The sequence below is a fragment of the Phocoena phocoena genome, chromosome 12 (genome assembly GCF_963924675.1).
Source record: "Phocoena phocoena chromosome 12, mPhoPho1.1, whole genome shotgun sequence".
In the NCBI taxonomy this organism is placed as follows: Eukaryota; Metazoa; Chordata; class Mammalia; order Artiodactyla; family Phocoenidae; genus Phocoena; species Phocoena phocoena.
In genome coordinates this window covers 76,658,147-76,730,235 of record NC_089230.1, presented here as the reverse complement: position 1 = coordinate 76,730,235, position 72,089 = coordinate 76,658,147, and the positions used below count along the sequence as shown (strand labels likewise).

Here is a 72,089-nt window from a genome sequence, read left to right as displayed (position 1 = left end):
AAAGCTTCTTTTCCCTGTTTGAAAGCCAACAGATAATAGCTATGGTTACAAATGATTTTCATAATTTACAATGTGTATTATTATATAGCGTATGTAATTAAGATGATCATGATTTTAAAAATCAAACTGCAGGGGGAGAAAAGCACATTATTTAGAATTATGGAAGCAAATATGAGAGGAAATACCTGAGACTATATGCCTTTGGGGAGAGGGCTTTGGGTAATGTGTAGCACGGAACTGTTAAGACTACTCGTCTTTTCAGACAGAGAAAGACAAATATATGATATCACTTTTATATGGAATCTAAAAAAATGATACAAACGGACTTATTTACAAAACAGAAATAGACTCATAGACGTAGAAAACAAACTTGTGCTTACCAAAGGGGACATCGGTGTTAGGGGGTTGGGGGGATGGGGAGGGATAAATTAGGAGTTTGGACTTAACATACACGCTACTGTATATAAAACAGATAAACAACAAGGACCTGCTGTAGAGCACAGGGAACTCTACTCACTATCTTGTAATAACTTATAACGGAAAAGAATCTGAAAAAGGATATGTATATGTTTATATATATATATAAAAATATATACATATATATGTAGAGCTGAATCACTCCACTGTACACCTGAAACTAACACAACATTGTAAATTATACTTCAATAAAAAAATCTATTATTTTAAAAAAAAGCGACTGACTTTTAAAACATTTGATTAAAAACAATAAAGTAAATTAAAATTTAAAAGTTAGAGTGGAGAAACAGAGAAGGAAGTTTATCTGTGATCTCAAGCCTGCCATTCCATCCTAACCCCAAAGAAGAACACAGACTCCACCCCTTGGGGCCTGACCTCACACCCAGACTCCCACCCTGACTTCACAGGGGAGGTGACCGAGGCCCTAGCATGGTATTTCTCAGTGTTGGCTGTACTCTGCTCTCAGAGGGTATGGCGTCATCATTAGTTGTCACAATGACCAGAGTGCGGGGGGTTGGGGGGAGGGGGGCGGTCCAGAGGGATGACTGGCATTTCCTGGGCAGGAACCAGGGATGACAGACATCCTGCAATGTGTGACAGTCCCGCACAACATAGCATCGTCCCGCATCTCTCATGATGTGCACATGTCCGCCTGGACATTCATGTAGATTTAAAAAAAAAAAATCCTGTTTATAAGTTCTAAGCCTAGAATCTAACTCTGTTTTAACATATGCACAATGAGTATTCTGAATACTTTTTGCACGATTTTAAACACTGTCCTTAGCTTGAAACTTTAACAAGCATTGTGCGCCATTTCAGGAAATCACATGGCCAACAGCAACGCCATTTATAGTGTCTGAGTCTCCAATGCAAATGCAGCTGTTGCCTCACTGTGGTTCCATGCTCCCCTATAAACATATTTATCTCCCATTTTAAAGTCTCAAATGTAAAGGAAATATGTTAACTCACTGAATATGTCTTACGTTTCTTAGACCTGAACTTATTTTATGCATCTACCTGTCTTCTTGTGAAGTCACTCCCAAACATTTACATACTGAAATACATAGTTTATTATAAATTGCTTTGATTTAAATTCTTTATTTTATGGTTAGAGCAGTCTATTGAGGTTTTTTACAACTGAGGTATAATTGACATACAGTATTAGTTTCAGGTACACAACATAACAATTCTGTATTTGTATTCATTGCGACATGGTCACCACAATAAGTCTAGTTAATGTCCTTCACCATATACACAGTCACGGACATGTTTTTTTTTTTTTTTTTTCTCGTGACGAGGACTTTTAAGATCTACCCTCTTCGAAACTTTCAAATATGCAATATACTATAATTAACTATAGTCACAATACTGTACACAATATTCCCATGATTTACTTTTTTAATAGCTGGCTGGAAGACTGTACATTTTGACTCCTTGGCCCATCCACACACACACACACACACACACACACACACACACACACACTGCAACCACCAATCTGTTCTGTTCTCTGTATCTATGACCTTGGTTTTTCTTCTTGTTGTTGCTTGTTTTTTAGATTCCACATATAAGTGAGATCATATGGTATCCGTCTTTCTCTGTCTGACTTATTTCACTTAGCATAATAGCCTCCAAGTCCATCCACGCTGTCACAAATGGCAAGATTTCATTCTTTTTATGGCTGACTAGTATTCCATTCCAATATACCACATCTTCTTTATCCATTCATCCATCAATGGACACTTATCTTGGCTATTGTAAATAATGCTGCAATGAACACGATAATGATGCATGTATCTTTTCAAGATATTGTTTTTGTTTCCTTCAGATAAATACCTAGAAGTAGAAATGCGGGAACACATGGTAGTTCAATTTTTAATTTTTTTTTTTTTTTTTTTTTTGCGGTACGCGGGCCTCTCCCTGTTGTGGCCTCTCCCATTGGGGAGCACAGGCTCCGGACACGCAGTCCCAGCGGCCATGGCCCACGGGCCCAGCCGCTCCGCGGCATGTGGGATCCTCCCGGACCGGGGCACGAACCCGCGTCCCCTGCATCGGCAGGCGGACTCCCAACCACTGCATCACCAGGGAAGCCCTCAATTTTTAATTTTTTGAGGAACCTCCATACTGTTCTCCATAGTGGCTGCACCAATTTACATTCCCACCAACGATGTTAAGCTTTGAATGCCTGTAGGCATGTTACATTGTCTAGGAGCTTTAGTTTGGTAAAAGGAATGTTAAAAAATATTTGTTATACAAAGCGGGTGGGTCTGATAGGGTTGAATACAACTATTCAACTGAAGGCCTGAAAGTTCTTTGTGTTAGACCTGGGTCCCTCCTGCCACGGCTTAATGCCATTTTCCATTTTCAGTCTTCTTTCCTCTCCCTTTGGAGCTGGAAAAGAACTCCTGAAAACGACCTTAAAATTTTCTTTCTTTTTTTATGTCCCAAAGTGCAAATGATGTAATATCTTATGCTCACTAGGTTTGGCATTACAAAGGCTTTTTGGGTATAAATATAATTTCACATGGCTCAAAGTTCAAAATCCACATTCCTGTGGAATCAGCCAAAAGATGGCAGCAGATTTTCTTCAGTCTTTTCACTGCAGCCTGTCTTGAGTGTCCCTGACCAGCTGCGGGAGGGTTCCTGCTTCGTGATCTGGGGGACCTCATGTGTCTCCACCCCCAGAGCTGGGCCAGCTGCACTGTGCATTCTGCCCTTCGCACTGCTAATTCACCAAGCTAATTAGGCTAGTTAAGGGTCCATAAAGGCAGAAATCTGGTGGAGTTTTAGGCTCATTCATTTCTTTCAGAAAAATTTGCAAGGAAGCTCCTGTCAGCTTTTGGAACGGGAACAGAATCTCACAGGCCTTGGCATGAGAAACCGTTGAAGGCGCCAACCTTCCAGGCCAAAGATTCTAGTCACAAAGAGTCCCAATTCAACTTTTTCCCTTGAGGCGAACTTCAAAGTATGCAGGAATCAAAAACTCATATAATGAAAATAAACCCAGGGATAACACACTTAGCTAAGACTTGCTGGAAACACATTTCTCTCACTGTACCTCAATTCTCTCTGCCTACAGAACTGCCTCATGGCACCTAATTACTTATAAGAAAGACAAAGGCAGCTTTTCTGATGGTCACTCACTTTATTCCACTTGCGCCTGCAAAGTTTCTTGTGTTTAAAATTTTTTATTAAATGAAGTTATATAGCTTACTACGTGCCTGGCACTGTTCTAAGCACTTTAAAGATATTAATTAATTTAATCCTCATAACAGCCCAATGAGATTGACACTTTTATTATTCTTATTATATAGATGAGGAAACCTGTATACACCATTTCCTATTTTCCTTTGGTGGTTGTTTTTTCTTTCTTTCTTTCTTTTTGTGGGGGGGGGTGGTGGTTTCTTCTATATCCTACATGAGGTTTTAGGACTATGCCTAATTATGTTCTGGAACCAATTTTTTTTAATCGTTGAGAAAAATTGGAAAATGAGGATAGTACAGATCAGAGCAAAGCATTATCTCAAAACACAATGTTTGAAGTTGTGGGGGTGTTTTTTTTGGTTTTCTTCTGTTTTTTTAGGTGAAATATAAGCCACGTAAGGAATTCCACAGAAGAGCCCAAACTAAAACGTCTTAGAGATTCTTTCGGCCACTAGGCTCACGTTAGCAGAATAAAGCGGCACCAGAGGTTTAATCTCTTGGATTTCTCTTGTTTTTATGTGCTCTTGGCATTGCCCAATTTTCCTCCCACGAGTGAATCACTTACCTCCAGGCTTTTTGGGGGGATGGCCAGGGAAGAATAGCACCGTCACAACCTGTGTCAGGGCATTGCTCACACATCAACGCACATATTCAAAGAGCAAATGCCCAACTTCATGACTACTGCAGAGGGTCATTCACACTTTTTGCTTGCATCTATATAGTACCATCTATCTGGAAGCTTTCGTGATGATTTGATTAAAATTAATGCACATTCAGCTAGCTGGTTTACAAGATTACCAACATGCTTGCAAAGTCTTGACATTTGTGGCCTGTTAAAATGAAACCTTTCTTATTGAAGTGTTTTGAATTCTGCAAAAGAAGAGTATTCAGAGCTTGTTGGATAGATCTTCTTCCCTCATATAATTTCTTTAGGTTATTGAAATTTTTACCATCCTGATTTTTGAATTCTGAAGCACATGCCATTTTGATTTGGATTATTGTCAACCAGCAATTAGTAGAGAGAGGTGCGGGACTGCTCTCTCTTTTAAAGCATTTTTTCCATGCCACTGACATTTTATAGCAAGCCTCCTATTAACTGGGATGGTTAGAGAATGTGGAGGTCTTGTTACTTGGACAACGGAAAAGTTTATGAGAAAGCCCATTCTGTTAGAACTCTTTACAAAATTAATTAGTCCACTTAATGACCTTAGAAAACAAAGTGTGTAGTATCAAACACCACTGAATCTTTCTTTCAGGGGTTGGTGTCTTGTTTTGCCTCAGGGTCTTCATTCTGAAGGTCCATCATTATTGTACAGAACTGCAGTTAGAGAATGGAGGAGACAGGACCCAACTTGGACCTACTGACTTGGGAATTCTTTTCAGAATTCTGGAATTATATCCCTGAGATAATAAGCTTGTTTCCTTATCAGCAAGATGCACAAACTCTGGTGCAGCCTGGCAAGGATTAAATGCTCAGTTTCACCATTTACTCACTGTGTAACCTTGGGCAAGAGAGTTATCTGTTCCTAAGTTTTTCTAATCTATAAAATAGGCAAATGGCTGTGCCTATCACAACTCATTAATGCTCATGTTAGGAGTAATAAATATTCACACAAATATACAAAGGAGAATGCCTGTGCCCTAGGTAGCCAAACTGCAAAGTCTAAGGGCACGGTCCCCAGGACTATCTTCACTTCCGACACCAAACTCACGTCCGAACAACTGCGGGTTCAGGGGGTTCTCAAAGCCAACCCCAGGTTTGGTAATGGGACAGACTTCACTTAAGTCAATTATACTCATGGTTACGGTTTATGACAGGAAAGGGTTACAAATTAGAACCTGCTAAAGGAAGAGCCACATATGGAAGAGTCTAGGAGGGTTCCAAAGGCAAAGCTTTCATTGTTCTCAGGAAGCACTGAAGTCCCGGTACTGATGTCTGACAGTACACAGGGAGTATTACTAGCCTGAGGTGTTCACCAGGGCTTTGGTGTACAGAGTTCTTATCGGGGCTTCATTATATAGGCATGTTTGATGGATTGATTGCCCCTGTGCTGGAACTTGGTCTCCAGTCTCCCCACCCCCAATTTGGACTGAAACCACATGGCCCAGGGGCCCATCCTGAATAACAAAGATACTCCTACCACTTGGGAAATGTCAAGGGTTTAAAGGTTCCCCCTCAGGAGCTGGAGACAAAGGCAGGGAGTTAAGTCCTCTCTGAATATGTATGATTATTATTACAATATAAGGAACACCTGTATTCCCACCACTAGATCCAATAATTAACATTTCGCCATATTTGTAGTATCTGTGTAGATAAATATGTGTACAAATGGATGTATATACATGTATGATATATACATTATATATGTTAAATACACATTATTATGTATACATATACATTATATGTATAATAGATACACTATATATAATACTTATTTTCCAACAATTCAGATCTAGATCTGGATCTATTTCTAGATCTGAATTGTTTGAAAGTAAGTTGTAGCTCTTACAAACCTTCATCCCTAAAGAAAATCTTTAGTACACGTTTTCTAAGAGTAACTGCAATACCATATTTCACCTTAGAAAACTAACTATAGTTCCCTCTGCAACATCCAGCCTACATTCTACTTAAAGGGAAAATATGAGTGAGGTGAGGAATCCAGTTAGTTGTCAGGCGCTTTTTCCCTGAACTGCCCTCTCATTCTGTCTCGCCCCTGTGGAAGGCTCTCCGGTGGCTCTATGTTTCAAGCCTAAGCACTGGTGACCACTATGCAAGGCCTCTCTGACGGTGTGGACGTCACGTTCCCAGCCTACAACAGCACATTCCCACAAACACTGACATAACGTTTCCCGAGTGCCTACTGTGTACCAGGCCCTGCCCAGTTCCCGCTGCTTCCCACCAGCAACCCTCCTCTCCAGTCATGGTGTCTTCCCATCTTCCCACACATACTGCGCACATTGATAGCTGAGAGGAGCCAACCTCTCACCGAGGCCTTTAGAAGTCCCTTGGGGCACTAGTCTTCAAATTGTGTCCCATGGGTTCAGCCAACGAGCCTTAGGAGCTGCCCAAAGAGGCGAGGTGATGGCCACGAGGGTGGGTCATACCCCTCTTGCAGTTGCCTCCACCACCGTCAAAAAAGAATTACTGGTATCCTATTGCTTTGAAAAATGGTTTAAAAAGCCACTAATCAAATCTGACCTATCATTTTACAGAAGAAATGGAAGCAGGAGACAGTGAATCTATTTGCTCAGGTATCCAAAACATGGTTTTGGGAGATGAATCTACTCCAGGTATATCTGACCACACATACTTCCCTCCAGCCTTTAAAAAGATTGTTCCCTGTCTGACAAGTCCTCCTGCTACTCTTGGACTCATCCAGACCTCCTTCAAACATTGGGAGCATATGTGCTTTCTCCACTGTAATCCTTCCACAGATGCTCAAAATGGTTCCCTGCTCTCGTCTCCTAGAGCCTTTTTAGACTGAATTGCACACGTTTAATACTTGATTTTTTACTCTGGAGTCTCTTCTTTTATGCATTTTAGTTTTGCTTCCCTTCAAAGTCAGTAGTACTTTCACAGAGTTGGCTAAACAACTTGGACTTTTAATTTAGTTCACCTAAACATGTAATAAACATTCACTGAGTAACTCCTATGTACCAGGCACAAGAATATAAGAACGCTTTGGAGAATAGATGAAGGACTTGCCTCTAGAGGCTCAAATTCTACTTGAAGAAACAGACAAGGGAACATGATATTACAGTACCGGACAGAATGGAATCAGTATAAAATACAGGTCAAGAAGGTGCTCTAAGAATGCAAGAGGCAAAGCAACTCATTGTGACAGAAAAGATCAGTCAAATGTCCATTTGTTTCTCTCCATCATGGGTACAGTAGAGCCACTCACTAGCTATTGATTAACTGAGGATTTTATACAATTTGATGAATCAGTATCCAATTCACTGTAAAAAAAAAAAAAAAAACACCAAAAACCAAAAAAACAAACAACCTAGAAGTTCACATGGCCAAAGGCCTGTCTGGAACCGTAAGAATGAAGCCCCAAATTACATCTCTTCTTGGGATTGTTATCAATTCTTTAGCAAAGTACTAGAACACAGTAGCTGCTCAACAGTCACTGGTTAAATGCAGTTCACGGGGGCTTTGTATATGCTAAGTAAACCAGTTTTTAAGAGTATCGTTCATTATCAATTACTCAAGTTGAGTTCCACCAGAAAGAATGAATGCAGGGACTTCCTTGGTGATGCAGTGGTTAAGAATCTGCCTTCCAATGCAGGGGACATGGGTTCGATCCCTGGTCCAGGAAGATCCCACATGCCGTGGAGCAACTAAGCCTGTGTGCCACAACGACTGAGCCTGCACTCTAGAGCCCACGAGCCACAACTACTAAGCCCGAGTGCCACAACTACTGAAGCCCGCGTGCCTAGAGCCCGTGCTCTGCAACAAGAGAAGCCACCATAATGAGAAGCCCGCACACCACAACGAAGAATAGCCCCTGCTCACTGCAACTAGAGAAAGCCCATACGAGCAACGAAGACCCAATGCAGCCAAAAAAAAAAAAAAAAAAAAAATTAAATAAAAAAATCAATGTACTTAATAGCAGCAACAAAGAAAAAATTTAAAAAACAAACAAAACAGAACAAAAAGAATGAATGCACATTGTCAAATATTACCTTATCCTGATTTAGATCCTACTACGAGAAGACCTTAAAAATTTCACAGGAAAAAAAAAGCAATTTTTCTGGAATTCAAAGGAGACTTGGCTCTAAGAACAAAACTACATAAGATACCTATAAAGGTCAGTCCCGTCTCTGAGGCTTCCTTCCTCCCATCCTCCACTCTCCCCAAATTCTGTTTTACCTTTCAAGTCACTCCAATTCCGCAGGTCATTTGTGTGACAGACTGGAGTCTTCTAGTCCTAAAAGACATCCGTGGAAGAGCCACAGGAAGTACTCAAGACCAATTATTTCCTGGAAGTACAACTAAACATTTATGCCAAGCCCAAAGAGTCATTTTTCACAGGCACTCTACAGCAACCAGGTAAATAATATTTAAAAAATGCTATTCAATAAGTTAACTTACTTAGTTTTATGTGTTTGTGGCTAAAATCTGTTCTCAACATGAAATCCATTAGAGTAATTATATTCAGGTTTTACTGTGGAAAATGTTAGGGTTTGGTAATGGCTCTTATAAATACACATTTATTTGTGTTACTAAGTAACTAATAATGTTGGCTTCCCCGCTAGACTCTAAGCTCCGTAAGAGTAGGACACTGACCTTCTCACCACTGCATCCCCAATGCCTGGCAAAATGCCCAGCATTTAGACGTTCAGGATATTTTTGATGAATACATGAATGTGGAAGACAGACTTTGGTGCAATCCTGAAGTGTTCTTTGCCCTGCGAACATAGTTATTACGGGTCAGGATGAACACACAGAAGATACACTAATCAAATGTTCACAAGGGGGAAAAACTAAGGATAAGGATTGGTTGAACCATGTGAAACTGCTGTTTTTGAAGGTCCAAAGAGAAAATAAGATAGGCATTTCACATAGCTCAGCGTAATGTGACTGCTTTGAAACTCTTCTCTCATTTCTCAACCAGCCTGAATTTATGAGACTAATTTAAATACATTACATTTTTAAAAGAGATCTATGTCTTATCTTTATAGATGAGTTTGAGAAACCAAGGTGTTTCCAAGGGGATGTGACAGATGTCTTCAAACGTCTGAAAGGATCACTAGATGAAGAATCAGTTCTATATGTGCCCGATCCCAGGAGACCTGGCGTCAATAGTTGGCAGCTACGAGGATACAGTTCTCAGCTCAAAAATAAGAAAGTACTTTGTAACTCTCAGGGCTGTTTGGGTGATAACTTCATGACTGGAGGAATTCAGTAAGTCTGAGAAACTGTTCGTCCTGTTGTAAAGGGGAATCTAAACTCCCTCTGAGGGCAACAAGATGACCTCAGGGGTTCTTCCATCTTCAGAGTTGACGACTTGGCTTCAAGGAACTCAGTGAGACCCGTCAACCTAGGTCCAGGTGCATTTATCTCTAAATGAATATTCCCTGTTCAATTATTAAGTAATTTGTGATCTAGAAAGAAAGGTATTATAGAACAAGGTGTAATTTTTCTAGAAAAGTGAAGTTGGGTCTAAATTGAAAGTAAATACTTGAGTACACAGGTCGAACTAGTATTGACCTAAGCATAGTACCACAACCAACAGAAGGATGTTCTTAAAATTACGGTATTGGTGTTTTAAAAGGCTTTAGCTTTAAATACAAACTAAACAAAATAAAGATGGTTTAATTTTTGCATTAATTCCAAGGAATACGAGCGTGAATTGCGATTTATTTGTTTGGGTTACACTGTCCAATTAGCTTAATTTGGAGACAAATAGAGCAATGGTATAGCCCTGAGCTTGGTTCTTCCCTGTTTATTGAAGACCATACTCAGTTCAACAAATATTTATTGTGTCTCTACTATGTATCACAAAGGTGAATGCGACAATGCTTACTGCCCTCTAGGGGCTAACATCTCACCTGCTCCATGGTTTGACTCAATACTTCCTGAATGCTTATTTTGCACCGTTTAACACTTTCAACACCCCATAAAGTAAGTACTGTTTTTATTCTCATTTATAGATGAGAACTCTAAGATATGCAGAGTATAGGCTAAGTAATCTGTCCATGGTCATACAGCCAGTAAGAAACAAAGAAAGGATTTGAACCTAGGCAGCATGGTTTCAGTTTACAAGCTTAACCATTATATTATATTGCCTTTGACATGAAGCACAATCTTTCTTTTGCACAAAGGAGACTCACTGACCCAAGACTGACTGCCTATGACAGACATACATGATCTATATACGCAAGGCCTACAAGGCCTGTTTGTATTCATCCAATTTCAATTCACCTGGCATTTATGGAAAACCTACTGCACTTCAGGCACGACACTACGTGATTCCACAGTGACTATCTCATTCAACCCTAACAGCTTTGTCAAACAGATATTATCTCTATTTTAATGATGAGAAACAGAGGCAGAAGTTAAATGACCTTACTGGGTTCACACAATTAGTGACAAATGGGGCTGAGATGTAAACCCAGGCCTCCTGATTCTAAGTCTTGTGCTTTCAGTAGCTTTGTAAATGTCATTTTTTTTTTTTTTTTTTTTTTTGTGGTACGCGGGCCTCTCACTGTTGTGGCCTCTCCCGTTGCGGAGCACAGGCTCCGGACGCGCAGGCTCAGCGGCCATGGCTCGCGGGCCCAGCCGCTCCGCGGCATGTGGGATCCTCCCAGACCGGGGCACGAACCCACGTCCCCTGCATCGGCAGGCGGACTCTCAACCACTGCGCCACCAGGGAAGCCCAAATGTCATTTTTAAAAGTGTACAAGTCAGTGGTTTTTAGTATAGTTACAAGGATGTACAACCATCACCAATAATTCCAGAACCTTTTCATTATCCCCTCAGAAGAAACTCAGTTCCCAGTAACGGTCACTTCCCACTCTCCCCTCCCCCTACCCACTGGCCACCATGAATCTACTTTCTGCCATTATGAATTTGCCAATTTTGGACATTATCTATGCATGTAATCATATAATAAGTGGTTTTTGTGACTGCCTTCTTTTACTTCAAGGTTCATCCTTGTGGTATGAATATACATAGGTATGTTCATCCTATGTGTCAGTACTTCATTCTTTTTTATGTCTGAATAATATTCCACTGTGATGTACTACATTTTGTTTATCCATTCATCAGTGAATGGACATCTGGACTGTTTCCACTTTTGGGAAAATAAAAAATACTGCTGTAAACATTCATGCACAAGCTTTTGAGTGAGTATGTTTTCAATTCTCTTGGGTATATACCTAGGAGTAGAATTGCTGGTTCATTTGGTAACTCTGTTTAACTTTTTGAGGAGTTTCCAAACTGTTCTCCAAAGATGCTGCACCATTTTCTCACCAGCAGTAAGTGAAGGTTTCCATTTCTCCATGTCCTCTCCAACACTTATTTTCCATTTTTTTAAAATAGTCATCGTAATGAGTGTAAAGTGTTGTCTCTTTATGGGTTGGATTTGCATTTCCCTAATGACTAATAATTTTCAGCATCCTTTCATTTGTATATTGACTATTGATATATGTTTCTGGAGAAAAGTCTATTCAAATCCTTTGCCCATTTAAAATTTTTAATTGTTTATTGTTGGATTGTAAGAGTTCCTTATATGTTCTGGATACTAGGCCCTTATCAGATTTTGCAAGTATTTTCCCCCATTCTGCAGATTGCCCTTTACTTTCTTGAAGTTTTTAATCTGACGTCCAATTTATCTATTTTTTATTTGGTTGCTTGTGCTTTTGGTGTCACACCTAAGAAACCACTGCCTAATTCAAGATCATGAAGTTCTAAAACTGGGCTTTCACTTTCTTCTCTCTCACAAGGGAGAGATATATAATCACAAGTTCCCTTTGCAGTTTTAAAAGAGCCTGACCCTCTATTTGGCATTGGAAAAACAGGCTTATTTTTACCGAGGCATAGGAACATTAGATTAAAATAATTACAGAATTCACAAATTTTCTCCCAAATTAATTTATGAAAAGTGACATTAAATAAATTGTGCCTATTTATTATTATCTCAATCATTATAATTATTGCAAGATATTTATATCAATGTTCTGAAAAAAACAATAGAAAATAATAATGGAAGTTTAGAACTCACGATTAAGAGAGAAGCGTTCGAAGAAGAGAGACGTTAGCATAGGTGACAGCTAAATGTTGAGGTGGCCTCCCTGTGCCTGCTGGGATTGGCAACCTGAGGGACAATACTTGTACCTCTAGCTAAGAGTAACGTCTTCTAAAATTTGGGGACAGGGGAAAAAATCGTTTCATAACCTTGTTTCAAACTCCTTAATTATGTAAATGTACATTCAAGACTTTATGAAACAGTTCACCTACCGTTGGGCCAATGTATCTTGACTTTATTTCAAGCTATCTTTTCACAGAACGTAAAAGTGAGAATTTCAGAATCACTTGCTTCTCAAAGCCCACTCTTTTCTTTAATTTTTATTTTATATTGGAGTAGAGTTGATTAACAATGATGTGTTAGTTACAGGTATACAGCAAAGTGATTCAGTATTGGATACAAGTATCCATTCTTTCTCCAATTCTTTTCCCATTTAGGTTATTACAGAATATTGACCCAAGCTCCCTGTGTTATACAGTAGGTCCTTGTTGGTTATCATTTTATTTATTTTTTATTATTTATTTTTTTGTTGAGATTTTTTAAAAAATTTCTTTATATTTGGCTGCATTGGGTCTTCATTGCTGCATGCAGGCTTTCTTTACTTGTGGCGAGCGGGGGCTAACTCTTTGTTGAGGTGCGTGGGCTTCTCGTTGCGGTGGCTTCTCTTATTGAGGAGCACAGGCTCTAGGCGTGTGGGCTTCAGTAGTTGTGGCATGTGGGCTCAGAAGTTGTGGCTCGCGGGCTCTAGAGCGCAGGCTCAGTAGTTGTAGCGCACGGGCTTAGTTGCTCCGCGGCATGTGGGATCTTCCTGGACTCGGGCTCGAACCCGTGTCCCCTGCATTGGCAGGTGGATTCTTAACCATTGCACCACCAGGGAGCCTTGGTTATCTATTTTAAATAGTGTGTACATGTCAATCCCAAACTCCCAATCTATCCGTCCCCCACCCACCCCTTTCCCACTGGTAACCCTAAGGTCGTCAAAGCCCACTCTTCTTCCACCACGATCCATGGGCCAGCCTCAGGGAGAATTTTAGGACTACCACTTATGACTGGACAAGCAGTGCATTGCTCAGCTACCGGGCATTTGACTCAAAGTCACTGTAGATTCATAGCAGGTTAGCAGACAGGTATTTTGGAGAACACCTATTTTTCTAACTTGAATACATCCACCAAAGGGGTAGGCAGTGTGGCAGTGGATGGGATTCCCAAACCTTCTATGCATTTGCAGGTAGTGTATCTATACCCTTGGCAGTGTACCCTTCAGGTCTTCAAGTTCTCGGGAACCAATGTGGGCCTTCTGGCTATTTTGGTAGCTGTCTGGTCTAGAGTATTCCCTTGCTTTGTCAATGTGGCAGTGATAATACCCATAAGCTTTAAGAGACATATACCAATGGCCTACAGACCACTGATCTTTGTGTGTCTGAATTAAAAGTAATGGCATCAGTGGTCACTGTAAATAATAATGATTTAAAACACACTGATTCCCCAATAGAAAAAGAGAAAAATATCACAAGTTACAGACGAAATTCAAATGACATTAAACTATGAAAAGCTCAATTTTACTAGTAATAAAATAAACTGAAAATTAAAACAGTAAGGCATTATTTTTCATTTATGAGACTGACCAAAATAAGGGTGCTGACAAAGGCAGGAAGAGTTGGCATTCATATGCTGCTGATGGAAGTGGATGGGCATCACTCTTTTGGGCAATACTTAAAACATCAAATGTACATTCCCTTTGATTCAGACATAACACTTTTAGGAAATTATTTAATTGAGTAGAAAGATGTAAGTAGACAAAGCTTTGTGTATAAGAATGTTTACTGCAGTATCGTTGGCAGCATTGCAATATTAGAGATAATCTTTATCTCCAAATACAATTTATTGGTTGAATTAAATTCAAAATTGAATGTATAGTATTTAAAAATGATATGCGCATATATACACGTGTGCATACAAGTGCATGTATATGCACATATACACGCATATATACATAGTAAAATAGAGAAAATGGTGGGCAGTGATTACTTCTGGGAGATAGGAATGGGGGAAAGAAGGATTCTGACTTTCACTTTATATACCATTGTAATGTCTGATGTTTTAAAAAAAAAAATCACCTCAGGCTTCCCTGGTGGCGCAGTGGTTGAGAGTCCGCCTGCCGATGCAGGGGACGCGGGTTCGTGCCCCTGTCCGGGAAGATCCCACGTGCCGCGGAGCGGCTGGGCCCGTAAGCCATGGCCGCTGAGCCTGCGCGTCCGGAGCCTGTGCTCCGCAACAGGGGAGGCCACAGCAGTGAGAGGTCCGCGTACTGCAAAAAAAAAAAAATCACCTGTAGCACTTTTGTAACTTTTTATAAAGTAAACCTATTAAGTTTATATTCCACTTCTGAACTGGAAGCTAGCCAGCAATGTACTTCAACTGTGTACTTACTGCACATTGAAAATATTTTTGTAAAGTGTTCACAGGATACCAGCTATTTTTCTTTGGGGCAAAAGTGGTTTTTGGCATATCTAACACCCGTGAGTTAAGGTACATTTCATAATCAGAAGCCAAAGAAACTATAAACGAGATTATTCTGTATATAACATGGTTGATATCTGCAGTAGATTAACGACAAACTTGGGACACTGACACAAGTTCTGAGCCCCAAAATATACACTGGAGGAGGGAACTTGTTTTTGTTGATAACAAGAGAAATGCATGGAAGCCCCGAGAAACAACAGCCTTTTTGCAGGAGTCCCTGAGCAGCACAGGCAGTTACTAGTCTCCATTTTAAAAGATTCAAATCTTCATCTAAGAGGAATCTGCAGATTTCAGCTTTTCTGGGGTGTTCATGCAGTTACCCAACTTCTTCAGGAATGGGAACAAACAAAATTACATTTAATAAACAGCTCCTATGCTCCACTGTCCTTCCAGAAACAGAAGGACACTGCGATGATGGTAGTAGGAGGTGAGGCCTCTGGGAAGAGCTTAAGTCATGAGGCTGGAGCCTCATGAATGGCATTAGTGCTCTTATAAAAGACAGAGATCCCCAGCCCCTTCCCCGACGCGAGGACACAGGGAGAAGTCTGAGACCTGAAGAGGGTCCTCACCTGACTATGTTGACGCCTGATCTCAAGACTCCCAGCCTCCAGAACCGTGAGCAAGAAATTTCCGCTGTTTATAAGATGCCCAGCCTGGTGTTATAGCAGCCCAAACAGACTTAAGGAACGCTATTCACGAGACCAGGTTCAAGTCCCGATTTTTCTCTTTCCTGTGGGCCTGAAGTAAGTCACATACTCTCCTATTTCTTTCTGACAATACCTAGGCCAAGTCCTTTCCTATGTTGACACAAGGCTGAAATGTGGTCACATGGGTATAAAGTGCTTTCAAAACTGTGAAGTCCTCAACCAATGGGAAAATATTTTAATACGAATGTGTAACTTCGTATTATTTTGAAGGTGGGAACATTTTCAAGGATGAGTCCAAGTTTATGCTTTTTCACTGTTCCGGTTTAGCAGAACCCTATCCTATTGATAAGGACTTCAATAAAACAGTGTTGTATCAAGTTTTATTATATGGTGACCATTGCGGGCCACTTCTGGTATAAAGGATATTAGACGCAATTCTTCTACGCTGGCACTCATAGATGATTTTATTAAAATAACATTTTTAAAGGGCAGAAAATTAAGAAACCATCCTATTTGACTTATCAGAGAGACCATCACAGGACAGACTGTAGAAATTCTTTACATCTTCTGCAATAATAAAATGAAACACTGCCTAAGCTTAGCAAAGACACTACTAAGAGGCAGGTATTTTGCAGGCAGGAAAACCTTTTATTTTAAACCACAAATAGTCAGCAGGTGGCCACAACTATCCATGTTTCATTAAAATCACATAAAACCTAGGTACAAAAGCACCACTGATTATTGCTCTAGAAAAACTGCATGAAAAAATCCAAATACGCACAGTAAAAACACCATAGTATGCACAGGACTAAACTTTTAAAGCAAGTGCATGGAATGCTGAATCAATTTTACAGACAGCTTCCAATATTAAATTGGTATTTATTTTACTCAAGGATGATGGAAATTTCCAAAAAGCATGACTACGAGAAGGTAAAATGTCCATCCTTATATATTTTTGTATGCCAACCAGCAGAGTCCTAAAAAATTAGCATTTACAAAATACTCGGTAAAAATAGCTTTTAAAAGTCGTCCCAAGAGGTACATAAAATCAACCCCAATTTTCATGACAATTCATTCTCCCTCGTTTACAGATTCAGTTTTCTGTGCCTGTGGAAAAAGAACGGAAGACAAAAAAGATAGAGTTACTATTGAAACAACTGTAAGCCAAAGAAGATTCTACCCCACCGACACACACACACTTCGGAACATCTGCTTTTTAGCAGCTCTACTGCAAAACCGACTTCAACTCTGGGTGTAATACAGACAAGGCAGGAAAATAGGACACAAACACTTGGCTGCCTTTATTGCTTTCTGCTTTGCAAACGACCACGGAAGCTTTACCTGTGAGCTCCCTCGGTTCACGATAAAAAGAACACCACACTACTATCTGATGCTAGTCACTGCAAACGTGCGGAATTTTCTACTGTACCCTTAACTCTCACTGTTTCAATCTGCCCCTTTACTGACAGTGTGCTGGGTGGGGTACCTCTGGAGGCTGAGACATTAACAGTTGAGCGAGAGATGTGGATCTGCAATAACATTACAGGCAATAAAGAGAGACGTTATGAACATGCGGTCGCCGGCTGAAGGATCGAGCAATTGCTTTCAAGACACTGATTCAATCAGCGGGAGGTATTTCGGGAAAGTACCTCTTCAGCTTTAGTGTCACCGTTTTCAGATGGTGCAGTACCTTCCTTTCCAGCTTCTTGCTTTTCCTCCTTCTCCCCTTTCGCACCTTTGTTAACCTTTGTTGCCAGTTCTTTCTAACAGGGGATCAAAGCACAGGGAAACGGAGTGTGTTAGACACGGTGTGATGTTGTGTAAACTCAGCCAGCCTCCGTCCGAGCACAGGGGGAAACACAAGCAAGGCCAATGTGGTGGCTTTCAGGGGAAAATGGAAACCCGGTTCCCCTGAGCTTTGAGTGAGTTCCACTGAGGCTCCACGAACATGTAACAGGCAGCTTAGAGAATCCACTGGACTTTGATTTCCCCTCGTGTGTGTCTTTGGAGAGCACCGTCTCTTGCTAAAGTGAGAAGTGGCTCTGCCATGGGGAAGTAGCAGCAGGCGGGACGTGGTGAAGCCAGGGCAGACCCAGCAAGAGGAACACTGCGCGTGGGGACCTGGGGCTTAAGGGACAAGAAAGCTGAGAAAGCGCTTACAAGGAAGGCCCAGAGAAAGAAAAATTCCTGATTTTAAGACCAAGCTGGGACTTCCCTGGAGGTCCAGTGGTTAAGACTCTGCGCTTCCACCTGCAGGGGGCACGGGTTCGAGCCCTGGTCGGGGAACTAAGATCCCACAAGCTGTGCGGCACGGCCAAAAAGTAAAAAAATAAAAATAACCAAGCCACAGAAATGAGTTCCGCTTCCGAACTGCCTACTCATCCCATGATACATACACATCGTTTCAAAAAATTCACAGCAAGGGACGACGCTCTGAAGGGCAGGGTGCAGAAAAGCCATTTGGGGGTAAATTTCTTAATAGCCCTGTGCCGCAGTTTCCTCATCTGCCAAACGGGATACGTGTACCTACCTCATAGGGCTGATGTGAGGATCTATGCATAGGATTAGCGCCATGTAACTGTTTGCCGGTATTAATTATTTGCTGGTATTGACTATTATAGGATTATTATTAGTCCTCAGACTGACCTCCTCAGATCAGTTACGTGAAGTCTGAAGCCCCTCCCCACGCCTCCAGCTGTTGGCAGCAGTGTCGCCCCGGCCCGGGCTCACCCCTTCTGAGCCCCATCTGAACGGCCTGTTCTCGAGGCAGCTACCAAACCCCGCCTTGGACATGAGGCTTCTCACACCAACACGCTCTGACCTCCTTGGCTTTACGGACCAAACGGAAAACACACTCCCAGTGAAACATAAAGTTGTGCTCTCTGCCTTCGGAGAAAGCCTGTCTGTAGCTGGGGGAAGTTTTCCAGTCTGTACATTGAGCCTGGATCATAAAATGGGATCGTGCCTCGGATGACTCTGGGATATGGGATTATAATGTATTCACTGCTGAAAAGGCCAAAGTGGGGCGGGGGCCCACCTCTTACCTTAGCAGATGTTTTTCTTGGTTTAGGTTCAGGTTTTGGTGGAGCTGGTTTCTGCAAAGACAAATTAAGTTACACAAATACTGAAAAAAGACAACCCTCAGCCCCAAAAGGAACAGCGACAAGACTGCTAAAGACAGTCCATTTTGACTATGATGTTCATTTCAAAAAAAAATATGTCGTCCTATTTTCAGCATCAGGTAGCAGCAAAAAGACCTCCGCATTTCATAACTATTTTCATCCTGGGTTCTCAAGTGAATGGCAGGTGAGATCTGAAAGCCAACTCACTATTCCCCGGGCCAGAACGGCTCTCTGGAAACAGATTTAAGCTTCTGTGTCCCATGTCTCTGTACTTCCTTTTATCACAACACAGCAGCAAGAGGAATGACTCAGGCCCTTGGCCAAATGACTCGGTGAATTCAGTGACACCGGCCTCCCGAACAGTCTAGAAATCCTAGCACCATCACAGGCAAAAGCCCATCGGGAATAAGAGAGCTGCCCGTGAAGTGTTCCAAAGCCAGTTCCAAATCCTCCCACCTCCGATGCAGGTCTCAAGCGCTTGTTGAAGGTTGAGCTTCTTCCTACTTTCCTCTTCCAAGGCCAGCTCAAGGTGAGGAGACTCCTGCCCATCCAGACCCTGGGCTCATTTGTCCCTAGAGCTTGTTATTAAGAACACAATTACAATGATACAATGTCCACTGTTAGCTCCCAAAGTTCAAGATCTTTCACAGACCCTATTAGCCAAAAAGCCAAGCGGGCAACTCTTTTTCTCTTGCCTCGTGTGGCTCTCCCCACTCCTGGGAGCACTGCCCACCTGTCCCGTGGCCCCAGGCCCCTTCACGCAGGGCTTCAGCCCGGCTGCTTCCTAGGGGTCTGAGATGGGCACATGGAGATACTGCGGAAGTGTAAACCTCTGGTTTTCTATAGCTACCTTAGGGCAAATATTTCCCTCGTTGAGTTAGGAAAAAATTACACTTCTTTCCTGGCACCAGGGAGAATGGTTTTTAAATAGAGAACACTGCCCAGAGTCCCTCTCTGCCCCACTGTGGAGAAAAAACACATGTTCCTCCCCAATACCTCCAGATGTCCAGGATCATGGACCTGGCCCTTTCCATCAAGGGCACAAACTGAAACTGTAGTCAGTTCAGTTCTGGAAGACTGACCATTGGACACGACCTGTCAAATAAAATAAGAAAGTGGAGGGCTTCCCTGGTGGCGCAGTGGTTGAGAGTCCGCTTGCCGATGCAGGGGACACGGGTTCGTGCCCCGGTCCGGGAAGATCCCACATGCCGCGGAGTGGCTGGGCCCGTGAGCCATGGCCGCTGAGCCTGCGCGTCCGGAGCCTGTGCTCCGCAACGGGAGGGGCCACGACAGTGAGAGGCCCGCGTACCGCAAAAAAAAAAAAAAAGAAAGTGGAGCTTGAAAAGTAGGGACTATTTTCCTTAACCTTCTGACGACTGTATATTTGTACCTTGCTCCCCACATCTATCAGCTTGCATGGCTCCTAAATTTTCAGGATTAAAAAAATTTTATTTTGGGCTTTGATATAGTGTATTAACATGCCCTTGTTTTCTCAATTTACAGCAAATGATGTCCTTTCATATTATTTTCTGTTAAGACAGGCCTTTCCCCCAAACTCAGCATTCGTGTTTTGATGGGACAGGAAATGATGAGGTTTTGTAGTCTGTAATACCACTGGCTTCCAAGGAGGCTCTGCGTCAGCACCATGGGCAACGATGTCAGTGGAAGGTATTATATTGCTGGTCCCTGGTGCTCAGGAAATGCCTTATTTTAAAATTTGGCTTTTGACTTACATGATCTACCCCCTTGAAAGGCTAGATATCCATGGAATACAATGGCTTTCAGTATAATCTACAGTGAAAGAGTTAAAACTTAATTTCTCAACCACAGTGAAAATTATACCACTGGACAAGCACACCACCTTTGAGGGGTTCTGGCAGAATCTGGATTAACTGGGTACACACACGACCACACCTCCCAGGTCTTAACCTTCCTGGTAACTCTGACATTGCTTCCTACGTCGGGACTCATGTGAAACACGGGCTCAGCCAACCCAAACCTGGCTATACTTCTGAACTTGTGAATGGTCCCAATACCTGCTTCTTTTTTTTGTTTTTCTTTCAATGTGTGAAACAAGTTTAGCAAAAATATATTGAGAAGAAAAGCCAGAAACTGCTATATATATTTTTTAATTTGTGAAACAAGTTTAGCAAAAATATATTGAGAAGAAAAGCCAGAAACTAGTATTTTTTTTGAAATTCAGAAACAAGTTTCCAATATCCATTTCCGCTTGGATTCCCTACACTGTGCCAGGCACAGGTGTGGGCTGAGGAGGGAATCCATGCTTCCCTGAAGGTCACAGTAGCTTGCAGCTCCCGGGCTATCTAGTATCGGGATACGTGCCGTCAGCCAAGAGGTCAATGCCTTTCCCTCTGCGTGTCAGTGGGCAGTGCACATAAAGTAACCCAAGTCCTCCACCAGAGAGGCGGGCTGCCCTGTCTAGGCAGAAGGAGTACTGGTGCGTGAGCAGGGCGGCAGGGATGAGTACTGGAGCCAGCCGGGAGCACAGCATGGTGACAAGGGCTGAGGCACACTCCTGGCCAAGGCTCGCTCACACCAGCCGGTCCCAGCTTTAACGACCTTAACCCTTGTCCTTTCCCTGGGCCTGGCCCACAGAGGGAGACCCCAGGTGGCAGAGTGGAAATCGTTACTTTTTCAGATTCTCTAGTTCTGAAGTGAGGCTAGAGCCTATGGATTCAGACAACCTTCAGAACGTCCTGACTAAGGTACGAGTCTTGGAGGGAGAACTGGAATTCTTGACTCCTTTAGCAGATCAGGTGTAGAATGGGAGGCTAGGACTTTGCTAACCTAATTCTCCATCTCAGGGATCCAGTGATATCAAACAGCCTCCTGGGCTTTGAACGCTTGCTAAACGGGCTGGCCACTGTTTTTCACCAACATGTCTGATCAAGTGAGCTGCTGGCAACACCGGTCAAAGTTGCTAGAAATTCTGACCCAGGTTATTTCTAAAAAGGAAATAAAAAAAGCTCAAGGGAAACACCACCTTCATCTTCCTTTTGCTGCTTTGCTCTGGACCGAGGGAACGTGTATTCATAAGAGCTAACAACAAAGGTGTCCAAAGTACTCACCGCCGACAACCTGGCAGACCGTCTGGTGGGCTACAAAGGAAACGAAAACAAAAAAAAACCCATATGTTTTGGTGATTATACACAACCAAGTTGAGTTTTAAAAATTCATTCTTACTGTCTTACTTTGTTGAAAGAATAGAATGCAGGAGTCCCGTTACCCTCCCCAGGTGAGCACAGTGAAACATACCCCCAAGTGCCCTGGGCACTGGAATATTCCAGAGGACGTGTTCCTAAAGAGGTGTAGGCTCACGGTTCAAAGAAATGGCCTTTTGCAGTAGAGGGTGGGGTGGACAAGGAAAAGGCAAAGAAGACACATTTAGGCTCCGACCCAAACTTTTGTGATAAAACTGGCAACAGGAGCACAGAGGTGCTATTTAAGAACCAGTCCAGTCTGACTCTTGTTCCTTACAAATGGAACTAAAGCTTATAAATTAATACTAAACGAGACTTATATAATTGTGCAGAAACCGAAATAGCAGGAGTCCCCTCCCTGGTTACTACATTAGAAAAGAGAATGACTCCAAATCTTAGGCAGTTAACAAGCAAGACTTCCTTTTACCTGTAACAAAATAAACACATTTATTTATCTACGAAATGCACACGTTGAAAGATGTAAATAATCATTTTAATAATCTCATCTTTTCATTTAGAAGTTTACAAATTTCGAGAAACTGGGTTGAGGCTGGTATTTTTCAAGGAAATCTTTTCTTCAAGGATGGTGCAAGTTAACAGCAAACGACATGGCAAAGAAAATTTCTAAGAGCAGAACCGTTCTAGGCATTTCAGAAACACACGTATAGAATCGATATTCTACTTCCCACCAGCAAAAGATGGCTCCCCGAGGGATTTCACTTTCTAAAAGTACAACTGCCTTTCTTTAAAAGTGTTCCGGAAGCAAATACTCCACACTGTGTCTGTTTTGTTCACTGCTCTATCTCCAGTAGAATAGTGTACCACCTAACATACAGTGGATATGCAAGAATACTGGCTGAAAAAAATAAACTCAAGCTTTTCCCTAATTTGCTGCCTTAGGCAGACTTTGCCTCATTACAATAGCTGAAATGTCTCAAATAATCTTTTAAGGGGGTCAGCAGGAGCCTGGCTCAGGATTGCAAGGAATCATGGAATTCTCTTGTCAGTCTAGGTCAGCTGGTCAAGGCCAAAGTCAAAGAAATGCTTCTTGCCACCTCCACATCGAAGAACTTTCTCGCTGAAAATAGCTAGAGGAAGCTAAAGTCATCTTTCTTTAAACTACAGAAGGAAATGAAGGGCCAGAGCCCTCTGGAATAATTTTAACCTTGGGGTCGTGTGCAAGGCTGAGCTGGACTTCAGGCTGGTAGGCAGAACGTGCCGAGTCGGGGAGACTGTGCAGGCTACGTGTCGGCTGTGACGCGTCACTGCAGGGGTAAGGGGTGCACAGTATGGGAGGCGGGGCCTGGACCAGATGCTCCATGGGAATCACCGCGGCGTCTGCCGGATTATCATGGGATGATTGGAAGCAATAACCATGCTGGGAACCAGAACCCAAATCCTGTAGTGCCTTTCCCAGGCTGGTTCATTGCAGGTGCTGGGCATCCCCGAAGAAGAGGCAGCATTATCACTTAAACCGGGCAGCAAGTGGGTAACCTGTGCTTCTTCAGTATGCTTTCCGGGCATGCTGGAGAGCATCCTCCAATTACCAACCGGAGCTCATCTTAACGCTTCTGTGTGGCTTCAAGAACCGCCCACACTGCCTCAAGAGGAAAGTGCAGCCGGCAGAGGAGGGCTCAGAAAGATGCCCTCTGAGAGGAAAATCGGCGGCCTCTCTGCTAAAGGGGGTTCAACAGGTCTTGTCTGAATCCCCCCGCCCCCACTTGGTGTCGCCCTGCGTGTGCCCGGTTGGCCTTCCCTCCCCTGTCTCCTATCTGTACCCCATCTGTACAGAACCCCCTTCTCTTGCACTTCCGTAGCGGGAGCCCTCAGTAAAACGTGGAGGTGAATGGAGTGGTAAGACACGCCAGACATGCAAGTGTGAGCCTGTAGGGTGCAATGCCAAGACCACTCCTCACTTACCATCCAGTTTGGAGCCTGAAAAGCGGCCAACAGGTTAACCATTACCTACAAGGGCTTCCCTATCCACCAACGAGCTGTCCTGAATAAGATCTCATTGAAGCGAAGCCAAATCTTCTGAAAAATCCCCCGCCCCCAACCCCGGTCCCCATCCCCCATCCTCCCCCTCCCCTCCCGGGGATTTCCAGAGAGACTTCCAACCAAGCCCTGCTCTGAAGGGCCTGCAAGCTGTTCCGATCCAGAAGACTCGCTACCTTTTCATAATTCAGGTCGAGTACAAGAGTTTCAAAATAAAAAGCCTAGGAAATTAATGCAAAAACAGAGTTTGCCTTTCTAGGCTGTCTAAACCAAGCCGTCTCTAAAAACCACGTTTTACTGTAAAATGATTTTGTGACTTCTTGCTAAAATTTACCAGCTCTTCTTTCTATGCTAAAAAAAAAGAGACTTCTCTTAAACGTTCCTTTTCGGGAACCATCCTAAGAGATTTTCTTTTTCACTGCAGACACAGGAGGCTGAAACGAACCTTCACTTACAGTCAGCAGTACTGATTATGCACCAAGTGTATACACCTTCCTGGGACAGTTCATCAGCTTTCACAAGCCTTCAATTCTATAAATGATTGGACCATATATACCAGATATAAAACAGACCAGACTGCTCTCTTTCCCTCTTTCAAACACTAGAATTCAAAGTATTCATTTAAGACTCAGGCTGTGGGGCAGAACTACTATGAATAAAAAGATAAGAAGAATTTCTCCTGAGAAACAACAAGGATTTACTGTAGCGCACAGGGAACTATATTCACTATCTTGTAATAAACTACAATGGAAATGAATTTAAAAAAAGAATACAGATATATACATATATGTGTATAACCGAATCACTTTGTATGCACCTGAAACTAACACAATACTGTAAATCAACTATACTTCAATTTTTAAAAAAAAAAGAGAGAATTTCTCTCCATCTGTTGACTGTGAGTCCTCAGGAAAAGTGGCCAAAAGAGCAGTTCTAAGGGAAAAGATGAAGGTTTTTAGAATGACAGATCGCTAAAAGTTACAGAAACAATGTGAGGGTTTGTCACTGTGGTACACAGGTGCTGGGCGCTATGGTATTATTCACTAAGCATTTATTGATTACCTGGTAATTCCCCGGGTTGGAGAAAAGTACGGTGAAGGCTACTATGAAAGACGTGAAGTTTTTCACTTTAATGTCCTGGTTGCAAAAGCAACATAGAAGTCTAATCTCAATAAGACAAAATTCCCTGGGAGAGCTAGATGCAAGTAGAGTCACTGGACTTTGCTGAATACTGCTTGAAACATATGGGCCATTCCATTGGAATTCAGAAGCATATTTATTTTTATGAGATTTCTTAATGCTTCTGATCTTCACCATGTACCAAGCAAAGCCCACAAGTCAAGTTGCTTTTAACTTTCAAAAACAAATGAAGAGCTAATTAGAATTTCCCTTCTTTGCAAAACTGGGAAGTGAGGCAAGATGTGTATCAGGGCCTTGGCTGGAGAATGAAGACAGAGAAAAGGCACTGGATGATCAGATTTTTTTTTTTTTTTTTTTTTTTTTTTTGGCTGTGTCCTGCGGCACGCGGGATCTTACTTCCCCGACCAGGGATTGAACTCATGCCCCCTGCATCGGGAGTGCGGAGTCTTAACCACTGGAACGCCAGGGAAGTCCCATGACCAGCTTTTTATCATGACCCCAAAAGGGGCTTGAGGATAGGGGATTTTGAGTCAGAAGACGCAGACGTCTTTCCTGATTCTGCAATTTACAAGTTGTGACACCTGGGGAAAATCATATATTTCTCTGCATACCTTGTTTGCTCTCTTCAAATGGGGATAATAACTCCCATGTGTTGACCAAAACAGCGCTTCTCTGACATAAATTACTCCCTCTCATTGCTTTCTTTTTCTTCATAGCAAATTTTCAGTTACTTTTTATTTACTGTCTCTTTCCCCCTACTACAATGGAAGCTCCATGAAGGCAGAGATTTTTGCTCCTTTTGCTCCCTGTGGAATCTGTGCAGCCAGGTGCATTCAAGCGCTCCCTGCATTTTTTGTTTGCTGTGGTTGGAATGTCTCTCTGAAAACGCTGAAAGGCTCTCTGCCCTCATTCCAGGGTGATTTTAAGGATCAGATCAAACAATGGAGGTGAAAGGGCTTTGAAAGCTGCCCAGCGTAATGACTGTAGCATATTGTTTTGGTCATTTATCGTCCGGATACTATACTCTGCACTATGCCCTTCAAATATCATGGAGTGGAAGATGATTTTCAAAAGGGGATCCCCCTTTGTAACTGCTATCTATTGGCTGTAGCCTAGGCTGTGCACACTCATGACATAACTAGAAAATTCAGTCAATTCACTGGGGGAAAAAAAAATCAATCAATATACGGTCAGACAGTTCTTACCCCAAAGCACCACCAACTAACTGACCTTTTCCCTCTTCAAACAAATTTGCCTTGGTGTCCTGAAGGCAAATCACAAGTTTTAATCTGGTGTTGGCTTAACGGACAGGAAAAGAGTCTTTTCTAGGAAAGACTTTTGTTAGCAATAAGGTAATACATGGAATCAGATAAAATGTTAGAAGTAATAATGTAAAAATGTAAGTAATAAAAATTCTGGGGTAAAAGAATTTGCAGAAGACAGGTGTGTCAGCAGAAATCTTTTACATATATTCCAACCAGCCTGATGGTTTTTAGTGTGGAAGGGAGGGAAAGGCTGTTTTCACTATCCAAGACCTGCTGTGTGTGTGTAATGGTTTCTAGGTTTTCTGACTGTCAAAGCAACTTAAATAGCGGTCCCCGAGGAGAAACCCAAATGCATTCTGTGCCCAAATCTAAAAACATTAAGGGGGTATTACACTTAGCCAACTGTCCTACAAATTGTATTTTGCCATTTTCAAGAAAATTCAAGCACTTGAACTTTGCTATGATAACATTTTTCAGTTGGTTCTAAGCATTTGTTTAGTGACCTGACTTTGGATCACCAACTTCACCTCCCAAACTCTATGTTAGACACTGAATACTGGGTAAAGGGATGGTGGGGACTTGGCTATCGGCAGTTCTGTTTGTTTTGCTTTTAAATGATTTCTTTACAGATTCCGTTAAGGATTTTCCATTCGGCAGAACGAACTTCCTTGTACAAATAGTGTGTAGGGGTTTTGTTATCATGACAACCTCTGAATTATTAACACAGTATGAGTCACCCAATCAAAGAATCCGTAACTAGATATTGTTTTTGTCTCTCCCATGACCCCTTTTAGGTTATAAGTTCAAGGATTCCACACACTGTAAAGCTCTGTGCAAAAGGGAATGGCTGTCATCACAGTTACCATCTCACTGGCTGCTTTTTTAGCTCATCTCCTTTTAGAAGTTCATGATACGACCACGGAAGGTCAAATGCAAGCATCTCTTCCTAGCTTTCTGGAGATTTCTGTATTTTATACAGAGCTTCTTTGACTTATTGTCTAACTATCCCAAACCCTAAGAATTTTCCTGATTAAAAAAAAAAAACTTTAATATTTTGACATTTTATGTATCCTTCATAGTTTTTGACTTTAGAGATGACTCCTTTTAGGCAAATATTCAGAATCCAAAAAGTAATCTATAGTTCACTCACCGGAGCAGAGAATTTATTAAATCAAGTCTTTCATTTCCTTGCTGTGAAAGGCCGACTTTGTTCTCCTTGATGAATTTACCTATTATCTCGCTCCTTGCCCAGAAGGAATTCTCAGTATCCCTTTTAACAGACAGCAGTGCCAACAGGTAGAAACATAAACAACATAGCAAGTGGAAAATGCCTCACGAGTGCCCCTAACTGAAATCTATCCAGGCTAAGGGAAGCTACACAGCTACACTTTTATCTCCGGTTTATGTTGTCTCAACAATCTGGTTTCGAAGAGTATTCATTCAGATGTAGACCATCATAACGATATTAAAAATTCCAGTTAATAACTAAATACAGGATGTCGAAGATACACTTACCTCCTGTTTAGTTACTTTGGAGCCATCCTTGCCCTCTGGATTTTCTGGAGACTAGAAAGAAAGAATTTCGGTGAATTGTATTTAAATTGGAAAATGCATATTAAAAGACCACATAAGCCAATGATATTCTGCAGGGAAAAATAAGTTTGTAAGAGGATATGTTTCACACACACACACACACACACACACACACACACACACGCACACACACTGCATTTATCTGCATAACTGCTCTAAGATTATACCAGGAAGTATTGCAAGAACTGATCTGAGCCCCTGTTCTCAATGCACATTCACTCTAAGGAATTTTCATTGATCTCTTGCTGTCTGGTAAAGAACAGCGACCCAGTAGTCGGCAGCAGGGGTGCCTGGGACCCAACACATGTTCCAGTCACTTTGTTTCCCTAAGGTGAGAGCAGGGAAAACCTAAGCCAAGCGCAAAAGCGTATTTTCACCCCATACTCGCCTAGCTTTAATTTCTAGCCCATTTCTTGATACGACTTGATACATTTATCGTGAGTTCCTATTTTTCCATCGTCAGCTCCAGGCTCTCTCCCACACTCCCAGCCTCGGTAGGATGGCCCAGCGCCCGGCCACGCCAGCCGATTTCTTTCCTGATTTTGATCCATCCCCACCCCGGCGGGGGGGGGGGGGGGGGGGGAGGGGCGGGAAGGCACCCTCCCACTCTCGCGACAGCTCAAACCTGACTCCCAACGGGGTAAATACACTTACATTTATGAGACATATCAATTATCCCAATATATTTTTGTTGGATAAAGACAATAAATAAGATAAAAACTATTCAACTAATTAGAAAATTAAAACTATTTAACACAAGATAGGAACGGAGTTCCCAGGGTGAAAACATACAAAGAGCAAATGACATTTGGCACAAATGTTTGGCTTAGGAAAATAAATCAGCTATGCTGTAATGCCTCATCTGATAAAATGAGAAAAACATTCAAAGCTCCTAAAACCCACTGTTTGCTGGGGTTGGTGACACTGTAAATTAATATAATATTTTCAGAGAACATCCTGGCAATATGAAAAAGACACTTAGGACTAATCATATAATGACCCAGTAACTCCAATTTGGGCACGAAGACTCAAAGAAAGAGACTTCGTAAAAATACGGTTTTGTTTGGACTGTTTCTAATATGAAATAACTAGAGACAACTCACATGATCAGTAAATAACAGAGAAATATTTAAATAAATGATGTAATTACTAACGCAATGCGATTAAAAATAGTTAGGCTATGTGAATACATGGAAAGTCCACATAAAGTTAAGGTTAAATTTAAACACTTAGATTATAGGGAAATCCCTGGTGGTCCAGTGGTTAGGACCCTGTGCTTTCACTGCCAAGGGCCCGGGTTCGATCCCTGGTCAGGGAACTAAGATCCCACAAGTTGCACAGCACAGCCAAAGAAAATAAACACTTAGATTATAAAGTAATATGTAAAACATAGGTCAGAAGTAGATAAAGTAGATAAAGACTTTGAGTAAGACAAAAGCTTTTCTTCAAGACAAAGTAAACCTCCTCTCCTTCCCTGGGGCTGCCTGTTACCCACTGTTAACCACCGTCTACCGATTCATCTCTCTTCAGAACCTCCCAGATCCGTGGAGCTCTCTCCTGTTTCCCAAATCAACCAATTATTTTTCCCTCATCCATGGAATCTTCTCTATAATCAAGGAAAACAAAGCTTCTCTTTTCTTTCTTTCTTTTTTTAAATTGTGTTAAATTCTTGGTGCAAATTTCTATTTATTTATTTATTATTTTTTGGCCATGCTGCGTGGCATGCAGGATCCTAGTTCCCCAGCCAGGGATCAAACCCGTGCCCCCTGCAGTGGAAGCTCAGAGTCTTAACCACTGGACTGGTGCGGGGTGTTGGGGGGGGGCACGGGGTGGAGTCCCAGAACTCCTCTTTTCTGTCCCCACTCTCTTGCAAAGAATGTCTGGCTCACAGATCTCATGCTATATCAGCCAGCTGAGTTAGAGACAGAAAAATCTTAGAAAATCGAATCCCTAGGTGAGCCATTTGGCTTTGCTCATTTCCACGGTTACAAACTTGACCCTTCTGGCCACAAACCAGATCCTCTGTTGTCTAAAGTGCTGGGCTCTCATTCTCACTTATCAGGCCACTCAGTAGATTCAATCTGGGGTACCCTCCAGCTGTAACTGATAGGCTTTTAAAGAAGCACCGCACAGCTACTACTGATGTTACATGACATTAAAAATTTGCTTAAACTGATGCTAGTGACATTATGTTCAATATTCTTCTAGGCAGTGGATTTGTGACAGCAATATGACTGAAAGATCACTCTCTAAACATTGACCTAACAGTGTTTGTATTGGATGCAAATTATTGAGAAAGAGAAACTTGGAAAGACCCCACCAAAAAAGCAGGTGTAACTGAAAATGTTAATACTTTCAGATGCATGAACGAATGAACCTAAGACTGGAGAGGGGAAGAGATACAACTCCAGCAAAGCTCAACCTCTCCATAAGAGCATTCTATGAACAGGCACATAGAAAACTGCAAGTCAGGAACGACCCAAGTGACCTTCACCCTGGGATCAGTGGGGTACTGTGGCACACATGCAGGTCAAGACGCTGGCTTCAGTCGTGGCTCTCTACCTAGGAGACGTGTGATCTGGGGCAGTGAGTTCATCACTGTGGCTCAGTCTCTTCATCTGATAGATGATAATGACATCTAACTCAGAGGGTCATGTTTACGTTCAAGCCAGATGTTGGGGAGAGCATTTCAGACTGAATCGCTATACAGATGTTATACAAAATATGTAAGTCTCCTGAATTATCAAATATGATATATCATATTGAACAGGGCCTTGAGGTTGAGCACATTTCCTTACAACCAGAGTCCCTGCAACCCTGTCGTCTGTTTTTGTTACACAAAGTAACAGGTACACGATTTCGGAAAGACCTACCGTTTCCGGCTGTCTTATCACACATTCTGTCCACCGTTAACACTTAGCCATAAGGCTGGAGAGAGCAGGAGATCATGGTATGAAGGGATTAAAAGAGAAGCCTGAAGGTTTTGTCCCAAGGGATCTTGAGGAATAAAAACAAAGAAAAGGGAGAAATGAGGCTTGGGGGTGTACACAGATGATCTCAGATGTACTTCAACCACCTTGTGGGCTGACGGGAAGGTAAGTGAGTTAGACGGGATGTGGGGAATTCCAAGGCAGAGGGGTCTTGCCCCACTCCCCCAGACAGGGTAGGCTTATGCTAATCCAGTTGGAACCCACAATGGTCAAAAGGGCAGAGAACCATGGTCTAACAAAAAGATCTCATTCACATATCTGAGGCTCCTTCAGCACCCAAGTAGATGGGGACCGAGCTGAGAGCCAGCAAGGGGTGGGGGACACATGTGGTGGCCTGATGGAAGGCAGAGCAGGGATTCTGGGGGAGTCAGAAGCACCACTGAGAGATGATCTGAGGGCAAGTTGGCAGGCAGGTGGATCACTGAACACCTGGTGACCCAATGGAGACCCAAAATCAGCCAAGAGCATGAAATTTGGCAAAAATCAACAGGTAGTTGCACTTTTTAAAATTACAAGTTCTGAAAATTAAAGTAGGCTCATTGAAATAAAAAACCTCAAAACATAAACTCTAGACCAGGGACAGTAAAAGAAATAATGAATTGTCACGGACTGCTGAGGAATTAGCCCAGAATGTAGGAAAGAGCAATAAAGAGATAATATGAAAGAGAGGTTAGGAGACATGGTGGCTAACTGCGAGGTTCCACCCGTATCTCATAGACATTCAGAAGCAGAGAACAGAGATACTAACAAAGGCATAATGGGTGAGAACTTTCCTAAACTGAAGTCATGAGTCTCCAGATGGAAAACTCACACCAAGGAACAAACTGGAAACAAAACAAAGCAAACAAATACAATGAGACATAATAAAACTACAGAAGGTCAAGGAAAATGAGAAAAATCTTTAAAAGGTATCAGAATTAAAAGATGAATTAGTTTCAAAGAATTACTTCTCAAGCATCTATAAATTATAAGAAACTACAAAGCAATGTTCAAGGAGTTGAGGAAAACTGTCAGCCTAGAATCCTGTACCCAGCTATCATTCTAGAGTGAAGGCAAAATCAAGATATGTCAGAATACAAATACTAAGAGAGTTTACTACCAACAGAGCCTTTCTTTCAACAAGGATCCAGAACTAAATAATCAAATTCAGCGATAAGAAAAGTGAATTAAGATGGAAGGAAAATATGTAAGAAAAAATGTATAAAATATATTGGCAAATCTAATTATTACCTGTAGATACTAATATGTATTTTTTGTGTGTTTAAAAATATTTCAGTAGAAATCCTAGATTAGTCCTGCCCTATAGAATTATAACACGTAATTTTAGATTTTCTAACAGCCACATGAAGAAAGTTAAAAGGCATGGGTGAAATTAATTGTAATAATACATTTTATTTGACTGAACATATCTAAAGTTTTATCATTTCAACATGTTATCAATATCCAAATTATTAATGAGATATTTCACAAATTTTCTTGGCACTAAATCTTCAAAACCTGGCATGTATTTTACACTTACAGCACACCTCCATTCAAATGTTAAGTTTTCACCAGGAGTACCTGACCCTCTAAATATGTTAGAGATCATAAAGTTTATAGTAGCTTCACATATCCAGGTTGTTGCAAACATATTTAAAATTTTCCATTAACTGAATCTAATACCAGTTCTTAAATTTAAATTGATTAAAACTAAAATTTTTAAAATTCAGCTCATTCTTTCTCATTGGCTAATAGACTCATGCAGTTAATGGCTGCCATATTGGATGGCACAATTCTAGACAATAACAACCGCAAAAGATGAGAGGAGGGGGAACAGATCATCCTCACCCCCAGCGTGGGAGGGCCTTGCTTTTGTTCTGGAGAATGATACTGACACAGAGTCATTTTAGACTCTGTTAAAACAAAATTTAAAGACAGGCATTAAACATTTTAAGAAAATAAAGAAGATCTATAAACTTAAAAATCAGGAGAAGTGGAATAAGGCAAATTTTACAATCAAAGGCAGGGGAGAAAAGAGCAAACTAAAGGGAAACACATAATAAATAGAAACCACAAAATAAGTCATTAAAAAAGTCCAAATATATTAGTTATCATAATATACCTGAAGAAATTATATTAATTCATTATAAGGTCAAGTAACAGAAGACATAGAACAATACAGGTATATGATTCCACTTTTACAAATTTTAAAACAAATCAATATTATGGATTTATATGTGACATATACATCATAAACGTATAAAATCATGGACTGGAAGGATACACACCAAATTCATGGTCATGCTCCTCTCCAGGGAGGCTGACAAGGGAAGGGAACCAAGGGGGTGTTCCGAACTTGAACTTCATCTGTAACATTTTATTTTTAGAAAGATCTGAAGCAAATAGGATAAAAAAGGTTCAAATGTGTGAATTCTGAGTGATGGGTCAATAGGTATGTTATATTATTTCCTGAATTTTTCTGTACTTAAAACCCCCTAAAAAGATTACCAGTATTAAGGGGGTAGGGGAGTGGAAGCAAAGCCCAGTCGGCAGTGCCACATCTACTCCCAATACAAATTCCATGACTATTAGTGCTTTCTGTATTCCTTTTTTTAAAAACAGTTATTTTCTTTATTTATTTTTATTTTTATTATTTTTTTTGGCTAAGACATGCGGCATGCAGGGTCTTAGTTCCCCAACCAGGGATCAAATCCATGCCCTCTGCAATGGAAGTGTGGAGTCTTAACCACTGGACCGCCAGGGAAGTCCCAGTGTTTTCTGTATTTCTTAAATGGCTTGTAAGTCTGGCCCACACACTGCCTCTTCCTTTTCTGTTCAAGACATACAATTCATAGTCATTTCATTTGTGCTGATATGAAGGAATCTGGAGCTGGGTAAAACAGGAAGCCAAGAGTATTACAAACGCGAATTCAGAACTGTCCCTGTTGGGTGAGTGTAGGATGAGAGACGGGCAGAGGGAGCCCGGCTTCCTTCAGCAGCTGACCAACTGCACCGTCTCCATTCTCCCATCGCACAAAGATGCCTGGGTCCTGCATCCGAAGACACGAAAATGCACTGAAGGGGACACAACAGTGTTTCCTTAAGATAACTGTAGCAGCAGCCCTTCTCAGGCAACCAAGAAAAGAAAATTGGAATTTTCATTCTGTAGACCATCCACAGGAACCAACAGGACAAATTACCAAGGGTTGAGCTTCTCCTGCTTCTCCTTCCCCTGGTAACAGTGGTTACCACCTTACACAGGGGCTCTTGTGGGGGTCGTGAACCCAGTTTTCTCGCTCCAAACTCAGGAAGGTATCAGAGAAGATGAGAAAATCCTTATAGCCTTCAACAGTTGCTTGGGAACAGCAAGCACTACATGGCCTTAGCCTCCAAATTTGTCACTACAGAGAAAAACACTGAGGGTGTGGCAGGAAGCTAGGAACAAAAGGCTAGTACCTCCTGGTGCCATATTTCTCAGCCACAGGAGAAAGAGGAGGGCTCAGGGTTCTCAGCAAAGAGTACTGGACCTTGTATTAAAGTTCCAAATAGTCTTTACTGAAGTGTAGGCTCTCAGAGTTTTCCTTCTAAGATTTTAAGTGACAAGGGCTACTGCTTATACCTTAAGTGAATTTGTTGAGAGCCTAGAGTACCTATGAAATTCAAGTAACCATCTACCAGCAGCCATAGAACAAATCCAGTCTCAACTCCTGGGTTATCCATGCTGATGCACGAAAGCTGGGAGCAGACGTAACCCTGCAAACAAGCAACCAACAACCACTTCTTTTCACCTGGGGAATGTATTACTTTGAGGGGACTTTTCTCTAACCTGCTGGTCAATATGTTTAAATTATTATTATTTTTCTTTACATTTTCTTTTAAAATCAATTTACGTTTTCTGTTATAAACCTAAGGCTGGAGAAAAGAAGGCAGTCCACTAGTAAGCTGGTTAGACGGGGAGAAACCATTCTAGGACAAAAATCCAAACAACCCACCCTGAGAAAGACTGAAATGTGTCCATAACTAACTCTTTACTTTTCTGCTAAAGTTAACACATAAACACAACTACTTGATTAATTCCCCTCCACAAATGGGGGCACTGTCCAGGAAATTCTTATGAAGTTTTCCAAATAACAGGTACTTCCTTACACTCAAATATTCACATATTTGAATTTGACATATGAAACAGACACTGAAAATTTATTCAAAGCCACAAAGACCATTGTTTAACATCAGCATGGCTGCCTTTCATTCATGCTGTAAGTATATGTTTGGGATCCTCCAATACTGCCTTGCTTTCTTTAAAATAACCCTTAAAAATCCAGCATTTAGGATTGAGAGATCACATGCAAAGGATTAATAATCAAACTGATGTCAAATTTCATTCTTACCTCCTTCTTTGCTTATGCCTATTAATTTCATCAACTTCTATAAACCCAAAGAGCTTATTAAGGCCATGAGGCTAGTATGTCTTCCCCAAATAAAATTTTGTTGTTCAAGATAAAAGTAGTTGAGTAAGAACTCTGCTTTAGAAGACTTCGGCTGAACCGATGTAAACAGCAACTCTTCTTTTCTGAGAGATACTTTTAGGGAAAACTATCTCACACTGTACTCCATTACAAAAGATAACTGGAAGCAAAGAAAAAGCCCTCTTCAAGTATGTTCAGTGAACTTTTCTTAGTATAAATACACATAATTTAATAATGGAAGTATATCATTAATATGAAATAATTTAAAATATTTCACACATCTCTTTGGTCTGAGCTGCCTCTTTCACGAGAGCTATCTCTTCCTCCCTGTTGTGTGAATGGGATCGTGGGCGAAGGTCCCAGCTGAGGTCCGAAGCCTGACCGCAGTCTGGCTTGTATCTTATGTCCCTGGGCCTGAGTTTCTTCATGAGGAGAACGAAGAGGATGGACCCGAAGCTCTCACTTGCCTGACTTTGTGAGATGCTTGTGTACATACTAATCACATTACGTAAGTATCTAGGACAGAGGTGGCAGGTATGGGAGTCTTAGAAAAGGACACGAGAACAACCATAGGAACAACCATAATCTCAGTAAACATGGATTCTGTACTGCATTCAGGTGCAAGGCAAGGATCTGAATGAGTCAATCTCCTATTACAATCCTGTGAGGTTGGTAAACAGTATCATGTCTATTGTATAAATGCGGAATGGAAGCCAGAGAGGTTAGGTAATCTTGCATCTTGCAAGATAACCTAGCATCTTGCCCAAGATGACCCGGCTGGTAATCTTGCTGGTCAGTGGGAGAGCTGTGCTTCAGGGCCAGGGAGGCTGGCTCAGGTTCACGACTCATCCACTACACCACTCCAAGTCGTTTCTGCTGGCTTTCCCAATTTCAAAACTGTGTGCAGATCTGGGATGCTAGGAGAGCAAAGCGCTTCCAGGGTGGGAAATATCTTAACCTGTAGACCCAGCCAAGCAACACATAATATGTAATGGAGTGTTTCCTACTCCCCCTCATTTGTGAGCCTCTTGGAATAGCAAGACACAATTTCCCATTAAAAATATTACATGTTGATTGCTTCCATGTCCTGGCTATTGTAAATAGCGCCTGCAATGAACAGTGGTGTGCATGTATCTTTTCGAATTATGATTTTCTCTGGGTATATGCCCAGGAGTGGGATTGCTGGATCATATGGTAGGTCTACTTTTAGTTTCTTAAGGAACTAAATGTCCATTGACAGATGAATGGATAAAGAAGATGTGGTACATATATACAATGGAATATTACTCAGCTATAAAAAAGAATGAAATAATGCTACTTGCAGCAACATGGATGGACCTAGAGATTATCACACTAAGTGAAGTAAGTCAGAGAAAGACAAATATCATATGATATCACTTATGATGCGGAATCTAAAAAAATGATACAAATGAACTTATTTACAAAACAGAAACAGACTCATAAACTTAGAAAACAAACTTACGCTTACCAAAGGGGGAAGGTGAGCGGGTAGATAAATTAGGAGCTTGGGATTACCATATACACATTACTATGTATAAAATAGATAATCCACAAGGACCTACTGTACAGAATAGGGAACTCTACTCAATATTCTGTAATAACCTATATGGGAAAAGAATCTGAAAAAGAATAGATATATGTATAACTGAATCACCTTGCTGTACACACCTGAAACTAACACAACATTGTAAATCAGCTATACTCCAATATAAAATAAAAAAAGATTAAACTTACAAAAATAAATTTTTGTCAGATAATTCTTTAAAAAGTTAAAAATTAAAAAATAAAATAAATAATATTGCATGTTGACAAAAAATTACATGTTGAGATGCACATAAATGTACTATTCTGGGTTTTTAAATGGTCACACACACAGACACAAGTATTTTTATCTCACTATTAAAAGTAAAGGCAGGGGCTTCCCTGGTGGCGCAGTGGTGGACAGTCCACCTGCTGATGCGGGGGACACGGGTTCGTGCCCCGGTCCGGGAAGATCCCACATGCCGCGAAGCGGTGCAACGGGAGAGGCCGCAACAGTGAGAGGCCTGTGTACCACAGAAAAAAAAAAAGGTAAAGGCAACACACCAAATCAGTTCTATCATTTTTAACAGTACTTTACATTTCTCTGTATACTTTCACCTTGTTGCTGTATTTGATCCTCTAAGTAGCACTGAGATACACCGGGACTGTCTTAATATTCCCATTTTACAGATGAAGAATAGAGACTCGAAGAGGTCAAGTGACTTTCCCCCAATAAAGAGTTGTGGAGACCACACTAGACCCCAGTCTTCCAACTTTTACACCAGGGACTTTAAAGGGATGTTATCAGATAGTTACTTTATTTTCCTATTTGCTCAGACATGAGTTTATTTCTACTAAATGATAAACACGGTTATGATGTTTCTTATATTTTTGCAAAATGAATCAGCTAGCTCTGATGTGATGGACATGTGACCACTCAAAGGGGGAACAGTAAAATTAAAAAATTTAATTAAGAGAAGCGATAAAGGAAAGCAATGAGAAGTGGATAGAAAAGATACAGTTAAAAACTGTATCATGTGGCATATATATGTAACTTCAGAAGAAGTCTTCAAAGCTTCACACGTTGATCACCTCAAGCCTTTGGTATGTTTACCTCCTACATACACCAGGCCCAAGACTCACAACTTCCCGCGAAGTAGAATTTAACAAATTCTGTCCAGTACTGTACTGTAAAAAGCCACAGCTTGTACCCAATTAAGAAAAAACCAAGAGAGAGAAAGAAAGAAAGAAAAAAAAATCTCTTGGGGTAAACTTTGTATTTACCTTTGTATGGGGTCAGAATAATAAAGATATAATTTTAAAATAATATCACTTTATATCTTTTAAAAATAACTTTTGTAATTACACATGATCATTTGGTAATCCAGGACTGTGAAATAAAAATCCATCCAGTTCTAGGTCCAAAAGCTTTGCTAAACTACGAGGCTTTTAGCACCTGCTAAAACAAAACACCTGCTCATTTTTAAAACCCAGTGCGTAAGCAACAGTGACTTAACATTTACATTATAACCTCTCAATATATTGTATAATATGCAAGTGTATTTACATGTTTCTGGTCACAGGGGCATATCCCTATTATTTGAAATATAACAAATTAACGAAGACAATACATCTTAGAAATAGTAAATCCAGCAGTTTCACGGTAGAATTTGAGAAAATATGAAGTTTTAGACCCTCAATACTCAGATACCAAGGCTTGGATGAGGAAACGTCATATATATACCTTGTATATGACCCTACAGTCCATTGGCTCCTGAAACACCCAGAAGGCTTCATGATAATGTACATCTTTCAGAAGCCAGAGGCCTGGACCCTGAGGGCAGCCTTAGGGCATGATCACAGATAATAATGACTTGGGGGGTACCTTCCTATGACTGGTACCTAGAAACAACGGCATCAGCCTATATCTTAATAAAGACAACATTTTAAACAGATGGACACTCACATATTTACATAACTCCTGAATCTTCCCTGTTTCGTTCGTTGGGCACCTTGATTTAAATAAAAATACACGAGGCCAATAGAAATAAATATTTACGGGAAGTACTGTGGTGTCATGGTTAGGAGAAAAAGCTTGAGTAAAAGAGGGCTGGGGTAGAATTCCTGGCTCTGTCCCTTCCCAGCTGTGTGACCCAGGGGAAATGCCTTCATTGCACTAAATCCCAGTCTTCTCACTGTGGATGTGGATGGGACCGGCCACAGGGCTCAGTGGTTCAGAGCACAGGCTCTGGAGCCAGACAGCCAGGACTGCACTCCCGGCTCGGCCACCCGCTACCTCTGAAGATGTCAGTGTGGAGAGCACACACCTGACCGGGTGGTTGGACGATTCAGCTCATTAACGCAAAGTGCTGGGAACAGTGACTGAGTCACAGAAAGCCACCTACATGTTATTTACTGTGAGATGAGGACAGCCTCGCAGGACTGCGGGGAGAATAAAATGAAATAATATGAAATTGCACCATAATACTTGCCACACAGGTTTATTTCTAACAACTTCACATATTTTTATTTAATTTTTATTTTATTCTAACGACTATAAAGCACAAAGCTCACGTCCGGTACAGACAGGTATTCAATAAGTGGTAGCTATTTAAATTTTAATGGGAATAAATATGTGTATATATTGTTACGGATATAAGTTCTTCTTAAAATATTAAATTTTGGAACCAATTTTGCGATCTAAAACCTTTTTCTATATCTCCCTACTTCTGATTATGCTATCATTTACTTACTGGGACTGAACATGCATTTGCCTTGGGCATATATAAATGGCCCTATTTCTGGACATGCTCACAAGATGTAAAAATACTGGACTCAATAAATACCTTGACCAAGAACCCAGACATGATTCCGCTGAACTCTTCCAAGAACGCAGTTAAATGTACAATAAATAAGCAGCCAGTGGGAGAAAATGTTCAACATTTTGATTTGGTTCGTTATCATCAACACTGATTTTTAAATTACTCAGGAGACTAACATCGTATTTCAACATACTAGGTACTGTGAAAGCAGACAGATTAAACGGTGTTTACTTCAGCCGCCATTTCCAAATTGTACCCTGCAGGAAAGTGGAATCTATTTAACTTTGGTGCAAACAAAGGCAGTGCTTTAGGGGAAAAAATATAGGAAAAGAGGATCACTTGATAACTGATTTGCCAAGGGAATTTTAATGTTATGTGGCAATATTCTTAAGCATAATTTTTTCTCTGAGAAAAATCAACATGTAAAAATGCACCAGATGAAAGCTTACGTTCTTTCACAAACACTACCTACTCCTATAATTGCAGTTAACTGGCCATACAGGGTGAGATCTGTGCACCATTGGTCCTACAAAATGGAAGCTTGGCTTATCAGAAGCCTATTATTTCACTGTAGTTCTCTTAATAATTAAAAATATATCAGCACCACAATAATGAGCATCCATTGACCGTCTCACACACGCCAGGCCCTGTGCTAAGAACTGTGCATTCACCATCTCATTTAATGCCTCCAACGACCCAACGAGGTAGAACATATTTTTAGCCCAGTTTTGCAGATGAGAAAACCGAGTCTCAGAAAATTAGGAACTCAGAAGCTTAGGGAGGAGTTAAGTAACCTGCCCTAAATTACACAGCTAGTAAACAGTAAAGCCAGGCTATATTGGACTATCTCCCCAACAAGGATATGAAATAATTAAAGTTACTACCTTCTTCCCTTGAAAACGATTCATTCATGCACTCGTTCAGCAAACAGTTACAGTACCTGTGCGAGGAGATGTAGGGGGATTAAAAAAAGACCAGAGCCACCCAAGACTTCGTGGTCAAGTGGAATTAGAAGGATTACAAAGTTAATTCAAAATTAGGTAATCAATCAAATAACATGTGTCAACTTAGAAACATGGTCCCAGACAACCACCTTTTAAACATGAGAGGTTGGTTACAGAAAAGCATAGGGGCCAAGAAATCATTAAATCTTTACTAATGAGTGAGGGTAGCTACCGTACACAATCTAACCCCAAATGTTGTAACCGGCCTTGAATTTAACTTCCTTCTACTTCAAAGAAAGCAAGACTTCAGAGATCACCTTTATTAACAAACTAGCACTGATCCTCTTGTGATTTTAAAAAAAAGAAGCTATAATCTCCAACCCTTTTTTTTTTTTTGCGGTACGCGGGCCTCTCACTGTTGTGGCCTCTCCCGTTGTGGAGCACAGGCTCCAGACGCGCAGGCCCAGCGGCCATGGCTCACGGGCCCAGCCGCTCCGCGGCATGTGGGATCTTCCCGGACCGGGGCACGAACCCGTGTCCCCTGCATCGGCAGGCGGACTCTCAACCACTGCGCTGCCAGGGAAGCCCTCCCCAACCCTTTTAACCAAACAACTTTCTGCCAGTGTTTTTTCTTTGGACACAGAGGCTGACCAAACTTCTGAATGCTCAGAGCTCATAGTTTTTCTTGTGGCTCATTATCACTTCTTGCCCTGAATTATGAATACTGACATATGTATATTACGTACCCTGTCAGACTGAAAGATCCTTAAAAATAAGGGCCTTTACTCACTCACTTCCAAAAGGGTTGGAAAAAAACAATAATTCGCTTACTTTCCCAAGGTGATGGTACTTTGCATAAAGGTGATGCTTGATAAATGTTTATTTAACATGAAGTGAGTGAAGGAATAAATAAGATGTATAACCCTGGCATTTTGGAGCCTTTACTCAAATACAGGTTTCATATCAATATTGGCGCAATTACATTCAGCAAGTATTTATGGATGGCATACTACATATCAGGCCCTTTCACATTCAGACTGGGTAACTCAATATAGCTAAGAAGGCAGTTCCCTCCAAACTGACTTACAGATTCAATTCGATCCCTATCAAAATCATGGCAGGCATATTGTAGAAATGTACAAGTTGATTTGAAAATTTATATGGAAGTGCAAAGGATGTAATAGCCAAAACAATTTTGGAAAGGAAGAACAAAGTGAGGAACTGACATTACCAGTACCAAATCTTACTATAAAACCACAGTAATCAAGATAATGTGGTATTGACATATGGACAAACCTACAGATGATGCAACTCAACTCAGAGGATAGAAATCGACTTACATTATGATGAACTGATTATCAACGAAGGTGCCTAGGCAATTCAGTGGAAAAAAGATGGTCTTTTTAACAGTTGGTGCTGAGACAGGTAGGTATTCACATCGCGCACGCGCGCGCACACACATACACACACAAAAGAATTGAAACCCTTATCTCATACTATACACAAATTTAATTCAAAATGGATCCTAAGCCTACATATAAGAGCTAAAATTATAAAACTTCTAAAAGTAAATATCTGTGGCCTTAGATTAGGCAAAGAGGTATTAAGACAGGACACTAAATGGATTCCATCAAAATTAAAAAGCTTTTCTGTTCTTTGCAAGACATCAAGACAAAATTGCTTTAAAAGCCACAGACTGAAGGAAAAGATCTATAAATCATATATCTGATACAAGACTTGTGTCCAGAATAAATAAAGAACACTTACAACTCAATAATAAGATGAACAATCCAATTTCAAAATGGGCAAAATATTTGAACAGATGTTTCACCTAGGATATCCATTATGCTAGTAAACACATGAAAAGATGCTCATCATCATTACTTATTATGGTAAATTAGACTAATTAGAAGGCTATAAGCAAAAAACCCTGACAATACCATCTATGAGCACAGATGTGGAAAAACTGGAACCCTCATTCACTGATGATACAATTACTTTGGAAAACAGTTTGGAAGTTTCTTAAAGACAGACTTTCATACCACCCACCAGTTCCACCCTTAGGAAACTTCCCAAGAGGAATGAAAATATGTCCATGCAAAGACTTACATACAAATATTCACAACAGCATTATTTATAATAACCCCAAACTGAAACAATCCAAATGTCCACAAACTTGTGAAAGGATAAACAAAAAGTCGAATACCCACACAGTGGACTATTATTGGGCACTATAAAAGAATGAGGTACAGATACATGCTACCCCATGAGTGGACCTCAAAAACACTACGCTGAGTGAAAGAAACCAGACGTAACGGACTACATACTGTGTGATTCCTTTTACATAAAATTTCCAGAAAAAGCAAATCTATACAGACAGTAGGTTAGTGGATGTCTAGGACTGGGGTGGGAGTAGGGACTGTCTGCCAACAATGGGAGAGACCTTTCCGGAGTGATAGAAGTGGTTTAAAACTGGATTATAGTAATGATACACAACTCTATAAATTTATTAAAAATCACTGATTTGTATACTTTGAATAGATGAACAGATTTTATGGTAAGTACATCATACCTCAATAAAGCTTTTTTTTTTTAAACGAAATTATACCCCCATCCACATTGCTTGAGAGTTGCTGAAGTGTCAGTGTCACTAAGCACTGGGCAGTAACACTTCCAATCTTTTCTTTAAACCAGACTGGTTTTAAAAACTCACATCTCATTATTCTTAATAATATACTATTCTCTGACTTTTAGTAAAACTAAACATTTTCATCTATTGAGTCTGTTATTTTCTTATAAGGATATACATCTTTTCCATAAGGACATGTGAGCCTCCTTATCTTTCTAAAATAGCACACTTTTTTCAGTGATACGTGGTACAAATACTTTTTCCCCAGTTGTTCATAAATTTTAAAATTTTGTTAACAGAGTTTTCTTTTCTTTGCCATACTGACATATTCATTTTTATGTAGTCAAAATTATCTCTATTTTCATTTACAGAATCTGTCTCTGGTGTTATAATATGTGATACTCCTTTGAAAGATTAATCAGAAACCTTGAGTATTGTTAGTTAAGCATCCCACGTGCCAAGCCCAGGGCCTTTCTACTTTATGAAAAGAGATAAAACGTAATTTCAAATCTCAAAGCTAGAGGCAGACAGACTTTTCTTCCCTAAACCTTTATTTTAACTGTAAAGAGAGACTAGTGTTTACATCTCAAATTCCTGGAAAACTGCCTCATTAGAGAAAATTTCTGATGTGATACACTAGACATTTCCAATAGTTCCAGGGATGAAGAACTGGAAAAATAAAAAGAAGGATGTGAAAATGTGTTTGCTACTCATGCCAGGACCATGGCTCTAGGACTTGTTGGCTGAGGTCTCTGTGTAGACCATCAGGTCATCTCATAACAGCGTGATCACTGTTAAGCATTCGTGGATGTCTGACCAGAACAGTCTAGAACTCAGTCATTCACTGTCCCACCACCACCTGAGTCTAGGAATTAGTGGGTGGTGACCCACCACCCATTAGGTAATGAATAGAGGAAACTCAACTTTATTTAAATCTCGCCAACTTGGGAAAGGATGGAACGCTAACTGAAGAACTCGTCACCACTGAGGGCTATACTGCTTCAAAAAATACTCCCGCAGTTATAAAAACCATTTGGTTTCGTGTAGTTATGACTATCACACACGAAGATATAGATAAAACTCACAAAGGTAAGACAGACTCAAGGATGTATTGTACAACACGGAGAATATAGCCAATTTTTTTTTGTAATAACTGTAAATGGAAAGTAACCTTTAAAAATTGTATAGGGCTTCCCTGGTGGCGCAGTGGTTGAGAGTCTGCCTGCCTATGCAAGGGACATGTGTTCATGTCCTGGTCCGGGAAGATCCCAAGTGCCACGGAGCAGCTGGGTCCGTGAGCCATGGCCGCTGAGCCTGTGCGTCCGGAGCCTGTGCTCCGCAACGGGAGGGGCCACAGCAGTGAGAGGCCTGCGTACCGGAAAAAAAAAAAAAAAATATATATATATATATATATATTTAAAGAAAAGAAATGTCATAAGAATGTTTTATATTAACGTGGATACTGTGGCCTTCGAGGTACAGTATATACCTGAGGCCTGGTCATGTTGAGATACAATCAGAAGAGGCATCTAAATGCCTGAAAACAGAAAATGCCTGCTTTTCTCTTTGTATATTTGAAACCGCCCCCCGCCAACACACACTTTCAAGACAGGCCCCAGTTCAACCTTCTTTCTTTATCTATCTTACTATGTATTCTGGGACATATATACAGGCTTAATATTATTCAATTGTTTTGTGGCCACTACCCGTATCACCTCATTGAATTAAACAGAAGCTCTATGAGGGTAAACTTTATATCCTTATGGCATGCAAGCAGTGCTAGGATTCCAGATGTTTCTACTGACTTTATTAGTGCTGTTTCTTACTCTGCAGCCTCAACAGTGCTCATTAAATAACCTTTCTTGATTTCTGGGAAAAGTTGAAAACAAGGGGCCAAGACGGTTAAAAAAAGAAAAAAAACATTGTGGGGACACTTTCGAAACTTATAATGTACAACAGGCAGTGCTGCAGCCAAGAAAAATATCGTGGAGCAATATGTACATGATACCCCAGCTTCACAGACCCTGCAGAGCAACACACAGACTGTCTCCAGTTCTCTTCTTTGCGTCTAGGCAGCCTTTACCTAACGACTATTCGTTCCTATGTAAGCTTCCGTGAACTCCAGCGTTCCGTGAGGCAGCTCCAAGGTTTGCCTTGTAGATGGGATGGCCATGGAAGCCATGTTTAATTTGTGGCTGCTCCTGTCCAGGTACCAGTCCAGGTCTTTTGGCCATGGGTATAAATGAAGAGCATTTCTATTAATCAAGAAGAGCTTTCCCACCTCTGAAAACACTCTGATGTCCCTAGGATGCCACATAGGTGCCTGCACACAGGTCTTCCCCTAGTCCCAGGATGCCTGGCTAGCTTCTTTATGGCTAGCTTCTTCCCTGCCTTCTAGGGAAATAAAACAATAGTTAAAACGCCAGTTCCTCTACTGCTCTTCTTTTCTTCCCTTCTATTTCCCTAAGAGAGGCGGGCAATGAGGAAAAGTAAGAGTAATGGTTTCACCAACTCTGACCCTTGGACAACAAGGATTCCGGCACATCAGGGTCCACTATAATAAAGAATTTGTGCACCTCTAACCTACTATTTGTCTAAATTTGTTAATAATTCCCAAGAAAGGAGATGGCATCAACTCACTCAGCAACCCATTTCTTGGTGACTCTACTAGAATTCCCAGCTTCGTCATTAAACCAAAGATAAAATGCTGAAAATTGTGGTCTCATTCTAATATCTTCGTTCTAGTAATGCAAAAACAATACTTTCATAAAAATTAAGTTTAAATAATGAACCTAAATTATTAGTACTCAATATGCCATCCATCTTCTTAGGCTGGGAGTCTCTTTGCATTTCAAACTCCTCTTGACACACCCACCCCTAAATGAAGAGAATGAGTAAATAATGTCTGAAAATAAAGCCTCTAGACCTGCAGCATCTAATTAAATCTCTGGTACTAGCCATTGGTTGTTGAGACCCTTGGGTAAATTCCTGTCTCTAAGCCCCAGTTCCATGGAATACCCCTGTCAAGGTTAAACGAGAGGATTAAACTAGATGTTAAATCAAACTCTGCCCACACTATGAGGCACATAGTATGCGCACAATAAACTCTAAGATTTTTTTTAAACTTTTAATAATAATGTTTTTTAAAAATGGAAGAGACAAGTTTCCACCAAATTCTTAGTAAAGACAGATAAAATGGCAAAAGCTTCTGTATTTTTAAAGCTTCAATATTTTAAAAATAATTCAGTCATTTACACACACGCAAATCATTCCACCATCTTTAACGGATAAAGCAGAATATTATTTGCCCTTTTGCTTCAGATTTAACACCCTCACTGGTTAACAGCGTTGGAAACACGAGAGCAAGGCATTTTCTTAGACACAGCCGCTACACAGCGGTTTTGCCTCGGGGCGGGAGGAAAGCCTTCCCTTCCTCCCTGGGACAATGACAAGTCGCAGCCGGACTCCGAGGGAAACGTGCGTCCCCATGCGAGTTACTTGGTGTCCGGGGCCTGTGCGGAAGGGGACATAATAGTCCGCCAGGAGTGACCCCAGTGCCCCCTACACACCCAGGGGCGCGGGAGCACGCGGACCCCGCCTTCCGGGACCGAGTGTGAGTTTGGGTCCCCGCATCGGACCCGGTGGCCCCTGCCCTTTGCAGCCACGGTGCGCGCGCCCCCGGCGGCGTCCCGTCCTGCATGTGGCCAACTCCGCGGCTGCCGCCGCCAACTGCGGGCAAGTCCAGCCACCCCGGCCCCGCCTGCGCCGTCCCCAGCCCTGCCTGACACTGGAGTTGGTACATACGGGTCTGCAGCGCAGGCGAGCAGGGGAGTGAGCGCTATTTTAAACATGGCTTTCCCTCTCCTGTAGCCTCAGAGCCATCGCTGCGCACCGGCGTGGGCACGGCCCACATGGGAATAACCCCGACATCTGCCCGACTTATTGGATTCATTTTCTACCTCCCTATGCGTGGACTTGTTCCCCACCCCGTGCTGCTTTTCCTCCACACTAACCGCAACCTAGCAGTTTGTAAAGAGGAAACTCCCCTCCTGGAAGCGGGGGTGAAAAGCGCTTTTGCTTCTTGTTCGAGGTGGAAACCATTCCGGCTAGAATGAGTTCAAAAAGAAGGGAAGCCGGGTCGCCGGAAAGAAAGTAACATTCAGAGATCGATGGGGACAGAGGGAGGGCGCAATGTCTGCAACAGGCAACTGAAAACAAGCACTGAAGAAGCAAAGAGACTCGCAACCCCCGAGTTACTACCGAGTGCACTGCACGCCATCCATTGCAATGACAAGATTTGCTGTTAGCACAATTTGAAGGCCGTTGAAATGTTTTTTGGTAAGACTTACCTTTCTCTTCGGCATAATGACGTTGGTGAAGCTAAAAAGTAAAGCAACGGGCTGGAACTGCTGGCACCGCCGCTAGATGCTGGCACCGCCGCTGGAGGCTGCCCCCGCCGCAGCTGTTCACGCGCAAGGCTCGGCGTAGCCCGGCCTCCGGGACCTGAACCTCCGCGGCTCCCTCCAGGGGCCCTCTACTCGCTTGCCTCCCCGCTCCTCCAATGAGGAGCCCCGGCAGCCGGCCGCGAGGCCCCATTGGCTGCGGCAACGTTCTAAACTCCACGAGGGCACGCCCACCTCCGTGCGCACGGTACGCTCTGTTGTAGTTTCCACTTCACCGAAAAAAAAAAAAAAAAAAAAAAAAAAAAAAATCTGCCTGGCGACTGAGCATGCCCAGTTCAACTAGTAACCCCCAAGCCACAGGATCCTGTAGTTTCATTGTTTTGCCGCTCCCTTTTTGGATTGTGTCAGTAGGAAGTGTAGGCCTTCATAAGGAAGAAAAAGAGTAAGGATGGACACATTAATTTTATAAGGTAAATGTATACACAGCAGGCACTTTATATAGTTTCCTGTAAAAGCTTGTAATGAATGCTGTGTGATGGAGCGCTGTGAAAGTGGGAAGGTACTCTGATCTGGAAGAGTCTGTCAACCTTTAAGGGTCTCAGTTTCCCCTTCTAGGTTTCTAGTGACAATAATCCCTAAAATTGCTTAGGAATAGTTTCCTGAAATCTGATTACAAATCACTCACTAATTCAGCCACCTTCAAACCAGGCTTGAAGGTGAACAGAGTTCACCTTCCATATTTGTTATGGAAATTAGAGAAGACTGAAGAAGGTCAGAACAGATTATTTTATTTTTGAAACATATTTAAATGACAACTTAAATATCCATAATTTAATCTTTCTCAAAGTTCTGCAAGGCATTTAACAGGCATTGCAAACACTTCTGAATTTATGAAATCATGCTTACCCTGATACCAAAACCAGTGAAAAACCACAAAAGTAAAGAGAGCTACAGACTAATATCCCTCATAAACATAGACACAAAAACCTTGAACAAAATTTTAGTAAATCAAGTAGCTATAAATGAAATATAACTTTTAAAAATTGTGAATCTCCTCTATGTTGTATACCTGGAATCTATAAAATATTGTACATCAGGTATACTTCAATTAAAAAAGTTCTTTTTAGTAAATCAAATCCAACAACATTTAAGAGAATGACCAGTTAAGTTTATCCTGGGAATGCAAAATTGGTTTAACCTGACAATCTGTCAATGTAAATCACTGTATTGCTGGAATAAAGGGGAAAAAAACCCCATCAGTTCAATAGATACAGGAAAAGCACTAGTGAATGGTTAAGCAAATTATGGTAACTACATACAGTAGAATACTACTCAGCTTAATGAAGAGGAATAAAATATTCCTGAATGGATGAATGTCAAAAACAAAATGCTATGTGAAAGAAGGCAAATACAAAAGACCATACTGAATAATTCCACTCATATCAAATTATTTTTTTAAAATTAGGCTCTTTTAGTTTTATAATCATATTAGAAGGCAAAAGTTCACATTATAGGAAAACACTAATGAAACCTTATGCTACAAATATGGCCAAATCCACTTTGGTCACGCAGAGGCTACAAATAGGTATTAAATAACATTATCAGGGAATTAATTTTAATGCTTGACATTTTTCTTTATTAATTTTCAGAGTAATGAATTAGTATCCTAGAAAACTCCAGAAGTGGTCAATGACTTTCTTTTTTGTAATATCTTTAGGAACTCACGGATTTTTATATATTTGGCATGCTTCAATCTATTGCCATTATTACTTTTTTTGATACTCATATTGCCCCAAAAGACTTCTTTGTTTATCAGTAAATTCTGAGGAGCGTTTCTCTTGTTTTGATGTATCAACCTCTAAAACTGTAAAGTCTTCTCTGCAGGATGTGGATGCTGTCTTAGCCAATTTAGACAATGGATAAATGAAGAGAGTTACTTCCTGAAGAAGGAAGAAGGAAAAAGTGAGTAAACAAACCTCTTTTCCAATTCCAGCTCCTGTCCCCTTCTTTCCTACTCAGAACAGTTGGAATCTTACACTGACCCCAGCACTTTTCAAACAGCAAGATGAAACCATTTTATGGTACCATGACTATCGTTAAGGAAGATGGGGGAGGGAGAAGGGAAAAGAAAAAAGGGCAGAGCATAGAAAATATGAGTGCATTTCACATGGTAAAGGCAAGTCGTGTTTTATAAAGCGTTTCCATTTTCCATACGTTTCCACGTAAACACATACCACACATAGGTACATGTATGTGGAGTGTGTGTGTGTGTCGTAGGTTGTGTCTTGAAAAGTATTTTTAGGATGGGTCTTGGTGAAAAAACCTTAAAGCTACTGCACAGCCCTAATGAATCTTGTGGGTCTCTGGGGGTCCCAGCACTCTTTTCCTCCGGAAGAAAGGTGTTTAGTCTTCAGATCTCAAAAGGAAATCTTGAAAGGAAGGGATCACCTCCTTCTTGATCTGTCCCTCCTTCCCTCTTTCAGGCAGGCAAAGGCAGGCTTTTGCTCTAAGTAATGGCAGTTGTGGAGAAATCGATACTCGAATTATATTTTGTTGCCTCTGATAGTTCTGTAATTCCTGGTAAGTTACGATTCTTCAGTGACTAGGCCAAAGAACTCCAAAGGTGAATGAACGAGAGGTGGCAAAAGAATAGTCTTTTTTTTTTTTTTGTATTTTTATCAGTCAAGTCTCTAATTGGATTGAGTGCTAACTTTTGAAGAGACCACATTTAGTTTTTGCAAAGTAACTGGGACAGAGAGCCGCTGGTCCCAAATCATAGACACTGCCTGTGATTCCCAGACCCTAACCCCAACTTACTGAATCAGAATCTTTTATGGCTGGCCTTGGGAATCTGCGTTTCAAACAAGCTTCTCATGTGATTTTTATACTAGAATTTGCTTGGGCTCCTTCTTTCCCCAATTCCAGTTTTGCCAGGCACTACCCACCTTCTTCACTAGTTGCAAGATTAAAAACGTCCCACCCCAAGATCCTTAGAAAAGCACCTCCTCCCAGCTTCCCAGGCAGCGCTAGACAGCTCCTCAGCCCTTGGCAAGATTAAATTCCCTGCCCCCTCCATCCTCAAAGGGAACCCAAGCTGAGCAAAACCCCACAAGCCACATCCTTTGAAGGCTCTATTATTTCAGTGATTGGACAAGCACACCTTGTAACTGCATTAGCAAGGAGGGCCAGGGCGTTCTGTGATCTTCCAACAGGAACCCCCTTTTTGTTTTTCCCAGCCTTCAATCACATTTAATCTGTGTGCAGATTCTTTACCCCAAGTGCGTTTTACACAGTTTTCCCACCCCTGGTCCTTTTCAGATCCAATCTCTGTGTTATTTACTTTACCTTCTTCTTGTTGCTGCTGCTTAAACTCACAGGAGTGTAATTAATTTGCTCTTTGTAGTTGCCAAATGACTATTTGGGCAGGAATTAGCCATGTTCCGTAGCTAGAACCAGGGATTGGGCTACATTTGTTCGGCCATCCTTTTTGGCCAGATTGTCCGCATGTCCAGTGCCAAGAGCCAACCAGGTTCAAGGTGGTGAAAGTTAAGGGAGGGGAATCCCCAAGGTTCCAGGCAAGGACACAGCAAAGTAAGGACACACCCCACCCCCTTAAGGGAAAAGCCACAGGCTGTCAGGTTCCCAAGACCACTTGGGGTTGTACGTTCTTGCACACTACGGCCAGGGCGATGCACTGTCAAGCAGGCCCACCCCTCCCCTCTCAGCTGGCATCTTGGCACCCATGTCTGATGTCTTCTGCATTTCCTTCAAACCTCAGAATCCCTGGGAGCTGGTAGGAAATATCCCATAGCCCCATCCCTGTCACTATTCACAGGGGACCTGCCTTTCAGGGCAGATCAAACCATTTCCTTTTCTCAATGATAGCAAAAAAACACCAAACAACAACAACAGCAGCAAAACTAGCCAGGTTTAGGGAAATGAGAATCAAATGAATCATTCTGGAAAACACCATATAGCAATTGGAGATGATTTTCAGGTTAGGTTTGTTAAGAGCTGCTTTAATTCTCAAGCACTAGGTAAGAGTTAATAGAAGCAATAAAATGACTTTGCCAGGTCAGAATGAATTCTAACCACAAGGCAATGAATTTTTACCCAGCAGTGGGAAACTAGCCTGAAAATGTTCCATAATCTTTAAGGCTGCTTTCAAGCATGGAGGGTTTTTGTTGTCATTGTTTAAGCATGAGATTGTGCTGTTCCCACAGAAAATCTCGTCCTTTCCCCCCTTCTAATTCCTACTCCCACTTCTGCTGTCCAGAATCTTTAGCAAATGGTTTCTGTTTGTTTGTTTTCTGAATAAAGGTAAGAGGTCAGAATTTTTTGTTGTTTTAACTAGTTTAAAAATAAGTTCTTTCTTTCACAGACACAGAAAACAAACTTATGGTTACAAAAGGGGAGATGGGGGAGGGGAGAGATAAGTCAGGAGTTTGGTATTAATAGATACATAGTATTATATATAGAATAGAAAACCAACAAGGACCTACTGAATAGCACAGGGAACTATACTCAATATCTTGTAATAACCTATAATGGAAAAGAACCTGAAAAAGTGTGTGTGTACATATATATTTATATGTATAACTGAATCACTTTGCTGTACACTTGAAACTAACACAATACTGTAAATCAACTGTGCTCCCATAAAAAATTCCTGCCCCCAATAAATAAATTCTTATCAAAAAGCCCTGATTTTGCAATCATAAGGCCTGAATTCAAATCCCAAGCTATGATCACATTACTCAGCCTCTTTGAACCCTGGTTTCCTTGTTGTACAACGAAGAGAATAATGTTTATCTGAGGCAGACGCTGCTAGTTACCTGCCTAATATTCACTCTGGTTTTCTTCCTTATTAACAGAATTCTGATTTTGGTAATAGCTCTGGCCAAAACAAAACAGAACCTTTCATCCTCCAGTTCCCTGGCAGAGGGAGAGGTAGCCACGTGACACTGTTTTGGAAACGAGATGTGTGCGGGAGTCATGAGGTTGTAGTGTAAACATCACCTGTAACAGGGTGGACCCAGCCCCGCAGCCGCCTTCTGCCTTCGTTCCTCCCCTTTCCATTCTGGAAGTTGCTGGTAATGTCTGGAAGTAAGACAGCTATCTTATGTCTGTGAGGTTGAAGGCCACAAGTTTAGGACAGAAGAGCAGAGAGACAGACATCCAGGTCCCTGTCCTGGCCCTGGATTGCTCCCTCCCAGACTGCTTATTACATATGGAAAATAAGCACCTTGCTTGTTCAAGCCACTGGAGCTGGGTGTCTGTGACATGAAGCTGAATACAGTCCCTCACTGATACACGACCTGAAAGAATTGGTGTAAGAACTGGAGACAATGAACTATGGGGATGCACAAAAGCCTGAAGCACAGTCCTTAACATATTTTCTTTGATGAAAGTATATATCTTCCCCCATGGATTGTAAAGGAGAGCACAGAACAAATTTAACTTTTCCTGAATCCCTAGGGGCCTGATTTTGGATGTTTAGTGTAAACCTCTTAACATAACTTTAAAGTAGGCAGGGGTAAAAATTATAAACAAGTTTTATTGTTGGTGTGGCATGTGCCACCCTACACTGTGGCTTGCTGCCGTGTGTTAAGGGATGGATGTGTTGTCTTGTTGCTCAACTTAGTCTTTGCTGTGGTGTGGCTCCCTGGACTGTAGATGCTAGAGTCTAAAAACCATACCTAGAGCCCACTGCAGCCTGGGTTCCGGGTGGGATTTGGATTTGGCCAATCAGATGCACTAGCAAGAGATTTAGAAAGTGGAGACTGGAAGAAGGCCACACTTAGCTCTGTCTGTCATGTCTGCTGCTTTTCGTTTTCCTGTGACAATATCAGCAGAGATGCCAGGCACCAGCTTTGTGGGTTTTGAGGGGCAGGCTTCCCTGCATCCATCCTGTGGACATAGACTGTGGCAGGTGTAGCCTGGTCTGGAACTGGTGGCAGTGGTGGCTTCCTGATTGAGAGAGAGTTTTCATTCTCCAGGGGTCCTAACGCTAGTGGATTCCTGATTGCAGGAGAAGCACAGCTCCTTTGATGAGCCGGTTCTGGGGTGAGACTTTGGGAGGGTTTTCTGGAAGTTGAACCTACAGTCTATTTCTTTAGTCCTCCCAACTATCCATGAGCCATTGAATCTTTGAATCTCTCTCTTTCTCCTTAAATTAGATACAGTGGGTTCTGTTCCTTGCATTTGAACTCAGAGCTATAGAGCTTCTATTCTTGCTTCTAACCAAATATTTCCAGCTCTGAGAGGCGCCTTCTCTTCCCCCTGGAGCTCTGCTTATGGCAACAGATGTTGAGACAGAGACTGGCCATGTGTGTCCCAGAGTTAGCACTGTGAACAAAGTCATCTGAAGACCCTTCCGATGGACACGGGGTACAAGAGAAAAGAAACCTCTTATTCAAGCTGTTGATATTTGGGGGAAATTTTGTCACCACAAGATTATCTATCTTATCCTGAAATGACACAGAACTTGGACCCTAAGCGTGAGCCGCTGCTTTAATAATACAATAAACCCCAAAATATGTGGCACTGGCTTAACAACTGGTCAGAGGGAGTCAAGGAAACTATTCCTGAAGATGGAAGGACTGGAAATCCATGTTTTCTAGTGGGGAAACATTTGAAAGTGTTGCCGACAGTAAGCTGGAAGGTAAGAGGCACACCTAACTTTAGGGAAGAGACTGAAAACAAATTATTATTATTACTGTTTACTTGGTTGCTATTTGGCAAGATATTACAAGAAAGAGATATGTTGGGAGAAGATTTCTCAGTTGGTAAGGATGAGTAAAAAGAGATGAGAAAGTTTACAAATTCAGGGACTTACAAGGTTGGAAAGGCAACTGCTTCTCAACCCAAACAATAAAAGATAAAACTGATACTTTGGAGACTTCCCTGGTGGTGCAGTGGTTAAGAATCCACCTGCCAATGCAGGGGACATGGGTTTGAGCCCTGGTCCAGGAAGATCCCACATGCCGTGGAGCAGCTAAACACATGTGCCGCAAATACTGAGCCTGGCAGCTCTAGAGCCCGTGAGCCACAACTACTGACGCCCGTGTGCCTAGAGCCTGTGCTCCACAATGAAGAGTAGCCCCCGCCCGCCACAACTAGAGAAAGTCTGCGCACAGCAACGAAGACCCAACGCAGCCAAAAATTTAAAAAATAAAAAAAGATAAAATCGATACTTTGAGCAACGAAGCCTATTAAAACCCAGCTTTGCAGTGAAGATCAGATCACTGAACATGGATTAGGGTGTGGTGGCCCAAAATTCCCTTCAATTGGACCAAATGGCTCAAAGTGACTTAAACACCGTTCAGGTGAAGAGACGTTGCTCTCACTGCTAGGATCAAGGAAACTACAATTAGGGAGGGGGGCAGGGAAAGAGAGAGAGAGAGAGACAGGCACTGGGGCAACAGAGCAGAGAAATATGGCAGAGAAATATGTCTAGAAAGGAAACATGGGTGTAGGTAAGAAGTCAAACAAGTTTAAGTTTAAAAACTGTTTTACGGTTAAAAGAGGCACCAACTTGGATTAAATGTGATCCTGGCTATTTGAGACTTAAAATGACCCTTGGATTCCCTACCAGAGATGAGCAAGAAATAAGCTGAGAAGGTGGCCCAACCTCTAAGGCAGGTAAGATCTTTCCTGGGTATCCACTGGGTGATTGGTTCCAGGACCTCCACAGGTATCGAACTCCACGGATGCTCAAGTCCCTTGTATTAAATGGTGTAGGACCTATGGCTGTCCATATCCACGGATGTGGAAGCCACAGATACGGAAGGCTGACTCTGTATTTTTCCGTGCCTACTTCAGACAAGGCCAAGAAGGATAATAACGGAAAAGGAGGAGTCTTCTAAAGGGAAAATCCAAGGCCCATGGAGACCCCCCTCCTAGGAAACCCAGATGGAGCCTCTTCAGGGAAAATTCCTCACCCTTGGGGTGGGGGGGGGGCCTAAACCTTCAGCCTAGGCTAATAACAGAATTGTAATAGGCCAGTGACTACCTTGTGTTTCCCATTCTTATTTTTAATGTGAGCATTCATTTAAGTTATCCTGATGCTGCTCTACCACTGGAGAGTGTGCGTGCGTGTGTGTGTGTGTATGTGTGTGTGTGTGTGTGTGTTGGAGGAGGGGTGGGTCTCTGGATCAAGAGGAAGTGCACTTGGACCTGTGGGAGAGGCTGCTTGCACGTTCCCTTCCGATAGAAAGACTACCGTGCAGCCCCCAGGGATCCTGGGCTTTGAGCTTGATGCTATCACTGGGACTTCTGAGTTGTCTTTCCTGGAAAGGGAATGAATGAATGCATTTTATATGCAGGAAGGAGGGTGAAAGAAATATTTCATGGCCAGGGGGAAGAGATTGTGATAATACTGTTCACCAAACAGATTTGCTTTACTGCTAATGGGCCCATGCAAGGATTATACCTCCCCTCCCCACACTTTTAAAGTCAGGCTGAGCTACCGTAACTTACTTTGCTAATTAAATGTGAACAGAAGTGACATTTATCTTTCCTAAGCACCATTGTTTTAATTGTGGCAAAACCCACATAGCATACAATTTACCACTGTAGCCATTTTTTTTTTTTTTTGCGGTACACGGGCCTCTCACCGTTGTGGCCTCTCCCGTTGCGGAGCACAGGCTCCGGACGCGCAGGCTCAGCGGCCATGGCTCACGGGCCCAGCTGGTCTGCGGCATGTGGGATCTTCCCGGACCGGGACACGAACCCGCGTCCCCTGCATCGGCAGGCGGACTCTCAACCACAGCGCCACCAGGGAAGTCCCATTGTAGCCATTTTTAAGCGTACAATTAATTCTGTACCGTTAAGCATATTCACATGAATGTGTCTGTGAAACAGGTCTCCAGAACTTTTTCATCTTGCAGAACTGAAACTCTACACATTAAATAGCAACCCCTCATCCTCCCCTCCCCCCAACCCCTGGCAACCACCATTCTACTTTCTGTCTCTATAAATTTGACTTCTCTAGCTAACTCATGGAAGTGGAATCCAGCCTACAGTATCTGTCTTTTGTGACTGCCTCTCTTACTTAGCATAATGTCCTCAAGGTTCATCCACGTTGTTGCATGTAATAGGATAGCCTTCCTTTAAAAGGCTGAAGAGTATTGCACCCTCTGAGCATCCTACATGTTGTTATTCATTCATCCATCAATGGACATTCAGGTTGCTTCCACCTCCTGGCTGCCGTGAATAGTGCTGAGCGCCATTTTTAAGAACCAGTATATGGTTCACCATACTCCCTTTTTCCTGCTGCCACAAGCAAAGAGGCACATGTTAAGATGAGTCTCTCTCAGCCTGAGTCCCTGAATTATTAAAACGAGTGGTGCTTCCTGCTGTCCCACATTGAACATGTACAGTGAGTGAGAAATAAGCCTTTGTTGTTTTAAACCATTGAGATTTGGGGGTCCTTTTATCTCCCGGTGAAAACTGGTAAGGTTTTAACTTTTAAAGCTAAAAGTTAACTCTTTCAAAGTTTGCAGAGAAAGACACTGATCAGAGGCTCCCACAGTGTAGGTGCATTTGAACCCTGTACCTCTGTTGTGTTCCTTTAGTTACACTTTTTTCTTGAGGTTTTGTTTTGCTTTGTTTTTGTCATACTCATGACTTCTTCTTTAGCTGGCCAGAACCTGGAGAAATTTCAAACCCCTTCTTCTCATTTCCTATCCATTTATCTTGTTTCCTATACTTTGGATTGGCAATGTCTTTACACACTGTTTATTTGATAGGAGCAGGCTTGACCCAGCATGCAAACCCCCTGATAACAGAAGCTAAGAAGATAGAAGTTAATTTCCCCCTTGCATTAATAGCACAGGGTTGATATGGTAGCTTATGACCCCTGGGGACCCAGTCTCCTACCCCATGACTCTGTCATCCTCATTATGCAGTTTCTCTGTCACGTTTCAAGATACCTGATCCAGCTTCACTCCTCATGTGTGCATTTTGCCCAGCAGGAAGGAAAAAGAGAAAGGGAAAGACATGCCCTCTTTCTTTATGACAACTTCAGGAAGCAACATATACCACTTCCACTTCCATCCCATGGTAGATTCAGTCACATCAAACATATCAGAGGAAACTGGGCAGCATGGTCTTCATTCTGGCCAGTGATGTCCCCTGCTTTCAGTAAATAACATGGAGGTCCTACTTCTGAAGAAGTGGAAAGCAGATATTGAGGCAGGCAGAATAATTGTCCCCCAGACATATCCACATCCTAACTCTCAGAGTATTCCTGTGCATATGTTATTTTTCATGGAAAAAAGACTTTGCAGTAAGAACCTTGAGTTGGGGAGATTCTCCTGGAGTATCCAAGTGGGCCCAATCTAATCACATTGACTCTTAAAAGCAGAGGACTTTTCCTGGCTGTGGTCGGAAGGCAGGTCAGAGAGATTCCATATAAAAAAAGACTCAACCCACCACTTCTGGCTTTGAAGAAGAAGGGTACCATGAACCAAGGAATGCAGTTGGCTTCTAGAAACTGGAAAAGGCAAGGGGACAGATTCTCCCCCAGAGCCTCCAGAAAGGAACACCTTAGCCCAGTAGCGAGACATGTTCAACTTCTGACCTGTAGAAATATAAGATCATAATTTCCTGTTGTCTTAAGCCCCCAAATTTATGGTAATTTGTTACAGCAGCCATAAAAAGGAACGAAATAGTGCCATTTGCAGAGATGCGGACGGACCTAGAGATTGTCATACAGAGTGAAGTAAGTCAGAAAGAGAAAAACAAATATCATATAATGTTGTTTATACGTGGAATCTAGAAAAATGGTACAGATGAACTTATTTGCAAACCGGAAATTGAGTCACAGATGTAGAAAACAAACGTATGGTTACCAAGGGCAGTAGTGGGGGGAGGGGGGCAGGGTGGGACGAATTGGTAGATTGGGATTGACATATATACACTACTATGTATAAAATGGCTAAATAATGAGAAACTACTGTATAACACAGGGAACTCTACTCAATGATCTGTGGTGACCCAAATGGGAAGGAAATCTAAAAAAGAGTAGATATATGTATACATGTAACTGATTCACTTTGCTGTACAGCAGAAACTAACACAATATTGTAAAGCAACTATATTCCAATAAAAATTAATAAAAAAAAGAAAACTAATACACTGGCTTCTCAGCCACAGTGCCCTCCTTTGGCCACCCAAATATCCGTGCCCAATCTTTTTTTTCATACATAGAACAGATTCACCTTCTGGCCAAGGGAGAAACTTCTCAAATCCCATCCATCTCCTCCATTTACATTGTCCAGCTGAAAGTCCAGGACCTCCAGGAGCTATTCAGTCCTCTCCATCAGGTCCTGATGTAGCCAAGTTACCTGCTCCCCAAAAACCTGATATACTGAGACTGTGTAGACAAGACTCATTCTCTAGCACTAAGTTCCTTGATGGGCTCATCTGGCAGCCTGGATAGCAGGGTCTCCTCCAGAACGATCTCCCATGTCCACTTTCCCCAGCTACTCCCGTACTCTGCCCTCTGGAAAGGTCTTCCTTGTGCTACGTCCTCCAGGGCCAGTATGAAGTGGCACTGAAGAGTTCATACTGTTTGGAAGCTGCTAAACTTTGGTATCCCGCTTCTTCCTGGTATGGGTTGGAGTGCCCAAGGATTGCTTTGGAGATTAAACAGTTTGCAGTTTCTTTGACAACATACTTCTCCCAAATGCTTGGTAGGCTTCCCATTTATTTACTTTCAGTTAATTCCATTGGCAATTAACAATAGCCAGATGTCGTCTAGATATAATTATTAAGATTATTCGTTAAGCCTTGAGACTATTAATTAATGGGCAAATTGAAACATAGAGGTGTTGGGCTATGCCTGGCAGCCTTCCAAAGACCCCAATGGGTTTTGCTTTAACTGTCTACCTCATGAAAACTGGATAGTGTGCCTCCTAATTTACAAAGTTCTGCAAAACTGAGGTACCAGAGCCAGAGTGACCTTCACCATGGCCAGCTGTCACACACAATACATCACTTTGGCTGTCGGGGGACAAGATGCCAGGACAGTTTCTTAATCTCAGGTCCAACCATATAATACTAGATACAGTAAAACAAGCTTTTAGGCTTCTCTTAATGATGGGGAAAGCCTTGAACATTTTGGTTAAGTTCAGAAACACTTTTTGTATTTCAGACCCTGAACAAATTGTGTTTCATTTGGCTTCTGTTTCCCAAAAGACAAGGGAAAGGAGCTTAGAGAGATTTACTTACGCTTTTGTACTTGAAGGGAAGCTTTGAGCAATGATCAGTGGTTTCCAAAGAAGTATTTTAAAGAGTTAGGATGAATGAGGTTATAAATAAATCAAATCTTATTTATATGGCAAAATTATTATATATTTTTTTCTATTCAGATTTTTTTTAAACTCAGTTTTTGGCTAACTTGTCACTTTCTTTACTTGTTGTACAAGAACTCCTCACTTCAGGTAAATGATCACATATCAGAACCCACAACTTCAGAAAGATACCTCCTCTAAATCTGGGCCTTTATTACCTGTGCTCTACACGGGGCCTCCCTACAAGGACATTAGAAACCCCTTTCTAGATCTTTAATCTAGTGTGGCATTTTATACTATTTTGATTAACATCTCTTGCTAGACCAAAGAGAAAAGGCTCTAAAGAGGCTTCACATCTGCTTTTGACCCTTAAAGGAAACCACGAGAAATTTTAGTTAGAAGGTGAGGATCAAGTGACTTTACATAAGAAGGATTTGAAGAGCTTTTGGTCCACAGTCTGAGTACTAGCATTGTCCCCAGTGTTGTGACCCATTTCTAAGCATTTATTTTGGCTACTTCCCTGTCCTGAGACCCCCTTCAGAGTAACCTGACTAGTGTGTCTCCATCTTTAGGCTGGAGAAGTAATCGTCATGTCAGATGCTGGCATGCCCCTCCTGCCTTAAAGGTTTAAAGCGAACATAAAATCCCTGGATACTATTGGTTTTTTCTCTTTATCAAAATGGCAAAATTAAAATAAATGGCATTCTGCTCCAGAGAGGATGTAGAAAGTTGTGACAATCACTTCCATCTTTAAATAGAAAAAAATTAGATAAGCCAAGAAAATCATTTTAAAAAGCCAAATGGTTGCTGAGTGCAAAGACGTCTAAAGGAACTAAATTCCAGAGAGGGGGCAAATCCTAAATATATAGATAAATAAATATAAAAATTTTACTTAAGTATATAAATAAATATATATACATAATATATTATATATATAATAATAACAATGTAGCTGAATATTTTTAAAAATCACTCAAAAGTGTTATTTTCCAGCAGAAGTAAAACTATGGAAAAAATTAATTTCTTACCTAGTAAACTTTATATTTTTTTATATTTCAGGTTTTTTAAATGGTAGTATAGTTGATTTACAATATTGTATTAATTTCAGGTATATAACATAGCGATCCAACATTTTTATAGATTATACTCCATTCAAAGTTATTATAAAATAATGGCTATCTTTCTCTGTGCTGTGTAAAATTAACTTCAGACTCTTGATTGATAAGAGAACATAACTTTTAATTTTAGCTGTTAGATATTCATCCAATATTGTTCATATTTTTCTTTCTAGCACTTGACATAACTAAAAGTGTATCATATAATTTTTGTCAAGTTAAATAATAAAAGAGAGACTATTTTTATTTAATTCTCAAAGTCCAACTCGCCTACAAAACCATGAGGAACAAACATAAATGACATTCACCACGCCATCAGCAGCCCAGGGTCATGCAGAGACCACCTCTCATAATGTGAGACTGAACAGCGGAACAAGAGAAAGTCCTCGATTCACAGCCTTCTGTTAGCCATAGTTTTGTAGCACCGATCCATCATACATTTTGTATACCTTCCATGAGTTCAATGTCAATGCTGCTTATGTGATACTCCTAAAAACCAAAAACGCAACAAGAGGAATTAAATACTAAGAATAAGGTTTTGTTAAGTAGGGCTGAGCTTTGGAGGGCCACATGCCATTTTAATATTAAGATTTTTTTTTAATATTCCCCAAGGAACGAGTTTTGTCCTGTTTGGTGCAATAGTGCTCCCACTGAGAATGCATAATATAAACGAGTTTACACCGCTGATAGAAAATATTTATAAAATGAATATTTGCAAGAAAGACATACTTCCCCTTGAACTGTATAATTTAAAATATTTTGACTTCTTATATGTAATAGTATATGTACAAGGGATAAATGTCCCCCTCTAAAAAAAATTTCCCTAAGTTGATTACAGAAGTCAGCGACCCCAAATCTCATTTAGTAAAAATTCATTTTGGAGCACACTTTTCCTAGGGACTTCAGAGATCACCCTGTGCAGTGAGGTCCAGCCTGGGATTTTTAAATAATTAGAAAAGTAGTTATGGGTGTCATGAGCTATTTTCAATACTTCAAACTACCTGGACGAAATCATACTCTTGCTGGGCTTTTTTCCTGCTAATGTACACAGTTTTATAGGTCTTTGTTCCATGAAAACAGGGCATCAAATTGTCGCTTAACTACCTGATGAAATTGATGTGTCCTTCTAGCCCAATCACCTACCTTGCCCTCTGCCTTCCACTCCTTCATGCATTTGTGTTACCACAGTTTCTAATCCCCTTTAGAGGTTTGTCAGAATGTTTAAAAAAACAAAACAATGAAATGCTTAATTATTGCTCACTAAGTGATTTTTCTAGACAGAATATTTTGGAGCACAAGGTCCATGGTTAAAAATTATTAGCAGGAGGGCTTAGTAGTGAAAATTGTTCAACTACATATCTCGTTTAACATTCTACAGAGGTCTAAAGAGGTCAAATTCATTTTCCAAGGTCATGCAACTGGTTAATGACAGAGACACGATGAAGTCTCAAACTTCTGACTAAAACCTGTCATGCTTTTCATGACATTAAGTGCTGACCTCAGAGGGGACAGCGTTAAACGCTTGTGCTGTAAGTGCCGCGAAAGCCGTTTTATGTGGGTGGAGGTTAGTGGCTGCCTTCACCCCCTAAGGCTTGTGAGAGCTACTTCTGCATGCCTGCTTGTACGACAGGGCTCTGTCGTCAGCCCAGACACAGCAGAAGGCTGGGAGGCAAAATACTGCTGCGACATTTTTCACAGATCCCTGAAAGCAAGCTCATGTTGTCCGTGACCGCTGAGTTGTGCTGTGATGATTGTGGCTCGCAATGATGTCCCCAAGGCACTGCAGGTCCCTAGGATGCAATGCATAGTACCGAAGTGTTATTATAGTTGGAACAGTTGTAGCACTTACTACACATGATAGCACTCTAAGGCCACAATATGGCAACTCTGAAGCAAACACAGTTGTTTAATTGGACTTTATAATGAGATCACCGGAATACAATTTAATAGAAAACTCAAGGTCTTGAGTCATAATGCTTGTTTTTAGAGTTTATACTTGTTATAGGAGTCTTATAATTTTGCCTCATCAAGCCTTTGCCCACTATTATGGTATGGCTCTCACTGATTTTTTTACTTCTTTGAACTACTCTATCTTTTGAGTTCTTTAAAATAATTAATTCATCAATTATGCATTCATTTAATATGTTCATTGAGCGCTTACTATGGGCCAGATTTATACTAGATACTTGGGAGACACTGGTGAAAAAATAGACATAAAGCTTAGAGACTATAGAACTTATAGCACAAATAAATGTAAAATTACCACTGTGATGAGTGCCATTGAAGGGAGGGTATGGTGAGATCACAGTTTAGTAAAGGCAGATGTAATGAAATTGGGGATAACAGAAAAGGATTCTTTGAGGAAGGAATGACTAAACAAAAGTCTGAAGAAATAGCATTTAAACAAGCAAAGAGGCAGAGAAGAGGCTTCCAGGCAGAACGGCATGTGCAAAGTCCCTGTGGTGAGAGGGTGGTTCAGTGACATGAAGGCCAGTATTGCTGAAGTGCAGACAGAGTTGAAAGTTGTTATTTGAGGTGATGTCAACTAGGACCAGGTCATGAATGATTTGTAGACAGTGTTAGGCATTTGGGCTTTATTCTGAGGGCTGTATGAAAGCATTGAACGAGGTGGGGTGATCAAGATTTATGTTTTAGAAAATCATTCTGACAGCATTGTGAGGAACAGATCAGAGAGGCAAGAAGGAGGTAGACACCCCGCCCTTATGAATGGGGACTACCTTCCAAGACCCCCAGTGGATGCCTGAAATCTCAGATAGTACTGAGCCCTATATATACTAAGTTTTTCCCTATACATACATACTTATGATAAAGTTTAATTTATAAATTAGGCACAGTAAGAGATGATCAATAACTAATATTAAAATAGAACAATTATAACAATATACTGTAGTAAAAGTTATGTGAATGTGGTCTGTCTCTCTCAAAACGTCTTACTGTACAAAGTTGATGCCTTTTCTATCTTAGCTAAGCACTTACCACACACTGTGGCTATAACTTTTGCAGTTGGAGGTACCACAGCAAAACTAGCACGAATTTCTTTTTCTTCACAATTTCATGGGTAGGAGATTCGTTCTTATTATGGTAGATCTTAGCAACCTCAGCATACAATTTTTTTCTTAATACGTTGAGAACTTTCACCTTTTCACTTAGAGGAAGCAGTTTATTGCTTCTCTTTGGTGTATCTGAATTGTCAGCATCACTACTCTTGTGCTTTGGTATTAAGTAAAATAAGTTTGACTTGAACACAAGCACTGCAATACCAGGGACAGCCAATAACCGAGAGGATTACTAAGGGACTAATGGGAGAGATACGGTGGGATGATTCATGGCCTGGACTGGACAGAGCAGGATGGCATGAGATTTCATCACGCTACTCAGAACGATGAGCAATGTAAAACTTATGAATTGTTTATTTCTAGAATTTTCCATTTAAAATTTTCAGACTGTGGGTAACTAAAAACATAGAAAGTGAAATCCCAATTAAGGGACTACTGAATTGAGGTCTACTAGGAGATTATTTTAGGAATACAAATATTATGTGATGATTGCTTAGACCATGAACTCTCAACAGGGGTGATATCTTCCTCAACAGGACAAAATTGGTACATTGGGAGCAAAAATTCTTAGCTATTACAATGGTTTGTTAACTTCCAAAGCCCAAGCCTAGCAGATAAAATCTTATTCCTTAGTATTTAATTTCTCTTATTGAGTTTTGGTGTTGTGTTGAGGTATCGCATAAGCAGCACTGGTGTTGAATTCATGGAAGATACACAAAATGTACACGAGATCAGTGCTCCGCAACTATGGGAAATCCGTAGCTGTGACGAAGGACTTTCTCTTGCGTGATTATTCAATCTTGAATTCATATTGCAAGAGATGGCCTGAGGATGGGTATGGGCTGCTATTGGCCACCTTGTAGATGTTGTCTATGTTTGATCTTCATGCTTTTGTGTGTGAGTTGAGCTTTGAGAATTAAATGAATATAGTTTATATTTACTGATATTTAATTTGACAAGTTAATGGACTGATCATCCATTTATCAAATGCTAAAGAGAAAAAATGGCAGCAATATCTGAATGGCTATCTAGCAGCTAATTAAGTTAAAATTTATTTTCTATGGCTTCCCTGGTGGCGCAGTGGTTGAGAGTCCGCCTGCCGATGCAGGGGACACGGGTTCGAGCCCCGGTCCGGGAGGATCTCACATGCCGCGGAGCAGCTGGGACCGTGAGCCGTGGCCACTGGGCCTGTGCGTCTGGAGCCTGTGCTCCGCAACGGGAGAGGCCACGACAGTGAGAGGCCTGCATACCGCACCAAAAAAAAAAAAAAAAATTTTCTCATATCAAGCAAAAGTCAAAAGTTAAGTTCACTAAAAATAGTTAAGAAATTAATTCAATTTTTTAATAATTTTACTTTTGCTGGAAATTACAATTTAATGATTTTAAGAACTTGATTCCATGGCTATTATTATGTATTTATATAAATTGCTCATTTGCTTATATGCATATTTTTGATACATTACAATTTATATAAGCCTAGAAATTACATTAAAAGTTACTCAGCATACAGAGTTTTAAAGCTAAGTGTTGATAGCTTTCTAACAGCGTTTTAAAATTTTTTTTTGTTTTTTATTTTATTGAAGTATAGTTGATTTACAATGTTTCAAGTGTACAGCCAAGTGATTCTGTTTTATGTATATATATATATATATATATAGTTTATTACATTATAGGTTATTACAAGATATTGACTATAGTTCCCTGTGCTATGCAATAGGTCCTTGTTGTTTACCTGTTTTATATATAGTAGTGTGTATCTGTTAATCCAAAATTCCCAATTTATCCCTTTCCCCTTTGGCAACCATAGGTTTGTTTTCTGTGTCTGTGAGTTTATTTCTGTTTTGTAAATAAGTTCATTTTGCCTCACTTTTTTAGATTCCACATATAAGTGATATCATAGGATATTTTGTCTTTCTCTGTCTGACTTCACTTAGTATGATAATCTCTAGGTCCGTCCATGTTGCTGCAAATGGCATTATTTCATTCTTTTTTACGGCTGAGTAATATTCCAGTGTATATATGTGCCACATCTTCTTTATCCATTCATCTGTCGATGGATACTTAGGTTGCTTCCGTGTCTTGGCTATTGTAAATAGTGCTACTATGAACACTGGGGTGCATGTATCCTTTCAAATTAGAGTTTTCATCTTTTCCACATATATGCCCAAGAGTGGGGTTGCAGGATCATATGGTAACCCTATTTTTAGTTTTTTAAGGAACCTTATACTTTTCTCCATAGTAGCTGTACTAGTTTACATTCCCACCAGTAGCATAGGAGGGTTCCCTTTTCTTCACACCCTCTTCAGCATTTATTATTTGTAGATTTTTGATTTATTGACTTTTTGATGGTGGCCATTCTGACCTTTTAACTTGGAAATTTTACTTAGCCATTCTTAATCCTCTATTGAACAAAAAGAGTAAGCTTTATAATTACTCTTCTTATATGTAAATCACAGCTCTCCAGTATATTTGTGGTATTTCTATTTCATGGGTGGGGCAATTAGGAAAAAATGTCTAAAAGGTCTTCCTGGGGGCATAATAATGAAAAAAAAGGTTAATAAAAGTGGTTTAGATTAGGGTGGTGGAAGTAGAAATACAGAAATTTTGGGGGAGGTAAATCACTAGCATTTAATGATAAATGGGATTTAGAGAGAGAGGGGGGGAGAAGGTTTTAGAGATTACTCCTAGGTCTAGTATACACAACAGCATAGATGATTCAGCTAGCTGCTGAGACTGGGAAGCACTGGCAGAGCACCAGGAATTTGTCATCTGCTTGTTTATTTTGTGGAGTCTATTAATGTGTGTGTTTGTGGGCACACATTTAATGAAAAGGTCTTGGACGTACTGACTTTTAGGTACTTGTGGTAGACAGAATAATGGTCCTCTCAAAATTTCCACGTCCAAATCTCTGGAACCTGTGAATAAATTATATTACATGGCAAAGAGGAATTAAGGTTACAGATAGAATTAAGGTTGTTAATTAGTTGACCTTGAGATAGTAATGGTAATTCCCAGGGAAACCACTAAGCAAATAACTCAGAAATATATAGTAAAAGATAAATACTACAAGGAAGTTGAAATGCTACACTAGAAAATATCTATTTAATACAAAAGAAGGCAGTAATGGAGGAACTGAGGAACACAAAAGACATGAGACATATAGAAAACAAATAGCAAAATAGCAGAAGAGAATAGATTTTACTATGTATAGAATAATAGATATCTACAGATAAATTCTATCTTATCAATAATTACATTAATATAAATGAATTAAATACTTTAGTTAAAAGACAGAGGTTGGTAGATAAATTTTTAAAAGACATGATGCAACAATGTTTAGATCCAAAGACTCAAATAGGTCGAAAGTAAAAGGGTAGACAAGAGATACCTGCAAACAGTAACCAACAGAGACTAATACTAGACAAAATAGACTCAAAGACAAAAATTATTACTAGATACAAAGATGGATATCTTACAGTGATAAAAAGTCAATCAACCAGGAAGATACAGTAAATATAGACATATATGTACCTAACAGAAACCCAGTACCTATGAGGCAAAAGCTGACAAGATTTAACAGAGAAATAGTCAACACAATAATACTTTCATAATTTAATAACACTTTAATAATAAGACTTTAGTGTCCCACTTGCCGTAATGAATAGGTAAGTAGGCAGAAGGTCAGCAAGGAAATAGATTTGAATGACACCATAAACCAGTTAGACCTAAGAGACAGTTGTGGAGCACTCCACCCAAAAACAGCAGAATACACATTCTTCTCAAGTACTCATGAAATGCTCACCAGGAGAGACCATATGTTAAGCCATTAGACAAGTCTCAATAAATTTAAAAGGACTGAAGTCATATAAAATATGTCCTTTCCACCACAATGGAAGGAAATGAAAAACAAAAGGAAAATTTGAAAATTCACACATATCAGGGAATTAAACAACACACATCTGAAGAACCAATGATTCAAAGAAGAAAGCACAAAGGAAATTAGAAAATACTTTGAGATGAATGAAAGTGAAAACACAACATACCAAAACTTATGGGATACAGAAAAACGTAGTGATCAGAGGGAAATTTATAGCTGTAAGTATCTACATTTACAAAAGAAGGAATATCTCAACTCAATAACCTAAACTTCTACTTTGAGATATAAAAGAAAATAAAAAAAAGAGCAAACTAAACCCAAAGCAATCAGAAGGGTGGAAGTAATAAAGCTTACAGCTGAAATAAACAAAATAGAGAATAGAAAAATAATACAGGAAATGAAACAGACCAAAAATTGGTTCTTTGAAGAGATCGACAAAATTGACAGAATTTTTGAGAGAGTGGCATGGACTTACAGATACTACCAAATGTAAAATAGATAGCTAGTGGGATGGCAAGCAGCGGCATATCACAGGGAGATCAGCTCGGTGCTTTGTGACCCCCTAGGGAGGGTGGGAGGAAGACGCAAGAGGGAGGAGATATGGGGATATATGTATATGTATAGCTGACTCACTTTGTTATAAAGCAGAAACTAACAACATTGTAAAGCAATTACACTCCAATAAAGACGTTAAAAAAAAATTGACAGACTTTTAAGTTTAGATTGACCATGATAAAAAGAAAGAAGATTCAATTACTAACATCAGGAATGAAAAAGGGGACATTACTACCAACCTTATAGAAATAAAAAGACTTATGATGAAATACTATAAATAACACTATGCCACAAATTTGATTACCTAGATGAAATGGATACATTTCATTGTGTGAAATGAAGACACAAATGACCAAAAATGACTCAATAAGAAATAGAAAATATGTATTGATTTATAACAAGTAAGGAGATTGAATCAGTAAAGCTTCCATCAAAGAAAAGCCCAGGACCAGATGGCTTCACTAGTGAATTCTACCAAGTATTTAAGAATAATTAGCACCAATCCTTCACAAATCTTTCCCAAAAACAGAAAAGAGAGGAACACTTTCTAACTCATTCTATGAGACCAATATTACCTTGATACCAAAGCCAAATAAGAACATCATAAGAAAATTACAGACCAATATTCCTTATGAATCTTCGACAAAATACTAGTAAACCAAGCCAACAACATATACGAAGGAATATATACCATGACCAAGGGGGATTTAATCCAAGGTTGTTTCTATGTACAAAAATGAATCAATGAAATGTACATAGAAGAAAAGAACAAAACTTCCACATTATCATTTCAACAGAAGCCAAAAAAAACCCCATTTGACCAAAATACTTTTTCATGGAAAAAATACAAAACAACCTAGGGGCAGAAAGGAATTTCCTCAAACTAGTAAAAGGCATCTATGAAAAAGCCACAGCTAATATTATACTTAATCGTAAAAGACTTAAAGATTTTCCCCTAAGATCAGGAACAAGCAAATGATGTCAGTTTTTACTACTTCTTTTTTTTTTTTTTTTTTAGTTTTTACTACTTCTATTCAACGGGAGGTGGGGGGTGGGGGGGGTGGGGGGGTTGGGTGCTGGGAATCCAGATTGAAGAGGAAAAAGTAAAACTATCTCTATTTCCAGATGACATGATCTTATATAGAGAAACCCCTAAAAAGTCCATGAAAAAGCTATTATGATTAATTAGTTCAGCAAATTTGCAGGATACAAGATTAATATGCAAAATAGGAATAAATTTAACCAAGGAGGCATATAACTTATACACTGAAAAATACAAGACATTGCTGAAAGAAATTAAAGAATGCCTGCATAAATGGAGAGACATTCTGTGTTCTTGAATTGGAAGACTTACTATTAAGATGTCAATAACACCCAAATGAATCTACAGATACAATGTAATCCCTATCGAAATTCCAAATGCCTTTTTAACAGAAATGGACAAGCTGATCCTAAAATTCATTTAGAATTACAAGGAACCCCAAATAGTCAAAACAATCTTGAAAAAGAACAAAGTTAGAGGACTCACACTTTCTGTTCTTAAATTACCCTACTTCAAAGAAACAGTAATCAAAGATGCATGGCACTGGCATAAGCATAAACATATAAATTAATGGAATACAAATCGGAGTCCAGAAATTAACTCATATATTTATGGTCAGTCAATTTTTGAAAGCGTGCCAAGACCATTCAATGGGGGGAAAAGAGGTCTTTTCAACATACAGTGCCAGGACCATTTGATATCCACATGCAAAAGAAAGAATTTGGATCTTTTCCTCACATGATATACAAAAATTAACAAAATGGATCAAAGACCTAAATGTAAGAGCTAAAACTGTAAAACAGAAGAAAACATAGGTGTAAATCTTCATTACATTTGACTAGGCGATGGCTTCTTAGATATAATACCAAAAGCACACGCAACCAAAGAAAAAATAAATATATTGGACTTCATCAAAATTAAAAACTTCCGTGCATCAGAGCACAGTATCAAAAAAGTGAGGAGACAACCCACAGCATGGGAGAAAGTTGTTTCATATCATATATCTGAGAAGAAGAGTCTGGTATCCAGATTATAGAAAGAACTTTTACAACTCAATGATAGAAAGATGAAAACTCAGTTAGAAAGAGGCAAAAGATTTCATTAGACATTTCTCCAAAGAAGATACATAAATGGCCAATAAGCATATACAAAGATATTCAACATCATTAGTCATTAGGAAAATGCAAATCAAAACCACAATGAGATACCATTTCATAGTCAATAGGATGGCTATAGACATTTTTTTTAAAAAAAAGAAAAGAAAAGGAAAAAAATAACAAGCGTTAGTGAGGATTTGGAGAAATCGGACTCCTTGTACACTGCTGATGGGAATGTGAAGTGGCTCGGCCACTTTGGAAAACGGTTTGGCAGTTCCCGTAAAGGTTAAATATAGTGTTACAATATGATTCTACTCCTAGATCTATACCCAAGACAATTGAAAACACATGTTCACGCAAAAACTTGTACATGCGTGTTCATAACAGCATTATTCATAAAGCCAAAACGTAGAAACGACCCAAATATCCATCAACGAATGAATGGGTAAACAATATGTGGTATACCCCTACAATGGAGTATTTTCAGCCATAAAAAGATAATGTACTGATATGTGCCACCGCATGGATGAACTAAGTGAAGGAAGCCAGAAACAAAAAGCCATGTATTGTATTGACATGTTTCCGTGCATACAAAGCATTTATAATAGGCAACCCATAGAGACGCAAAGTAGATTAGTGGTTGTCAGCGGTTGGGGAGGAGAGGAATGTGGAGTCACTGCTAAGAGGTGTAGGATGTCTTTTTGGGGTGATGGAGAAATTCTGGAATTAGTGGTGATACTTATACAACTTTGTATATATACTAACAACCACTGAATTTTATACTTTCAAATAGTGAATTTTATGGTGTGTGAGTAACATCTCAATTTTTTTTTAAAGTGAAGAGGGAGGCAGAAGAGAGTCAGAGAAAGAGATGCAATGTTGCTGGCTTTGCAGATGGAGAGGAGACCTTGACCTGAGAAATGCAGGTGGCCTCTAGAAGATGGAAAAGGCAGGAGACAGAATCCCCTCTTGAGCTTCCAGAAAGGAAGCCCTACCTTCACCTTGATTTTAGCCTATAGAGACCCATGTCAAACTTCTAACCTTCAGAAGTATAGGATAATAAATTTGTTTTAAACCACTCTTTGTGGTACTTTATTACAGCAAAAATAGAAGACTGATGTAGTACCTTTGAGACATCCAAGTGGAAATGTCCAGGATGCAGTTCAATATGTGAGTCCAGGGTTCAGAAGAAAGATGATTTCTAGGCTCTAATCTGACTAATTTATATATGTGTGTGAGAGGATTAATGCATTTAATTCCTACGGGCCTTTGAGTTTAGTTATTACTTAGCTACATTTTTTATATGAGG

At 40.6% G+C, this 72,089-nt stretch overlaps 1 protein-coding gene across 1 annotated transcript; it reads right to left on the bottom strand.

The window, feature by feature from the left end:
* Positions 1-16,234: 16,234 nt before the first annotated feature.
* HMGN3 (high mobility group nucleosomal binding domain 3) lies at positions 16,235-47,736 on the bottom strand. The gene is made up of 6 exons (XM_065889085.1): positions 47,665-47,736; positions 27,866-27,916; positions 21,819-21,848; positions 18,652-18,702; positions 17,257-17,370; positions 16,235-16,714 (listed from the first exon to the last, which is right to left on the bottom strand). The coding sequence occupies exons 1-6, from the start codon at positions 47,677-47,679 to the stop codon at positions 16,679-16,681; spliced, it is 297 nt and encodes a 98-aa protein (XP_065745157.1). The 5' UTR covers positions 47,680-47,736; the 3' UTR covers positions 16,235-16,678.
* Positions 47,737-72,089: the final 24,353 nt, after the last annotated feature.

What these genes read in the sequence shown, in the direction of transcription:
- HMGN3 (XM_065889085.1), bottom strand. An exon ending in CCAAAGTAACTAAACAGGAG is followed by an intron (nt 21,849 to 27,865) that starts GTAAGTGTATCT and finishes TTTCCTTTGTAG; the next exon opens with CCCACCAGACGGTCTGCCAG. An exon ending in GGTCTGCCAGGTTGTCGGCG is followed by an intron (nt 18,703 to 21,818) that starts GTGAGTACTTTG and finishes TTGTCTTTGCAG; the next exon opens with AAACCAGCTCCACCAAAACC.